Here is a 72,089-nt window from a genome sequence, read left to right as displayed (position 1 = left end):
GCTTTCAGTAGTACGGGCCTAATACTATTGTCCGCATCGTATCAGAATACACCCCAAGTCCTCCTCTTCGGATCCCAAATTCCAAGTACTCTATCATGCACAATCCACTCTCTAACCGATCTCTCATAAGCCCCTCGCTGCTACCTACTCACTCTCAAGCACCTCATAGCAGCTCACCTCTCCCTAGGCTAAGGCATCAGAAATCAGGCCACTCTAGTCCTAATAAGAGTACCTAGCCTACTCTAGCTTGAGAATACATCATATCAATATCAATATCACATAACATGAGGGTATTTTGGGAAATCACCGTTCGGGCGCGGACTGATCGTACATACAACTCTGCTCTGCGTTTTTCCAAAAATCTTTTGCTCTTTTTGAAAATACTTCTCAAATCCTTAGTTTGAGTTCAAATACGCCCGAAGGTGTACTCAAATCCCTCAAACCAAGGCTCTGATACACCCTTGTAACACCGTAAATTTGAAAACTATTTTTCGCATTTTATAAAAACATAAATCATATAATATTCATAGAAACATCAATGTTTGAAACTCAATCCATGCCATATAAAATCCCAAGATCTCATGACATAAAAATCCTTTGTGTGTGTACTGATCAAGCCGGCGCCTTCCCACGGTCATCACTAGTACCTGAAACATATAACACCAAACACTGTAAGCACAAATCTTAGTGAGTTCCCCAAAATACCACACAACACATATTAGCCACTCGAGGCTATAACTCTGTGGGTCCGTGCACCCATACTCTGTGAACCCTCAGGTTCTAACTCTGTAAACATGCATAGCATAAATCACATAGAATGATGCAGTGCAACACATAATATACATAGCATACAAATACTCTATCACATAACTCTGGTTACCTACTCAAGGTAAAGTATAGTGAGAAGACTCACCTCGCGTATCTCGGTAACTCGCAAATCCCTGAAATCACTCGTGCTCGATCCCCCGACCTATAGTCCTCCTATAACACAATATATATCTCTAAATAACACTTCACAACTAAGGTTGACTAACCCTATCAAGTCAACAAAGGTCAACACTGGTCAATGGTCAACGGTCAACTTTGACCGGACTCGGCGAGTGCACTATAGCGACTCGGCGAGTCTATACGCATCCACTGATTCCCTGGGATCCTCTATCGACACGTCGAGTATTTTCCTAACTCGACAAGTTCCACCTGGCATGAGTTGCGGGGCCACCACGACTCAACTCACCGAGTCTCAAGAACAACTCGACGAGTTCCAGCTTGACTCAGTCCTCCCGTCAACCCTCTCTGACTCTCCCTGACTCACTGAGTCAACCCCTTAACTTGGCAAGACCACTCGCTGAGTGGTTATGGACAATCTTCATGCTACTCGTCGAGTCTGTTCTTCAGACTCGGCGAGCCTATGCCATGCATAAACTCAAACTCACTCCTGAGGTCAGATCCGTTCCAATAACTCATAGATCCAGTCCTTCCAAGCACATACATCACGTAAAGTTACTATCTTGGTGCTCATGGAAAGGTTCAAAAGCCTTATTTTATGATATGGTCTCTAGAATGCTATTCTAAGCTCATGGCCTCCATTAACACTCATAAAGCTTGAGGGAAAAGGGTCTCTGGACCTCTTTGGGTCCAGATCTAAAGCACCAACACGAGAAGAGGCCAATTACTCCATGGATCATTCCACAAAGAAACCCTAACTCTAAGATTTACACCAAGGACTGAGAAAGGAACGAATGGTTACCTCAAATGAAGTCTCTGAGCTTAGGAATCACTCGATTAGCACCTTCTTTGGTCTCCTCTTGCCTTGATCCTTTTCTATATGCAAAAACACCCACAAATAGTCAAGGATCTTCCTCTTCTCTCTCACAAAACGCTCAAAGACTCTTTAGGGTTCATTCTGGGGTTGGTGGCCGCAAATGACGGCCATAAGCCCCTTTAAATAGGTCTCATACCCTAGAAATTAGGGTTTCATTAAACAGCAAGCACTCGCCGAGTCCAGACGCGAACCCATGCCCATAGCCGCGATCATACTCGGCGAGTTTGGGCTCCAACTCGCCGAGTCTCCTCACAAAACACCAAAAATATATAAATGAATAATACCTGGGAATCTGGGCTGTTACAGAACTCTTGGAAGTTGCATTGGTGTGGCTAGAGCTTGTGGATCTAGGATCATCACCAACTTGGAAAGCTTTTTGTAACACTTCGAAACTCAAATGAATTTAAAATTTTTTAAAACCAACCATGATCCATCATTCTTTACAAAAATATTCACTGTTTAAAAATAACACAATATCAGAGTGTCCCAAATAAACCAATCATGTGAAAATAGGAAAATGTGCACGATCAGGCCTTTGCTTTTCCATGATCCTCAGAAGTACCTGAAACCATAAACTAAAATTGTAAACCAAAGCTTAGTGAGTTCCCCCAAAGTACCAACACAACATAATAAACAAGCATACAAATATGAGTAGCCATCCTGACTAGACCTCCTCCCAAGGCCTACATCCAAGGGCCATATCCAAATCCCTACTAAATAACAGAGTTACAAAGGACCGACTCATGCTTGAGTCAAATAACGCAAGAACCGGAAAAGAATTCACTAAGAAGGTGCCTATCAGAAACATAAACATAAGCATACCATAAAATAATTAACAAGATTATAAATGGATATATACCAGTGACGACGTCTGGTGTCGCCTTGGCCTCCTCTGTTGTGAGCTGAAAAGCACGACCTCGAGCCCTTGGGGGCTCCACCCTACCCCGGTGCCCATTGGTGATCATCATAGTAGCTAGCGCTGGAGCCTATGTGATGTGTGTAAAACCAACTAGTTTTAATCCTACTAACTTAATCACAAAGACAAACACACGAAAGGTAGTGTACCTATCGATTAGCAGTTTAGTTCAGGTAAGTAGGGTATCGAACACAGGGAACGACAGATTAAACTAACTACTAGTATTATCTAAAAAAACAAATAATAAAAGGAAGAGTTTTCTCTATTTTTTCAAGACTAGAAACTTAAACAATTAACCAAAACTTAAACTATCGACAAAGTAAGCAGAAATCAACTAAATTCAATAATAAAGAAGACTTCTGTTTAAGGTTGACTCATTTGATCCTTAGAAAACCAATTAATCTAAGCAGTGGCCAGTTGTCTAAACTAATGAATTTCCTAGATTATTTATTCGGGTTAAGTAAGACTTGTAATGGTTAATTGAATTGGTCTTTCAGTTATCCTCTTGCTGATGGTTCATCACACAAGCTCATACATTAGTTTTCCTATTCTCTATTAACCCTAGTTTCACGTTCACTATTCCTAGGCATATAACCAAAAATCATATGAGATTAGCAATTAAGAGATTGTCATGCAGCTTAATTACAAATTAATTAATAGGAAATAGTAATAACTACATAAGGGTCTTTAACAAGCTTAACAAAACAAATCACCAAATAAAGATAATTCAAATCATAAAATCAACACATAATCACAAACTTTGTCTTTCCTAAACAGAAGAAAATAGGTTTAGTTCATGATTACAGCAAAACTAATGTCAAAAACGAATTCTAGTAAATCAAACATGGTCCAACTTAAAGAATAATAAAAGTAAACTTGAATTTTGCCTTAATCTTCTCACAATTGGATCTGGGGTTTATTCTCTGACTCCCAGCACTTGAATACGTCTTCTAATCGTTGCTTCTCTCCCAGGAGTTCATTCCAAAAATCGGGTTGTGATCAGGAAGTCTCTTTTTATAAGTTAGAGGCGACTCGTCGAGTCAATGGGGTGACTCGTCGAGTCCCCCATTAAATTCCCGTGCCCGAAAAGGTAAGGATTCTTCTTGCTTCGAGAACCTTCATGGGAACTCGTCGATTCAAGGATCAACTCGCCGAGTTCCTTGTTATTTTTGGCTCTTTTCTTTGTTCTTTGATTCCCAAACTCCCAATAGCCATTCCAACGTCCTTTTGCTTCCAAGCACTCCTTTTGAACTGAAAACATAATTGAAACATGATTAAGCACCTTTTGTTCCATAAATTCAATACATTAGCCAAAAATTATTAATAATCTATACAAAATATATGACTAAATATGCACATATCAAATTACCCCACACTTGACTTTTGCTTGTCCCCAAGCAAAACTGAATTTTTAAACATACTAACATCACATAAAATAATCCTAATAAAACCCAGCCATTATGTCAAGACCGCAACGCATGCATTTGTGTCTAAATTTATTCCTAAGGAACCCCCATACTCTAAATACTCACAATCCTCATAAACACTCGCCCACTTCATTTATACAATGCTCATTTTATGCATCCATCCGAATCCATCATCAGAAAACTCTCTTAACCTCAATGTATTTTTGGTCAAGCAACCCAAGCATACATAATCTAGAAAAAATTACAACTTTTTTCGATACCACTATGGAGCTCTTTTGAATTCTTCGCTCCTTTGATAATTTGATCTTGATTTCTTTGAATTCACCACTTTTTGATTTTTGGTATCTTCAACTATTTGAATCTTCGGAATTTTGATCTTTTGATCTTCACTTTAACTGCTCCAAAATTCTTCAAACTTTTCTTCTTGTAATTCTCTCTCTTTTTTTTCTTAACATGTAACTCACTTTTTTTCACTCAAAACCCTACATGCTTAAGCAGGGGCACTCAACTTCAACCTTTATTGGTTAAAGATAAAATTTTCCTGGATACATTTCTGGTACACGATGCTAAACATATTGCATCCCTCAAACTAAGTGAGGTTGTGTTTTTTTCCCATGATTTCACTAGAATAAGGAGGCCACAAATTCACTATAACGTATTTTGGCTCAACTAAATATTTGGGTCTTCATAGAATCATCAAACATAATACTAGCATGATCCCTAATTGCTTTTACCAAAATTTTCTAATTTAGCCCTAGCAATTTTTACGCAAAAATTTCAAATTTTTTAAAATTTAACTAAAATATTAACTAATGTAACCAACCCCCTACCCCACACTTAATTTATGCAATGTCCCCATTGCATACTATGCATGATAATGAAAACAAAAGTAAAATAAAGGAATTGGAACAAACTCCCCTGGGATAGTAGTCGCGAGGTTGATTCGTTTCTTTTAAAACTCCATATTCAGCTGACTTTAGACACGAGAATAGCTTATCCATGCCTTGGTTGTCATATCACGTATGGTTGAAAGCTCAAAAACGCTAGAAAAACTCTGAGAATCCTCCAGGAATCATACTTCATGAGTGCAACCAATTGTTGTGTGAGATAATACCAAATCAGCAAGCTGGGATGAGAAATTCGTATCCACTCGTCGAGTTAGGAGACAGGCTCGCCGACTTGATACGCGAAAATGCCGAAACCTGGTGTTTTACACTAGGACTCGTCGAGTCAGATAGGTGCACTCGGCGAGTCCATCGCTGTATGGAAAATTTGTCATCTGTTTAAACAGATGTTATAATCACTTCAAAGCCTTTTATGCAAAAAAATTCTAGAGTACTTAGAAACTTTTAATACTTCTCGTAAACACCGGACTCGATACTCGAAATCACTTCTCTCTTTCACTTAGACTCGTCCTTCCTAGCACTCCCGAGGACTTTCGTTTACAACCCTAGCATCCAAATTCTGAAATGAATTAAAACAAACAACCAGTCGAGCAATCAAAACTCCTAAACTAATAGTTCAAACATCAAATAAAAATTGTTTTTCTTAAACACAACCAAAAATAAAAAGATAAATCATTCTTCTTCTTCCGCATCCTCGTCATCGTCATCATCCTCATCATCATGCACCACCCGACTTCCATTAGCTCCTGTCCTCCTTTCCTCAAACCGTTCCTCCCATGTATGAATGTATGGGTAATTACCCCCATCAATGTGTTGGAGTTGAAAATGATTGAATAATTGGACATGTGATTGGTTGCTAAAATTGCCCCCCCCCCTTGCCAAATCACTTTGGAGCCGCCTCATTTCCACATTGTACCAATCCACAGGTACATCGTCATTGACCGGGATCACCGGTGGTTCCTCTGGAGCTTCCCATTGGCGTCTCCTCGCATTCCTTCCTGGTCGCTCGGGTGCTATCATCGGGTCATCATTGGGAATGGCATAGTGGCCCCCTCCATAGTCTTCAATAATCTTTGCCCTCCTAAAAAGCATAGGATTAAAAGGAGGGGTTGGAACCTCCGTCAACATGTCCCATGCCCCTGCATTCATCAAACCATAGGAATTAGCCAAGCGGGTCACGAACATACCACCATTTATTTTTGAAGTCTTTCTATCCTTGACCGCCCCCTCGCTCAAATGTGTGGCTATGCAATACGGGATGCAGCAAAAAGTGTTAGGAGTAATAATACTCCTTAAATAGAATACATCAAGGGTAGGGACTTTGTCATCATCTTTCCTTTGGTTGATGGTACTTGAGATAAGACGGTGAATGAGTCGGTGGGTCGGGGATCGGATACTCCATTCTTAAGCAGATTTTGCAACGTACATCTTGTTGGCGATAGTATTCCATCAAAGATCACCCCTTACACCATCCGGAAAGACTTGGTGGCAATGCTCCAAAAATGTACCAAACTCAGCAGTATTGACCAATTGTTGGTCATAAATCCCAAGTCTCCAAGATAGCTCCACCATACTGCATTGGCGGTATTCCCCACCCAGGCATAATTTTATTTCCCGGGATTGTAATAGTCATTTCCTCCCCAGAAAGAAATTGTTGAGAAAAACAACCAACATAGCTCTTGATACATCGGCTCTTGAATTCTGAACAGCCGGTTCCACCCATCACACGTAAGAGACACTCCATTGTGGTTGAATGTTTTGACCAAGTAAGGCGCTAACTCCTCTTCGTATCGCGCTCCACCCAACCATTCCCAATCAATTGCATTGGGTACATAATTCTCTTTCTTCTTCGGTTCGTCAAGTTTTTTCCTCCACTTCCTCATCGTAGAATCGGAATTGATGCGTGGAAAAGTCAACTAAGGGTGAGAACCTTGGCTTCTGCGGGAGCTTTGACCGAAGCTGAACATGTTTCCTACACACACAATCTAGAGAAACACAGAAGCATCAAAACAACATCTATTATGTATTACGACCAGACTCATCGAGTCCATGAACAGACTCGGCGAGTCTGATGAACTGCACGAGTCAGTCGGCGAGTCTGTGAGATTTCACCTGTGAAAACTCAAAATTAGTCTGAGGGTTTGTCCCGGAATGTGTATAAGGCATATTAGTTTGAAGAACATTCATCCAAAACACCACAATTCAGTCAAAATCAAAACCCTAAAAACTCTAAAATTCTAAAAACGGGTGTTCTAACAAATTGATACTTCCAAACATCTAAAAATCATGACTTTAACAGCAATATAGAAGAAATTACGTACCTTGTTTGATGAATTTCGAAAAGTGGAGAGAAAGTTGGAAGAAGGTGATGAATGCTTGAGAGAAAGAGAGTGCACGGCGAGTGTGTCGGCTGAGATGTGTTCCAAATGAGGGTTAAAACCCTAGTTTTACCGGATGTAAAAGTGATTTTTTTTTCAGTAAATAAAGTCGACTCGTCGAGTCGGGGTCAAACTCGGCGAGTCTGGTCGCGGGATTGAACCGTATTAGTTCATATGGACTCGTCGAGTAAGATAACAAACTCGGCGAGTCTGATTAAGCTGTTTAACAAAAACTGAAAATTTATCCAAAAAAATTATTTTTATAAGAGTGAACCACACCCCACACTCAGGCCTTGCTTTCCCTCAAGCAATCAATTGCAGATAATTAAGAAGAATTGAAAACAAAACAAATCCTAAGAAAACCTAAACGAAAAATAAAATGAGAAAAGAATGCAAACTCTCGTAATGGGTTGCCTCCCATCAAGCGCTTCTTTTTTTGAGGAGTCGTTAGCTAGACTCCTTCCCGCTCTACGTTGCTGCGGCTTCCTCTAAATCCAGCATTTCTTCAATTCTTTCATCTTGTGCCATTCCTTCTTCGTATCTTTTAACCCGATGCCATTAACTTTGAAACTTGATCCATCTTTGTTCCATAACTCAATCACACCATAAGGATAGACATACTTAACAGAAAAAGGCCCGGTCCAACGAGTGCATAATTTTCTCGGAAAAAGTTTAAGTCTTGAATTGAATAATAGCACCTTTTGTCCTTCCTCAAACTCTTTATTTCCTTTCAACCTTGCATCGTGCCATATTTTTGTCTTGTCCTTATAAATCAATGAGTTAGTATAAGACTCATTCCTCATTTCTTCTAGAGCATTCATTTGCAAGAGTCGATTTGCACGCAACTCATGTGGCTCAAAATTACATGTTTTCAAAGCCCAATAAGCTTTGTGTTCAAGTTCCACGGGTAAATGACAATTCTTTCCATACACTAATATATATGGTGTGGTTCCAATTGGTGTTTTAAATGCGGTCATAAACACCCAAAGTGCATCATCCAGTTTATCCGCCCAATCTTTTCTATTGTACCCCACCGATTTTTCCGAAATTCTTTTCAGCGCTGTATTCGTAATTTCGGTTTGCCCATTGGATTGTGGATGATAAGGCGTTGAAAATCTATGGCGTACTCCATATTTTTGCAATACTTTTGTGAGTTGTTCATTAGCAAAATGGGTTCCCCGGTCAATAATTAATGCTTTAGGCACTCCAAATCTTGAAAATAATTTTTTTTAAAATTTCACCACCACTCTTGCATCGTTTGTTGGTAATGCTTGTGCTTCCACCCACTTTGACACATAATCTACCACCACCAGGATATATTTGTTGCCCTTAGATGAAGGAAATGGTCCCATGAAATCTATACCCCAATCATCAAAAATCTCACAAACTTGAATATTCAATTGGGGCATTTCGTTCCTTGCCGATATATTCCCGTTCGTTGGCAGGCATCACATTCTTTTACATAAGTAGCTGCATCTTTAAAAATAGTGGGCCAATAAAAACTGGAATCAAACACTTTTTTAGCAGTGTATTGTACCCCATGATGTCCTCCAACAGGTCCATTGTGGCAGTGTCCCAAGATGCCTCTACTTTCCTTTCCAAATACACATCTTCTTATTAATTCATCCGCACAACTTCTAAAAAGATAAGGCTCATCCCAAAGATAATATTTAAATTCAGCAAAGAACTTTTTCTTTTGTTGATGGAAAAGGCCTTTTTGGAGGTAATTGTCGGCCAAGTAATTTGCAATGTCTGCATACCATGGTTCTTCACTCACAATCACCATCAAATATTCTTCGGGAAGCTATCTCCAAAACCCATGTTGTCTTTGTCTTCCTTTTCTGGGTTTTCTAATCTAGAAAGATGATCAGCTGCAACATTCTCCATCCCCTTTTTATCCTTGATCTCAATGTCAAATTCTTGAAGTAAAAGTACCCATCTGGTCAATCTTGGCTTTGGATCCTGCTTGGCAAACAAATACTTAATAGCAGAGTGGTCAGTAAAAACAATGGTTTTAGATAAAATACGATAAGGGCGGAATTTGTCAAAAGCATACACCACGGCTAGTAATTCTTTTTCAGTTGTGGTGTAATTTTCTTGGGCCGGATTCAAAGTCTTGCTTGCATAATAAATGGGTCGAAAGTGCTTAGCAACCCTTTAGCCAAGGACAACTCCTAATGCAAAGTCGCTCGCGTCACACATTACTTCAAAAGGTAGGTTCCAATTTGGGGCAATAATGATCGGGTCATTAGTTAATTTTTCTTTCAAATATTCAAAAGCCTCTAGACATTCTTTAGTGAAATTAAATGGTGCATCTTTTAAAAGTAATTGTGTTAGAGGTCTAGTTATTTTAGAAAAATCTTTTATGAAACGACGATAAAAACCCACGTGACCTAAAAAACTCCTAATTCCCTGCACATTAGTGGGTGGAGGTAATTTAGCAATTGTATCTATTTTTTCCCGATCAACCTTAATTCCCGCTTTGGATACCTTGTGGCCCAAGAATATAACCTCTTTAACCATAAAGTGACATTTTTCCCAATTAATGACTAAATCGGTCTTTTCACACCTTACAGGCATTAAATCAAGGTTAGCAAGACAATCATGGAAGGAAGATCCAAAAACAGAAAAATTGTCCATAAACACTTCCATGAATTTTTCCACCATGTCATGGAATATGGCCATCATGCACCTTTGAAATGTTGTAGGTGCATTGCATAACCCAAAGGGCATGCGGCGATAGGCAAAAGTTCCACTCGGGTAAGTAAAAGTAGTATTTTGTTGGTTAATTGGGTCTATGGGTATTTGGAAGTAACCCGAAAATCCGTCTAAGAAACAATAGCCAGACAACCGCTCAAGCATTTGATCAATAAAAGGTAGAGGAAAATGGTCTTTACGAGTGGCATTGTTTATCTTTCGATAATCAATGCACACTCTCCAACGGGTTACCGTTCATGTCGGAATACACTCGTTCTTCTCGTTCGTTACTACCGTCATCCCGACTTTCTTGGGCACCACTTGAACGGGACTGACCCATGGACTGTCGGAAATAGAATAAATGATCCATGCATCTAAAAGCTTGACTACTTCCTTCTTGATCACTTCTTGCATGTTCGGGTTCAGTCTTCTTTGGTGTTGCACTACCGACTTTGCTTCTTCTTCAAGATTAATCTTGTGAGAGCAATAAGAGGGGCTTATTCCCTTGATATCGGTGATACTCCATGCAATGACATTCTTTCTCTTCTTTAGGACATGGACTAATGCTTCTTTTTCAGATTTGGAAAGGTCAGAAGCATTATAACAGGTTTTTGATCACCTTCTTCCAGAAATGCATACTCTAAATGATTATGTAGAGTTTTAAGGTCTGATTTTGTGTTCTGTGCATTGGACACGTCGAGTCGATACAGGTGACTTGTCGAGTTTAGGCGAAATTCCTCATCTCATCGTAATTCCCCGTATGGACTTGTCGAGTCTGTGGTGGCGACTCAACGAGTCGTAAATTCTGTACTTTTGATTAAATCATTGTAGTCGGCTTCTTCAAGCACTCTCTCTATCTCTTTAAGGTCCCTTTCAGCATCAAATTCTTCTGCAAAAGTTATAGAGGAGTTGTTCGACTTGCCTTCTTTCCAATCTTCTATTAGTTCGTCCATCATATCTATGGAGAATGTCGTGTCATCACTAAACCTTGCATGCTTCACTGCTTGATCAACTCCAAATGTAACTGATTCGTCTCCCACCCGAAGGGTGAGTTTGGAATCTCGCATATCTACTATGGCATCCGCGGTGTTAAGGAAAGGTCTTCCAAGTATGATAAGGACTTGAGGATCCGCTTCCATGTCTAGTACTATAAAGTCCACCGGGAATACGAACTTATCCACTTTTACCAATAGGTCCACACATATTCCTCTTGGAAATGTCATTGTTTTATTTGCTAAATGTATTTCCATTCAAATTGGCCTTGGATCCGAAAGGCTTAACTTCTTAAAAAATGAATATGACATGAGATTTACACTTGCCCCCGAATCCGCTAATGCATGTATGGTTGCCAAATTCCCGAATTGACATGGTAATGTCAAGCTTCCCGGGTCACCTTTCTTTTTAGGCATTTTGTTTAGCATGGCGGCTAAATAGTTTTCATTAAGAACTACCTTTTTCACTTCTTCCATCCTCTTCCTATTAGTGAGGAGTTCCTTCAAGAATTTAGCATACTTTGGCATTTGTGCAACCGCCTCGATAAAGGGCATATTAATTTGAAGGGCTTTTATGTGTTCCAGGAACTTTTGATAATCCACATCATGTTTATCTTGTCTAGCTCGTCCTGGAAAAGCTAGTGGAGGTTGATAAGGTTTTACAGGAGGTTCCTTTTTCGATTCATGCTGGGGATTCATTGAGTCCATGTCATCGACTCGGCGAGTCCCGCCGGGTTTCAGAGATTTCGGGGATTTCTGCTTTTCTGCTTCCTCTTGCACCAGTTTGGGATTTTCTTCTGGAATTGGGATAAGAGGAGTAATTATCTTCCCACTCCTGGTTGTCACGATATTTATGTGTGCACTTCTCGGGTTGTGTTCAGTATTACTTGGAAGTCCACCCGGTTGTCTCTCTCTTATTTGTAGTGCAAGTTGGCACAATTGTTTTTCAATATTCAGAATCAATTCTTGCTGATTTCTAAGCATGGCTTGTTGATCTATCATCATGGTTTGATGTTCTTTAATCATGCCTTGTTGCTCCTTTAAAATGTTTCTTTGTTCTTTTATCAGAACATTGGTTTCATTGTCTCTCTTTTCGGATGCAGCTGCAAATCTTGTGAGCATGTCTTCAAAATCAGATTTCTTCTCTTGCACCGGTTCCTCCTTTTGATAAAACCCCCTCTCTTTTTGTTTGAACTTTTCCTCCTTAGCCTTTTTATACTCGTCATACGGGAGCCACTCTCTTTTTGGTTTTCTCCAATTGTCATCAATTCGGTCACTACTTGAATAAATTACTTGAGCCTTCTTATTTCCATTCTCATCCAAGTCACAATCCCTTGTGAGGTGAGGTCCATTACAATTCTCACATCCAACTTGAATAGCATGGATTGTTTGATCCATTTTAGTTATCCTCCTATCTAAACTGTCTAGTTTAGCCATCATTTCCGCCATGCTATCGTTGACCGTGTTCACTACCCCCCTACTTACTTCATTTTGTGGGTTGTGATATTCTCTAGAATGTTTAGAGAACTCCTCAATTAATTCCTTGATCAGAGGGGGTGCCTTCTTTGTGCGTGGGCCTTACGAGTCAAGTAATTGCCTTGTTGTAACGTTGACTCCGTCATAAAAGATGGAGACTTCTTGTTGGCTATTAAGATCATGGTGTGGGCAATTCCTTAGTAAACTTTTGTACCTTTTCCATGCCTCATAAAGGGACTCTCTGGGTTGTTGTTCAAAGTTGGCTATAGCATTCTTTAACTTGGCAATTTTAGAAGGTGGGCAAAACTGGTCAACGAATTCTTCTTTCATTTTAGCCCATGTAGTGATGGATCCGGAAGGGAGTGACTTGAGCCAATCTTTTGAAGCACATTTTAATGTAACTGGAAGCATGCGAAGTAGCTGGGTCTCACGAGGCACATTTGGAACATTAAAGTAACCAGACAGACGCTTGTCGACATAACTTTTCTGCCGATTCTGAGCTGTCTGAAGCCTGCTTCAGACCTGCTGGATCCTCTCCGTCGTCTTGATTACCACTTCGGTACTCCGCATGACCCTCTGGCCAACCTCACCCCAACATATTGGGATCCTACACTTCTTCCCATACAACATCTCGTAGGGAGGATGGTCAATACTCGCGTGGTAGCTATTATTGTAGGAAAACTCTGCCAAGGGAAAGTAGTATCCCAACTACCATGAAAGTCTGATATGTACACCTGCAACATATCCTCCAATGTCTGGATGGTCCGCTCGCTCTGACCATCCGTATGTGGGTGGATAACAGTGCTAAAGTGTAGACGAGTACCCAACTCGTCATGAAATTTCTTCCAAAATCTGGTAGTAAACCGCACGTCTCTGTCAGAAATCATAGAGATTGGCACTCCGTGTCGGGCTACAACCTCTCGAATATAGATATCGATAAGTTTGTCAGCTAAAATGCTCTCCTGGATCGGTATGGAATGGGCACTCTTGGTCAACCGATCCACAACCCATATGGATCAACCCCCGTCCCTCGTGCGGTCCTGGGAAGCTTGGTGATGAAATCCATGGTAATATCTTCCCATTTCCATATGGGGATGTCCAGCGGCTGCGTCTTGCCGTGAGGCTGCTGATGCTCCGCCTTGACCTTCCTATTGGTCAGGCACCTCTCCACGTACCAGGCTACATCCCGCTTCATGCAGGGCCACCAGTAGTTAGGACAAAGATCTTTGTACGTCTTCGTCGCCCTGGGATGGATAGAGAACCTGGATTTATGGGCCTCATCCATCAAAATCCGATGTACTCCTCCCCAGTACGGAACCCAGACCATCTCAAGTAGGGTCAGTAACCCGCGATTGTCATAATTAAACGAGGCCACCTGGCCTATGATCCTCTCGCATTTTCTGCGCTCCTCTTTCAAACCCTCAAGCGCCACTTGGATATGCTCCAACAACAGAGTGACTACCGTCATCCTCAAACAAATATCTCTGATCAGGGCTGCCTTGCGACTAAGCGTGTCGGCCACTACGTTGGCCTTCCTTGGGTGATAAAGGATCTCACAGTCGTATTCCTTTACCACATTTAGCCACCGACGCTACCTCATGTTCAAATTCGTATGATCCACTAGGTACCTCAAACACTTGTGGTCTGTGTAATGGTACATCAGACCCCATAGAGGTAGTGTCACCAAATCTTGAGGGCGAAGACAACCGGCCCCAACTCCAAATCATACGTCGGGTAATTCGCCTCGTGAGGCTTTAACTGCCTCGAGGCGTAGGCAATGGCATGCCCTCTGTGAATCAATACTGCAACCAAGCCCGAAATGGACGCATTGCAGTATACTACAAAATCCTCCACACCCTCTGACAGGGATAAAATCGGAGACTCAAATAATCTCCGCCACAAAGTCTCAAACACTGCGTGTTGCTCAGGCCCCCAGTGAAATACAACAACTTTCTTTGTCAGCCGGGTCAAGGGCATGACTATCTTGGAGAAGTCCTAAATAAACCTCCGGTGATAGCCTGCTAATCCCAAAAAACTCTGAATCTCAGATTGAGACTTCAGAACCTCCCATCTCATCACGGCCTCTACCTTGGCCGGTTCAACCAAAATCTCGTTCTGGTTGTCAAAGTGCCCAAGAAACTGCACCTCATGCAACCAGAACTTGGCATACAAGCTCTCTCTACGTAGGGTATCCAACACCTCCCGCAATTGCTCATCATGCTGATCCTATGTCTTGGAGTAAAACAAGATGTCGTCAATGAAAACTATCACGGACCGATCCGGCATCAGTATGCATATACGGTTCATGAGGTCCATGAATGCGGTTGGAGCATTGGTGAGTCCGAAGGGCATCACCACGAACTCGTAGTGGCCATAGCGAGTCCGGAACACATTCTTCTGCACATCGTCGTCCCTGACTCTCATCTGATGGTAGCCTGACCGCAAGTCTATCTTGGAAAACCAAGATGCCCCCTGAAGCTGGTCGAAGAGATCATTAATCCTTGGTAGTGTGTAACGGTTCTTCACCGTTACCTTGTTCAGCTCCAGCTAGTCTATACACATCCGATGCGACCCATCCTTCTTCTTCACAAACAGAATCGGGGCTCCCTGGGCGAACTGCTCGTTCTAATGAATCCCTTGTCTAATAGTTCCTGCAACTTTGTAGACAACTCCTACATCTCGGGAGGAGCCAACCGATACGGTGCTTTGGCTATCGGAGCACACCAGGGACCAAATCAATCCTGAACTCTACCTGTCTCTCCGGTGGTATCCCAGGCAGATCCTCTAGGAATATATCCACGTACTCACGCACCACTGACATATCACTCACAGTTTCCTTACCCGCGTCTCGTGTATCCATAACATAGGCGACATACCCTACTTAACCCTACTGTAGGTAGCGCCTAGCCCTAGACCTGGCAATTTGATACACGACATGATTAACACGACACCAACACGATACGAGTTTTTTGTGTATGTGTTTTAGAAATTCATGTTTCGTGTTTATTCGTGTCTGACACATATTTTAAATTCGTTTTCGTGTCTTATACGTGTCAAACACGAATTAACTATTTAGACACGTATAAGACACGATACAAATTCGTGTCGACACGTGACACACACAAACACGTATAAAACCATATATAATCATATATACTGTTGGGTTAAATTTTATATTTATAATATATTAGGGACTAATTTAGTAAAATTCAATAACTATTTTATAGCCCTAGCTTAAAAAAGCCATTAAAAATGTGTATATTCGTGTTTTTTCATGTTTTCGTGTAACACGGCTGAAAAACGTGTCTATTCGTGTTCTGTCATGTGTCACACAAATTTTTTACGTGTCGTGTTCGTGTTTGATACCCAAACACATTTTATAATTCGTGTCGTGTTCATGTTTAACAAATTCATGTTGTGTAAATTTGTGTCTGACACGAATACACGACACACAGACATGGATTGCCAGGTCTACCTAGCCCTAGCTGTTGAGCAAAGGGATGATCCTCACTGTGGTCTCTCGCCTTGAATCACCAGCTCTCCCCCACTTGGGGTCCTGACTCGAGCTAACTGCTGCGCGCTGTCAATCACTGCCTAATTGGGAGTTAACCAATCCATGCCTATAATAAACTTATTCCCACGCCCCAATTTCCAGAACCAAGTCTACCAGGTAGTGCTCCTCGTACAACCTCTGAACAAAATCTCTAAAAATCTCTGAAGCTCGCACTGATCGGTTGTCGGTAATCTCGACCTCTAGAAGGCAATCCAACATGCCTGAAGACTCAAGGAACCTCTTGCTAAGGGCAAGAGAGATAAATGATCGGGTAGCCCTGAGTCAAACAACACATGTAATGGGATGCCATTCACATGGAACGATCCTAAACCACACATGAAACATATACATAAATATCATCAACAACATACAATAAGAACTAGGGAGAAGAAAACATACCTGTCACCACATCGGGTGCGGCGCGTGCCTCCTCGGTGGTCAACTGGAAGGCTCGACTCTTTACTATTGGAGCCTTTGTCTTGCCCTGTCCGCCATCAGTAATCTGTAGGGTCGCTGGGGCTAATGCCGCCACTGGCACTGCTGCTGCTATCAATCTCGGGCAATCAGCCTTTTTATGGCCCTTCTGATTGCAGTGAAAGAAAATTAGGTCTGGTGTCTGGAAGGTGGGGGCAGGGGAAGTACAATGCTTGCCAAAGTGTCCGAGCTTGCCGCACTTGTAGCAGCCCGATGATCCCAACCTACAAACCCCTCATGGGTCTTGCCGCACTACCCGCAGTGACCCCGACCCTGCTGGCATGCCCATCTCCCGTCTTCCTCTTCCTGAGGTGCTTTATATCAATCTCCCTCTCCTTCACCCTCATGATCATATCATCCAAGGTCGGACATGCCGAGTAGCTGACATATTTCCGGATGTTAGCCCTCAACATGTCTTGATAGCGGGTCTTCCACATCCCCTCATATCCTGCATACTGAGGCACCAATAAGGCCCTCTCTCGGAACTTGGAGGTAATCTTTGCCACCATCTCTATCGTCTTCCTCATATCAAGAAATTCCCTGGCCAGTTGCTAAAGTTCCACAACTGGCGTGAACTTAGTCCTGAACCAGACCACAAAGTCTGACCAAGTCATAGCCTCAATGGTTGAGGCTCCCAAGGAATCACCAACAGACTCCCACGAATCTCTGGCCATGTACCTCAAACACCATGCAGCATAATGAACCTTCAAGCCCTCGTGGCAGAAGCTAGTCAACTGAGCAGAATCTATGTCAACGGTCCATCTCCTGGTAGCAATGGGGTCCTTCACTCCATGGAAGTCTGGCCCACCACAACCCCTGAAGTCGTTGAAGGACAGTGTGTGCGATCCTGACTAGCTGGATGTCATGTCACTCCTAAATGCCCTGAGGCGATCCTCCATCAGCTCTATGATCCCTTCCTTGATCGACCCAAAGATAAACAATGTCGCCTCAAGGATACCTCTCGTGATCTCTGACGCGATGAACTCAGGTAGTCTCTCATCCACTGGCTCGAAACCCGAACCCGAACCTGATCCTGATCCTGACCTTCATCTTGATCCTCCTGCTCCGTGATGCGTAGTCATCACCATTCTGAAACAAAACACATAAATGTTAGGGTCATACATAATCTCGAGAGACCTTACCCACTCTACAAGTTCCCTGGCTCTATCTCGACCCTCCTTGACTCGAGTATGGATCCTCTGCGTCCAGTGCTATGGGCCCATATTACCTTCCACATCTATCCGAACTTTCCTCAAGGATTGCTTTGACTTCACCAAGTCCCCTCTGCTACTACTACGCCATTTGCTAATCTCTACCTAGGCTTACCCTAGGGTAACTCTCCAACCCACTCTCCGCCATCAGCTACATGAGAAGTTCCTGCCACCTTTATCTAACTACTTTGTGAATACCATTACATATCATTAAGACTAGGTAATTCTTCGAATGAGAGGTTCTACCCTACAACAGTTGGACTCAAAAAAGAGTTGTGAAATAGGGCTAAACCTAACCTTCTGAAATTATTCAGTCCTCGCAATATGTAACGTGATGTATTCATTTATTAGTTAGCTAAAGGTAGCTAGAACTCCTATTAGGATGAATCAAGCAACATTCGGGCATGGACTAAGTTAAACCAAACATATCCTATCCAAGCTATCATACAATTCAACAAGCATATACAACAGGCATATCAGGCATCTTCCTAGATCCTTAGGCCTATTCTAGCATGCAGTTATCATAAACATACAATAGGCATAAAAGGCATCCTTCCTAGATCCTTAACCCTAACCTAGCATGAAGTTCTCATAATCATATCATATCATAAAATGTATGGGTATCTTGGGGAAAACTTACTTGATCTCGGCCGGTTGCACGCATCACACACCTTGTTCTTTTCAAATTTCCTCTCTCTTTTCAAGTTATTTTCAAAATTCCATTTTACGAAAATGATTTTCTTTGAAAATTATCATACCAAGTCCTTTGTTTGAGACCAGACACACCTGAGAGTGTGCCCGAATCCCACAAACCAAGGCTCTGATACCAAATTGTAACATCTCAAAAATCATGATTGAAAAATTTTGTTTTTAATTAAGTAACTTGTAAAATCGTTTACTGAAAAACATCATTGATAACATATAAGTTCGTAAACCCATAATGAAAAGTCATAAAAACGTGTCATGGAATAATAATAACATATCAGAGTACAATCCCAGAACATCATAGTGCGGAAATCATATGTGTGATGCGCTGCTACCGTGCCAGCTCCTTCCCCTTAGACGAAGAGGTACCTGAAAACAAAACTGAAAACTGTAAGTACAAAGCTTAGTGAGTTTCCCCATCATACCACATACCATACATAACACATAATGCATAACATAATTGGGTACTAATCACCCCTTCGATCCTGTCTACCGGTACATTGCCTAGCATATCAGGGTGCTGGCCTCCCCTTTGGCCCCGTCGACCGGTAACTTGCCTAGCATATTAGGGTGCTGGCCTCCCCTTCGGTCCTTTCGACTGGTATCCAGGGACTATTTCACCCCTACCCCTACTACTACCATATAATATCATAGCATATATGACACGAACTGTCTAACATAACTAGGCACTAACTACCCCTTCGGTCCTTTCGACCGGTAATGGGGTCTAACCTACCACTCCTATCACATATCACATAACATCATAACGTACTATCACGTAATCATAACAAGTAGAAACATACAAGATAATTATCAAAAAGACAATTATCCCTACTATAGCTCTTACTAGTGGGCCAGCTTTGGTGCCTTCGTCCCACTTCTACTGAAAGGTAACTCACCTTGTAAAGCGAAGTGTCTGAACTGTACTTACTTCCGGGATCACCTTCTCTCAAACCCTACACATAATCATCTTCCTTATTTACCATTTGATGGTCAACTTAGGTCGAGGTTAAAGTCAAAGTTAACATCATGATCAAGGTCACTTTTTGTCAACTCGTCGAGTTGGTCCACCAACTCGTCGAGTTCCATGATACAAAGTCGGGACCCTTTGCATGTGACTCGGCGTGTTCATCCTTTGACTCACAGAGCCATCTTCAAGCTAGCTGGGATGTTTATTCCTTGACTCCTCGAGTTCCTCATGAACTCGTCAAATTCATCTTCATGCAAGGTGGTGCTCTTAGCACTGGACTCGCCGAGTCCATTTTATATTCTTCGGACATAGCCATGAACTCACCGAGTTAGTTCATACCCTCGCCGAGTTCCATGGTTTCCAGGTCCTCAATGAGTCCAAGTAACTGAGTGTTCTTCTAACTCAACTCGTGGTCCATTATCAGAAGGGTTTTGGTGGGAAACTCGACTCGACTCACCGAGTCCCTCTATGTCCTAAAACTATACACCCGATTTCAGTGGGTCTTGATGCATTCAAAACGTAGATCTGACCTCCTAGGGTCCATAATACACGTAAAGTTCCAAACTTGTCGTCCATGCATGGGGTATTTGGCTCAAATGATCCTAAAATGGAGTCTACAAGATGCATGGCGTGCTTATGGCCATAAAGTTGGCACATTTATGCCAAAAGAACCCTCTATGGTTCTAGATCTGAAGTCATGCTCCTCTATAACAACAAAATCCTAAGTATGACTCTATATAAGCTTAGAAAAGGTGGAAATGAACCCTAACTAGAGATCTAAGAGCTAGATGGTCAAGGATGGAGTTTTTTTTTTTTACCTCCAATGAGCTGGAAATAGGAGACAACCTCTGGATCTACTAGCTTCCACATGAACTCCCAAACTCCTTCTTCCTTCTCAAGCTTCACAACCACCGCAAACACATAAAAATGACTAAAGAACACTCAAAAAAGGTTAGAGTTTCGATTTAGGGATTTTCTGGATGGAGAGGGACGATGGAGGTTGGGTTGGGACAAGATAAGGCATTTAAATAGGGTGCAAACCCTAAATATTAGGGTTTCCTCCAGACAGACCTACTCGTTGAGTCAGGGCATACGACTTGGCTAGTAGGTTATCGTTCCTGCATCCCATTTTAACCCCTACTCGACGAGTTGGGGCCTCCAACTCGCCGAGTCCCAGAACAAAAGTTTAAAATGTTATAATTAAATTACGTAATTGGAATCGGGTGTCACAATTATGGTATGATTTCTTGCTCTGGCTGGTCCTACACATCACATCCTTCCTTGGTTATTTTTAAAACCATTTAAAAACATTTGTAGTTCCCTAGTTTGATTCTGGATCCACACGAGCGTTCATCTAATTCTCTCAAACCAAGGCTCTGACTGGACTGCCTTGCATGACCTACATCGTATATGGACTGCTCTATGAGCCTTTAGCTTGACCGTACCACCTTGTAGGGCCTACAATCTATCCAGACCGATCTACAGGCCATCGTTCTAACAGGACCGCCTCACAGGGCTTATATCCTATCCGGTCATTCCTGGGTGTCTTGGCCTACAACACAAAGCATGGTCACCTTAACCCAACACAATATGTCGACATATGTAACAGATAAACATGAACACAGAGATAAAAAATACATATAATCATACAGATCTACTAAACAACTACAAACTTGCGTAATACTATCCTAACCATGATAAATGATCTAGTGGGCTGGCATTGGTGCTTCGACCCATGGGTACAGTGAGGAAAACTCACCTCTCAATCTGAATGCAAGCTGAATAAACTCTGCTCCAAAAATCGGCTCAACGATCACCTAACCAAAACCAAGGACCTAATCTTAGTTAACAACTCAAATAGCCAAAATACCCCTAGGTCAAACTTGGTCAAAACGTTGGTCAAAGGTCAAGGTCAACAAATTAACTCAGTCAGCTCAACTGAGTATGCGGGGCGTACTCAGCTTGTATGCTGGGCATACATGAGCCTTAACTAGGATCAGGATGTTGACCCCAGACACGCGACATATGCAGAGTTATGCATGACGTACGCACCGATGCTCCTTTTCCATAATAAGAGCTTAATGCGTTAAGCTCTTATGTTCCAATTATAGATCCGAGCCCATATTACCACTGAGAGTCATAAATTTTCCAACTTTATAACTTTTCATGCCCATTAAGTTCTTAATAACAATTATCCTAACTTCTTAATACCTAAAGACATTCTAGATCATGCATGGGGGGAAGAACTAAGCATCAAGATCTTATTTTTATGACTCAAGACCCCTCATTGTGTCTAAAAGGATGACTTATTTGGTTAAGAGCATGCCATGCTCAAGAATGACAAATTTTGGGACCAAAAATGCCCTAAATGAAGGGATAACTAGATCTATATGAAAAGATGATCAAGCTAGGAGCTTTTTACCTCCTGAAGGCTGTTAACACGGTGACAATCCCAGATCCAAACTTCTTCCAAGCTCCAATGTCCTTCCACCGCCTTCTTTTTTTATTCAAGAACACCACAAAAACACATAAATAAGGTCAAAGTGTATTCTCCATAATTAGGGTTAGCTAGAGGGAACAATTTTTAGGTGGATGTCGATGAGGGTCAAGGTATTGGGGCCATAAAGGGGATTATATAGGGTGAAAACCCTCAAAACAAGGGTTTTCTTCTACATATCATACGCGTTGCATACCTGCTGAGTATATCGAGTGTACGCATGTGAATCTCGTGTTCCTCATGCGTGAGTAGGCCATGTGTACACCCCGTGTACGCACAGTGTACAGACTAGAAAGGCAAACTTAAATTAGTTTAGGGTTAGAAATAAACCTTCTCGGAACGGGCTTTACACTTTTGGAGGTATAAAGCTCTAAACTTAATGGTTCATTTTGATAGATCTACTTAGGGCTTATTTTTATGCTTTTTATGGTCCCTTAAGTCATACTAAGAGTATGAGCTACTCTAGAAGCTAGGGATGGTAACTCTTAGCATTTTTTAGGCTCCTTGTGTATAAAAATGCAATCTTGATGTGTTATACTGGACCATGCATGAGTTAGGGTTCTTATAATGGGTTTTATTGAGTATTGGGTCCCATTAAGACATGAAAAGGAGTAAATTTGTGAACTTTATGTGTTAATACATCATTTAGGAGCAGATCTGAGAAGTAGACTTAGTGGCTTAACCAATCAAGCACTTAATGTCGAGTTGGGCTTGTTGTGGAGTACGGTGGGTGTATCTATCTCGTACGCAACACATACTAGCTAAATGTGGCATATGTAGGGAGTAAGTATGAGTACGCTTGGTGTACTCAACAGTTGTTGACTTTAGTTTACTTTTTGTTTTGGGCAACATTCAGACTCCTAGGGTTTTTGGCCTTGTTGAGCCACTAGTCTTTCAGACTTTGGGCCATTTTCAGGCTTTGGGCCTTCTTGAATTCTGGCCTATAATAGGCTTTAGGTATCATTTAGGAGTTTGGGCCATATTGGGCTTTTTAGTGCTATTGGGTTGAGCCAAGCTAGTTGGGCCCAATAAGGAAAAGGTAAAATAGTCTTTTACCCTAGAGGTTGAGGATGCTGATATGGGGCCCCGGTTACGGTTTATGACCTAATTATTAATTAGGGTATTAATTGATGATATTTAGTGCGGTGATTTCCTGGATCAGCAGTCTGAGCATTTATTTGGTTGTTTCAGTAGTTTGAGGTGAGTCTCTTCCCAACATTTAGTAGGTCGGACGCACAAATGCTGACCCATGGATTACAGTTATATGTATGCTATTTGTATATGTGACCTTGAATGTGTGTATACATTGTATGTATTTCGAGCGGGTCCTGATGAGTGAGTTGGGTGGGGCTCATCACCTGGTACATACAGATTTGTTTCGAGCGGGGCCTGATGGTTATGGGGTATGGACCATTTTATGTTTGATATGTATGGTATGGGGTATTCTGGGGAACTCACTAACCTTCGTGCTTACCATTTTCAATTTATGCTTTAGGTACTTCCGGATCGAAGGGGAAGAGCTCAGGTTGATCGCATCTCACACACACCATGACTTCCTCCTTACTTGACTCTGATGTATTTTGGGATGGTTGATTGACATACTTTGTATTTCCTTTATGGTTTTATAATTATGTTTGATTGATGATTTTATTATTATGAAAACGGAATTTTTGGTCTAAAATTTTGGGAAATTACGTTGTCGGTTGCCTTATGCATGCAAATTATACACAGTACAAGATCAAATAGATTCTCAACTAAATGATTCAACCCTAAGCCCACAACTAGACGAGGAATAGGAAATAAGGTTAAATCATTCATTCTAGGGCTATATGATCCTAGCTGTATATAGTTTTTAAACATAAACTTAGCAAATAATTCCACCAACATAGATTCCAAATAAGGTATAACATCCAATTCCTCCAAGGCTACAAGGCATCACAACTCATCTCATTCTATCATGTTATTAATGAAGGTATCCTTAGCATTATCGTAACATTCAAACATTCCATAACATATAACATATCAACATGTATGGCTATTATGGGAATCACTTACTTGAGCTCGACTGATTGCACGTATCACACCCCCTTCTTTGTAAAGCTATTTTTATAAAATTTTATTTTCTTTCAAAAAGATTACCAATTCCTCAGTTTGAGGTTGACACACCCAAGAGTGTTCCCAAATCCCTTAAAATAAGGCTTCGATACCAACTTGTAATGTCCCAAATATTCCGCCAACTCCAAATTGTATGTCGGATACTTAACTATACGAGGCTTCAGTTGTTAGGAAGCATACTTAATAACCCTACCTTGCTACATGAGTACTGCCCCCAAATCCGTGATCGAAGCATCACAAAATACCACAAAATCCACAACACCCTTTAGAAGGGTGATATTGCTATATTTATACATATATTTATGCATTATTTAAATACATTTGAGCTATAAAATTTTATATTTTTAGATATACGATATGCTTGACATGTTAAATTACAGTTAAAATGGAAGTTGGGATGCAAAAGGACGAGAACGGAGCTGAAAAAGACACAAAAGACACAAAAAGGCACAAAAATGATATTGTTGGCAGCTTGAACCCTTGTCAGTGTTTTGACCATATCTCATGACTTGTGTGACAACCCGAAATTTTTATTTGTATAAACTCCGCATTTAAGCACTTCAAAAATTAGCCAAATTTATTTCAAAACAATTTTTGCCGGATTTAATCCCGTTGGAATATTTTAAATAATATTCGTCAAGCAAACCAAAAATAAGGAAGTATAAATTTAGATTTGTCATGTTTAACGTAAGTCGAGAAACTCCAAAAATTTGGAGTTTACGGGAGAAAACTCGAAGTTTGGACCGCGAAGAATATATATATGGCACTTAGCCATTTTCCTTCATTTCTCCCATTTCAAGTTAGAGAAAACCCAAATTCTCTCCCAAGGATCTTCAAGCTTTCGTCCCAACCTTCGCATAACGTAAGTACTTCTATCCTAGAGCATATTAAGGCTTGTTATACTTCATTGTATCAAGGAAACACCCAAGAAACACCAAGAACAAGGTGTTTACAGTCCAAGGTGTTCTTGGACTATAAACCCTAAAATGGGTGCCAAAGTGTGCCCTAGTTCTTTCTAAGCCTTGACAACTAGCATAGACCCCTTCCTTGATGAGATTAGCACTTGAAAATCATCCAAATCCCCATGTTCATATGAGTTTACGGTTTGGGAACCTCCTAAAACCATAAACATCTTCCAAAGGGTGTTTTGATGCCCTTAACACCTTATATGGCTAATATATGTGACTAGAACCTTGCATGCTTAACCTAGAACCACCAAAACACAAGAGAAATGGACAAACATGGGTTTACGGCCATAAACCCATGTGTTTACGACCATAAACTCCCCAAGGAGTGGTTCAAAAACCGTAATTCCAAAAAGTGTCCATTTTGAGCCCTAGTCACTTCCATAACCCTTGATTCGAGTCTAGCATAATTCCTTGAGTGAAATAAGACCTTTAAACACCCCATGGCACCACTACCATGAGTTTACGGTCATAAACTCATGGGGTTTATGGTCCAAAAACCATTAACACCCCTAAGGGCCATCATTTTAAGAGTAAACTCCAATGTGAGGCCATACTCTCTTCATATGCAACCCTTGGTACTCCTAGCACTTGTAGCAAAGTGTTTTCGTACTTTAGGATGTCCTTAATTGCATAATTAGTTATTAAATGACCAACTGGATACTTAAATGTATCATTACTTGTTAAATAGGATCCGAGTATGTGTTCAAGTCCTCACTTGACACTTAGCATCCTATACCGTCCGTTCATCCGAATCGCTTTTATGGGGGGGGGGGGAATACAAGTTGAACTATAGATTTATTATATCAGTCACATGTGATTAATAACTGTATAGAAAAATAGATTTTGCTTGTCAAACTGCTTTATCCACCTAAAGGTTTTCAAATCTCGTTTTCAAATCTTGTTTTAAAGTATGAATTTCTCTTTTAGATTATCAAAGATTTTCCAAAGGTTTTCAAAGCTTGTTTTATAAACTGACATCAAGTCATAAATTCTTAATTGTAAAGTTTTTCCAAAGGTTTAACCAAAGTTTCTTTCATGCTTTTATATTGTTAAATGCATGCCTATATATATGTATAGTTATATAAGTAATGTTTAAAGGACTTAGGAAGGCTAGCTCGCCCTACCTCCTTTTCCTTGTTTGGATGTGGTTCTAGGGTATCGGTTATCCGTCCGAAGGTCGTTCAATTATTAGTTATATATCATATATACATATATAGTCATAAAGGTTTCCATCAACCAGTTCATTTCCTTTGGGTAGCAAAGGCATCCTTCCATTCATTATGCATATACCTGAAACATTAATAACTATTATAGGAATAGTTAGGAAATTCTATTTACTCTTCTAGTACGAAGGATTCCACAAGAGTCAATTCATTCGTGAGTCTATACTAGTACTATATTACTTTAAATAGAATGTGACATATTATTTCCCGATACGATGCTTCCTAGCGTCATCGTCGTGTAACCAGAGTCTCCAGGAGGGAGAGCGGACATCATGTGTATAGATCTATACGAGACAGACACTCCCGCATCCTGACTGCTAGCTACAGTCTGAGCCGGTAAGGCCCATGGGTGACATAATGTTACTAACTCTTCGCGTGACCTGGAGGATTCAATCGTCAATCAGCATGGTTACATACGAGTTCACATTCACCCTTTTATTCTCCTTTAGACTGAGCCAGGCATATCGTTCATTCGACACCCTCCTGGAGTCTATGTATTATTCTCCTTTAGACTGGGCCAGGCATATTGTCCATTCGATACTTTCCTGGAGTCTATGTATTTATTTACCTTTTTAGACTTTGCAAGGCGTCCCGCCTGAAGTCTATGATTTATTTACCTTTAAGCTTTGCGAGGCGTCTTGCCTGGAGTCTAGGTTTTATTTACTTTTAGCCAGTAGTGTTCCTGCTGAGGTAAAATATTATTTTCCCTATTATTTTTACCTGTGACTTTTCTCTTAATTCCTTTAAAGTAAAAACTATATTTTGATAATGATAGTATTTTGGGGAAATTACTCCTTAAACATAAAACCGTCGGATCTTGGTAGAAGACTGCTTTTAATAGAGATACTCCTTGGTTTAAACACAAAACAATTGGGTCTTGGTAGAAGACTACTGTTATTTAGAAAATACAGGATTTTTCTGGAAAGAATTCTAATACTCTGTAGATTCTAAACTACCATCTTTCATGAGGTTATTTTGAATAAAAATGTGTATTTATACTAATGTCATTAAATATTTATGAATTCACCAGCATTGTAAAAATGCTGATACTCGCTTTCAAAATAACTTGTATTCTCAGGTCATCGATAGAAAGGTACATCTCGGGGGTTTTTGCGAAGTCAACCTAAAATCAAGTTGCATCTATGTTATGTTCTGTATTTACATTGACGTTATTGTATAATGTAACCTATGTAAAGTTATTACTATTAATGCAATGGTTGTTGTACTTTGATTACTATACTGTATATGTTGTGATACTTGACATGACGTCATCCACCCCAGAACGTTTCTGCCGTTCTCGGTTTTGGGTTGTGACAACTTGTAACTCCAATTGATGAGCTTAAAAATGCTCTAAAACTAAAAAAAATTAGACGAATTTAGTGTTTATACCAAATTATGATTCCTAGTTTCCACTACGTGGAAAAGCCATTACCACGAGATGGAAAAATAATAAATTCAATGGACGGGAATATTTCATCTCCCACAACATGACAAGTTTTTTACCGCGTTGTGGTGTTGAGAATCTATAAAAACATGAGATTTACATCCCTAATCAGTGTGCAGCCTTTGGGGGATATAAGTGTGACTATTACTTCGCTTTGAAGTCTAGAAACCATCCAAGAGTCGATTTTGAAGCTAGATATTCAATTGCAACAAGGATTTGAAGATTAAAGCACTATTGCATCAAGATTTCACTTTGGATGTGCTTGATGATTATGTCTAACAATCTCTTTAGGATGTTTTTCTTTTTTAGTGTACTAAATATGGTGTAAAACCCTTTACTTTCACTAGATCTTGATGAACCCTAGATGAATATGTTTTGATTTCGTTAGTTAGATTACGTGTGATGTTTTTACTTATGTTTGCTAGATCAGTCCTTGCATGCTAATGTTTCTATCTCTATGACATTGCCTTTAAATTTTGTGTAGTTAAGTCGCCATTGATTGCATGAATTAATATTCCTAGTAGTTTTAGAACATTAAATTGCTAGAGCTAGAGATTGACAATATCCTATTATGTAATATTAATCGTTGATTTTGACTGTGTTAGAGGGTATTAGATATCCATGTTATTCTTTGGTTGATTGTCATGACCATTGATAAGAAATCACTAGATCATATGATTCATAGTTCGAATATATTTAATTAATTATGCGTTCACTAATTGCATGACCATTGTGTTAATTGTTCATTAATTATTAGTACTAGGAAATCTAAACAAGATAACTAATCATATTACAATTCAGTACTCAACTCATTCCATTACACTTCTAATAAATCAAACATAGAAACTTTGGGGATTCATATTCTACTTGAAGTACTTCTTATCTATTGTTTCCATTTATTTCTTTAGTTTTGTCGATTAATTGAGCATTAAAATTAGTTTAATTTAGTTTACACAAAAACCTCATTTTTACTTTTCTATTATTATTTTAATTAACTTTTGAATTATTTGATTTAAACCATCCCATTCCCTAAGTTCGAAACCCTTTCTTACCTTAAACTATATTACTTGACGACTAGCTACATTGCTTATTTGTGTTTAAGACTAGTTGAGATCTGTAACAACCCGTTATTTCAGGTCAGTAAAGATCGAGTCATGTAATCTTCTTTTGAAAGGAAATAGAAAATGAAGTATTCAAAAACTCTATTTAGAGTACATTATGTGGTAGCTATTCTCATAAGGTTTCCAAACATATAAATAACACAAAAATCCGAGTTATAACGAAGAAGTTATGCTCATTATAAGTTTTTCCGACCAAAAACCGGCAATCCGAAGTTACGTAAAAACGCAAAGTTTCAATAAAACACTTTACGTCCTTAAGTGTCTAAATGAAAGTCATAGATATCGTTAAACTACAAACATACATGAAAAGAACGCTCAAGTCGGACATCATTTGAAGTCAATTGGGTTAATATTCGCATATGGGTTCAACATATGAATTTTTGATTTCGCAAGTTTAGAGTTCAAGAACTAAACTGTGTTCGCATCTGGAAATGAAAATTTTGTGAATCGCATTCGATTAATTAGCTTAAAATGCGAAGGTGATAAATGCGAAGGGATGCGAAGGGTGTAAGAATGAAGATGCGAAGTATTTCACAGTAGAATGCGAATTAGGGAAGAAAACAGAAGATTTCAAATATTATCCCTGGAGTTTCGCATTTATGGAAATCAATACTCAACTTCGCAAATGGGAGTCATAAATGATGAAATTGTAGAAATTCTAAAGAGATAAATGCGAAGGGATGCGAAGGGTGTAAGAATGAAGATGCGAAGTATTTCACAGTAGAATGCGAATTAGGGAAGAAAACAGAAGATTTCAAATATTATCCCTGGAGTTTCGCATTTATGGAAATCAATACTCAACTTCGCAAATGGGAGTCATAAATGATGAAATTGTAGAAATTCTAAAGAGATAAATGCGAAGGGATGCGAAGGGTGTAAGAATGAAGATGCGAAGTATTTCACAGTAGAATGCGAATTAGGGAAGAAAACAGAAGATTTCAAATATTATCCCTGGAGTTTCGCATTTATGGAAATCAATACTCAACTTCGCAAATGGGAGTCATAAATGATGAAATTGTAGAAATTCTAAAGAGATAAATGCGAAGGGATGCGAAGGGTGTAAGAATGAAGATGCGAAGTGCGCGAACCCAGGAACCCATCCCATCCGACCCGCGTGCCAGCGACACGTCCCATCCGACCCGCGTGCCAGCGACACGTCCCATCCGACCCGCGAACCCAGGAACCCATCCCATCCGACCCGCGTACCAAGGCTGACCAGCCTCCCTATAAAAGGGCATGCGAAGGCTTCCGAAAAAGGGGCTCATTTTCTCTCATTTCTCTTGCGTTTTTCCTCGTTTTCTGTGCTCGTACTACCCCGAAGCCCTGGTCACTTCGTGCAAGATCCGAAGGTCGATTTTCTCCCGAGAAATCCCGAGATTTCCGAGGAAAAATCCATTTCCCGAGACGAAACTCTGCCGTTTTTCCATCTCGCTATCTTCAAGTTGTCAAGTGAGTTCATACCCCTTTTTAACACACTTTAAATACATCTTTAAATACTTTTACAACTCTTTTAGGGGGGGAATACAAGTAAACATACGGTTATTATCGTGCATTAGACTTATACGAGGAGTATAATGATCTTCGTTGTTAAAACATTTTATACATGCTAAAAACTTATGATTTCGGTTTATCAAATCATTGTGTGAAAGGTTAAACTTTGCATACAAAACTATCATGTTAATATATACTAAATTGAGAATCCATGAGACGCGCACATCTTCCAACTTTACTTTTCTTTATTAGAAAGTACTGCAGTAAGGCCTGTTTATAACCAGAATCTCCCGCGACGAGAACGTGTCAAATGTGTATAGATCTATACGGGAAGTCATGATCCCGCACCCTGACTGTTAGCTACAGTCCGTCTTTTGGGGTGACAGTTGTCATAGCAATGCGACGCCTGAAGAACGTCGTTACAGGCATATTATGTTTAGTATGGTTATAAAAACTCATCGGATATACAATTATTATGATATTAAGTTATGATGAACGAGTGGTTATTAAAACTATTCTTCATCCAACCGGTTCGATCTTCACGTAGTTTTATTATATATAAAACTATGACACATTTACGAGAAACGTGGTTTCTTACAATTTTCGGTCTTAGAGACTGGTATTATGTGCGAGGAAAAATAAAAGTGTTTCCTGCATACAAACAAAATAGGAAAAGAAGGGATTTTTCCGGTGCAATCATTTACAACTTATAAACATATATGGGATTTTCTGGAACTAATGCATTCATTTTCAACACCACAAATCACAACTCTTTACATGTTGAAGCACTACGTTTACTGGAAAACATACACCTATTTTGGAATGGCATCCAATTTTTCTAAACAACTTATGGACTCACCAACTTAATTGTTGACACTTTTTCTTTGAAATAACTTGTATTCTCAGGAAATCGCTAAGCAGGTTGGGATTCAACTTTTGGGATTAACGCGCTGGCGTTAATTACTTCATTCTAATTGAAGTTTATGTACCTTTATTTTTAACATGTAATGAATACAACTATGTAAACATTTAGCAACTTATTATATATGGTGGTGTGTACTTTCCTTTCTATGAACTGTTATGATATTGAACATGACGTCCTCCGCCCCCGAACGTTTCCGCCGTTCTGGTTTGGGGGTGTGACAGATTGGTATCAGAGCATTGTTTATAGGGAATTAAGTATATCAAAACCATTTCTTTTGTTATACAACTATAAACTCAACTGGGTAAAAACACTCTGAGTAAGATTCGTACTTTTAAAAAAAAAATAAAATTCTTTATTTAGTTTTTAATGTAGGCATGCATTTCATTTCACAACAACAAGATGGTCAGTATCATAATTAAAACCACGTTGAAGTATTATATATCAGTTGTGCAGTGCAGGTATGCCTTGGGACATGTAATCGGAACTGGGAAGGATATAGCCTGATCAACTATATTTGTCCAAGAGCCGACTACACATATGCCAAGGAGTGCCTGTAATGGACAACAAATTTTAAAAATTTCCAAAAGCATATCACTAGGGAATATTGAGAGTGTATTCGAGTGCCGTCAACCATTAAACTCGAGAGTAAGATTCATATGCTCTAACTTATAGTAAACTTTTAACCCTATTCTCGTACAGCCTAAATGGCGGGATTCCATCACCTCAATGACCCCTACTACCACAACCAAGGAAATGGTGGGTGGATCGAATCAGATTCTGAAGAAGACGAAGAGCCTATAAATGTGGAGGCAGGAAACGACTCTGGTACGGATTCGGAGCCAGAAATTATAAATCCACCAGCCCTACAACCTCCTGTCCACGTGAGGAATTTCCGAGGACCCACTCCAGTGTGGGGAAGTCACCTCCATCATTGGAGCCAACAACAAAGCTTACGCCCTCCTTACGGCATGTGCCGAGACTTCTATGACGTAAGAGGCGGGGGATCAGCCGATCGCGCACTTCCGGTCATGGTTGGCAAACTTGCCAACCAATGCTATCAATCTGGAGTGCAAGCCAACCGAATTCGAGAGGTCAATGTGGAGGTGCAAAATCACACGGCTGATATCAACCGCCTAGAGTTGATACAGAACGACATCCACATTCGCGCCGAAGCGTTTCAAGCACAAACAAACGCGGCCTTCGCAGAATTAAGAGAACAACAAGCTGCGTTTGACAGACGTCTCATGGGGTCAAAGCAGTCCGACACAGAGTCGAGCTCTAAACGCAAGGCGCACCGCAAGTAGTACTTGCCCAACTCTCAAATTTTGTTATAAACTAGGACTTCGGATAAAAGTATTACTTTCTTTAAAATTTCCCGTAATCGGAGGCCTTTAGAGAGGCCAAGGAATTTTGTCTAGACCCCGCTGTAACACAACTATATGTTTAATATATATAAGGGCATATCGCTTTCTCACCGTTGTTAATCACGTGCAAATAGTTCGATTTATTGATGCATCTATTCAAACTTTACTTTCAAGCTTAAAATATTGTGTCAATAAAACTCAACTTCTTAGATCTAATAGAAGTTCATTCAATATCATTTAACTACGAACTGCCAAAACTTATAATTTTCTTCCAAAACTTTCTTTTGGCAGCAAGATGCCTCCTCGTCCAAACCTGAGGCCCAGGCCGGGCACGGCACCACCACCACCTCCACCACCAGCTTATGATCCAGCCATGGTTCAGGCCGCTATCACAGCAGCAGTAACTGCAGCCCTCTCACAAATAAACTCCCAAGGGAATGGAGGGGCGGGAAGCAGCACAAACCATCCAAATCATGGAACGGGTCATGGCCAAGGAAGAGAATGTACCTACAAGGAGTTCTCTAACGCTAAGCCAAAAACTTTTAATGGAACGGGAGGAGTCATTGCACTAATGCAATGGTTCGAAAAGACCGAAACGGTCTTCGAGATCTGCTCATGCCCTGAAGCAAGCAAAGTCAAGTTCGCTGCCTGCACCTTTGTAGATCGAGCCCTCACTTGGTGGAAAAGCCATGTGAATTCAGTAACGCTCACTGTCGCCAACGCCATGAGTTGGGACGACCTAAAGGTTCTACTACTGGAAGAATACTGCCCAAGGGGCGAAGTACAAAAGCTTGAGCAGGAGCTCTGGAATCTGAAGATGACTGGGTCTGACCTAATCACCTACACCACTAGATTCAACGACCTCGCTGCACTGTGCCCTACCATGGTCAACCCAGAATCAAAGAAGCTCGAAAGGTACATTTGGGGGTTGTCACCCCAGATTCAAGGGCATGTCCTGGCTTCCAGCCCTGCTACCTACAACAGTGCTAAGCGCCTGGCCCAGCGACTCATCGACCACGGAGTAAGACCCGGTATCATTTCGACAACTGCATATCCATCCAGGGGGACTCAGGGTCAGAGTAGGACTTGGAACAAGAGGAGGGGACCAACTCTCCAGGAAAACCCCAGGAAACAACAAGCGATAGCGACACATGCTATTACTGTACCTGCGAACCCTTCCCCCAAAAGCTCATACATTGGGAAACTTCCTAAATGCAACCGATGCAGTTTCCACCACCGCGGTCCTTGCCCAAATCTTCAATGCACCAACTGTAATAAAAAGGGGCATACAGCCCGCTATTGTAAAGGGCCAATCCAACCATCCGTTCCCACCACTAATACCGGTGAAAACCGCGCCTGCTTCGAATGCGGAGACACAGGGCACTACCGCAAGGACTGCCCAAGGGTAAACAACCGAAATACCGGTGGAAGGGGCCGAGTTTTCGTAATGGGGCAGGATGAAGCCATTGCGGACCCTACAGTTGTTACGGGTACGTTCCTTCTCGATAACTCGTATGCATGCATTTTGTTTGATAGTGGCGCGGAAAGGAGTTTTGTGAATCACGGCTTTAAAGGCCTGCTAAAATCAATACCACAGTCATTGAGTGAACCATTTATAGTAGAAATGGCCAACGGGAAAACCGAAGGCACTAAGGAGATATACTTAAATTGCACCTTAACTTTAAATGATCATCCATTCTCAATCAACCTCATGCCAGTCTCGATTAAGAGTTTTGATGTCATCATTGGCATGGACTGGCTGAGTTCTCATCATGCGGACATTCTATGTTACGATAAGGCCGTTCGCCTTAATCTGCCAACCGGCGAAACTTTCGTTATCTTGGGCGACAAACCAAGTACCACTCTCCGTATCATCTCAAGTATCCAAGCTCAGAAATGCCTACGCAAGGAGTGCCACGCATTCTTGGCACATGTTGTGGATGTGAAGCGCAAGGTCCAAGATATCAAGAGTGTGCCAGGCGTATGCGATTTTACTGATGTTTTTCCCGAGGATCTCCCAGGAATACCACCTGCAAGACAAGTGGAGTTCCGAATCGATCTGGTTCCCGGAGCTACCCCAGTAGCCAAAGCACCCTATCGATTAGCCCCGGCAGAAATGCAAGAGCTATCCAGCCAACTGAATGAACTACTGGGAAAAGGATTCATCAGACCGAGCTTCTCACCGTGGGGAGCACCTGTGCTGTTCGTGAAAAAGAAGGATGGATCATTCAGAATGTGCATTGACTACCGAGAACTCAACAAACTTACCATCAAGAACCGATACCCCCTACCCCGAATCGATGACTTGTTCGATCAACTCCAAGGAGCCAACTACTTCTCCAAGATCGATCTGAGGTCGGGATATCACCAGCTGCGAGTCCTAGAGAGTGATATCTCCAAGACGGCTTTCCGAACACGATACGGACACTACGAATTCGTAGTGATGCCATTCGGGCTAACCAATGCCCCGGCCGTATTCATGGATCTAATGAATCGGGTATGTCGTCCATTCTTGGATAAATTCATGATAGTATTCATAGACGACATACTCATTTACTCAAAGAATAAAGAAGAGCATGGTCAACATCTGAGGCAAGTGCTAGAGACGTTGCGGACTGAGAGACTGTATGCAAAATTCTCAAAATGTGAATTTTGGATTAGAAAGGTGGACTTTCTCGGTCACGTGGTCAGTAAGGAAGGGATCCACGTGGATCCATCAAAAATTAAGGCTATTAAAAACTGGTCGGCGCCAACTACACCAACAGAAAATCGCCAATTCCTAGGCCTGGCTGGTTATTATCGACGGTTCATCCAGAATTTCTCCAGCATCGCAAAGCCTCTTACCGCCTTAACCCAGAAAGGTGTGACCTACAATTGGGGAGAAAAGCAAGATTCTGCATTTCAGACTTTGAAACAGGCACTTTGCAGTGCGCCCATCCTTTCTCTCCCAGAAGGGACCGAAGATTTTGTAGTATATTGCGACGCTTCGAAGCAAGGGCTGGGCTGTGTACTAATGCAGAGGGGAAAGGTTATTGCATATGCCTCAAGACAACTAAAAACGCATGAGGTCAATTACACCACTCATGATTTAGAGCTTGGAGCGGTGGTCTTCGCTCTTAAAATTTGGAGACACTACCTATATGGTACCAAATGCACTATTTTTACAGACCACAAGAGCCTACAACACATCTTCAACCAGAAGGAGTTAAACATGAGGCAGCGACGTTGGGTCGAGTTACTCAACGACTACGAATGTGAGATACGCTATCACCCAGGAAAGGCAAATGTCGTGGCAGATGCCCTTAGCCGGAAGGAGTACTCTGGCCGAAGAGTGAAGTCATTAGCCATGTCAATCCATTCGCACCTGTCGACACAGATCAAGGAAGCTCAGATAGAGGCCTTAAAACCCGAAAACGTGACAAGTGAAACCCTTAGGGGAATGGACAAGAATTTAGAAATCAAGAGTGATGGAGCACGCTACCTCATGAACCGTATATGGACGCCCAAGTTTGGTGGACTTAAAGAGGTAGTTATGAACGAGGCGCACAAGACTCCATACTCCGTACACCCCGGGTCAGACAAGATGTATCAAGATCTCAAACAACTCTACTGGTGGCCAAACATGAAAGCAGAGGTCGCTACATATGTGAGCAAGTGTTTGACTTGCGCCAAGATCAAAATAGAACACCAGAAACCCTCAGGACTACTCCAACAACCTGAAATTCCTGAGTGGAAATGGGAGCAGATTTCCATGGACTTCATAACGAAACTGCCCAAAACTCAGGGTGGCCAAGATACTATTTGGGTAATCGTCGATAGATTAACCAAATCCGCTCACTTCCTACCGATCAAGGAAACTGATAAAATGGAAAAGCTATCGAGAACCTACATCCGAGAGATCGTACGACTCCATGGAGTGCCAATGTCTATCATCTCGGATAGAGACAGCAGATTCACGTCTAGGTTCTGGCAATCATTGCAAAAATCCATGGGAACAAGATTGGACATGAGTACAGCCTATCACCCCCAAACTGACGGACAGAGCGAAAGAACGATCCAAACCTTGGAAGACATGTTGCGAGCATGTGTAATCGACTTTGGTAAAGCGTGGGATGTTCACTTACCTTTGGTCGAGTTCTCTTACAACAATAGTTATCATACTAGTATCAATGCTGCTCCATTTGAAGCCCTTTACGGCCGTAAGTGCAGATCACCTCTGTGCTGGACGGAAGTAGGCGACACCCAACTAGCAAAAGGTCTAGTCCCTGATAGCACCCTCACTGGTCCGGAGATCATCAGAGAAACTACCGAAAAGATCGTGCAAATACGAGAGCGACTGAAATCCTCGAGGGATAGACAGAAGAGCTACGCCGACAAAAGACGTAAACCATTGGAATTCCAGACCGGCGATCGGGTACTACTGAAAGTCTCGCCCTGGAAGGGAATGATACGCTTTGGAAAGCGTGGGAAGCTAAATCCTAGGTACATTGGACCCTTCGAAATCATTTCAAGGGTTGGTCCAGTAGCCTACAAACTCCAACTTCCAATAGAGCTTAACAAAGTACATCCAGTATTCCACGTATCAAACCTGAAGAAGTGTCTGTCCGACGAAACACTTGTAATTCCACTCGATGAGATCGAACTAAATGAAAATCTTAACTTTGTGGAAGAACCCGTCGAGATCATGGATAGGGAAGTTAAACGAACTAAACAGAGTCGCATTCCAATAGTAAAGGTCCGATGGAATGCTAAGAGGGGACCCGAGTTCACGTGGGAACGAGAGGACCAAATGCAACAGAAATATCCACATCTCTTCCCCAGCCCCTAAGACTCTTCTTTTGTATTAAAAAATTTCGGGACGAAATTCCCTCTAACGGGGGGATGATGTAACAACCCGTTATTTCAGGTCAGTAAAGATCGAGTCATGTAATCTTCTTTTGAAAGGAAATAGAAAATGAAGTATTCAAAAACTCTATTTAGAGTACATTATGTGGTAGCTATTCTCATAAGGTTTCCAAACATATAAATAACACAAAAATCCGAGTTATAACGAAGAAGTTATGCTCATTATAAGTTTTTCCGACCAAAAACCGGCAATCCGAAGTTACGTAAAAACGCAAAGTTTCAATAAAACACTTTACGTCCTTAAGTGTCTAAATGAAAGTCATAGATATCGTTAAACTACAAACATACATGAAAAGAACGCTCAAGTCGGACATCATTTGAAGTCAATTGGGTTAATATTCGCATATGGGTTCAACATATGAATTTTTGATTTCGCAAGTTTAGAGTTCAAGAACTAAACTGTGTTCGCATCTGGAAATGAAAATTTTGTGAATCGCATTCGATTAATTAGCTTAAAATGCGAAGGTGATAAATGCGAAGGGATGCGAAGGGTGTAAGAATGAAGATGCGAAGTATTTCACAGTAGAATGCGAATTAGGGAAGAAAACAGAAGATTTCAAATATTATCCCTGGAGTTTCGCATTTATGGAAATCAATACTCAACTTCGCAAATGGGAGTCATAAATGATGAAATTGTAGAAATTCTAAAGAGATAAATGCGAAGGGATGCGAAGGGTGTAAGAATGAAGATGCGAAGTATTTCACAGTAGAATGCGAATTAGGGAAGAAAACAGAAGATTTCAAATATTATCCCTGGAGTTTCGCATTTATGGAAATCAATACTCAACTTCGCAAATGGGAGTCATAAATGATGAAATTGTAGAAATTCTAAAGAGATAAATGCGAAGGGATGCGAAGGGTGTAAGAATGAAGATGCGAAGTATTTCACAGTAGAATGCGAATTAGGGAAGAAAACAGAAGATTTCAAATATTATCCCTGGAGTTTCGCATTTATGGAAATCAATACTCAACTTCGCAAATGGGAGTCATAAATGATGAAATTGTAGAAATTCTAAAGAGATAAATGCGAAGGGATGCGAAGGGTGTAAGAATGAAGATGCGAAGTGCGCGAACCCAGGAACCCATCCCATCCGACCCGCGTGCCAGCGACACGTCCCATCCGACCCGCGTGCCAGCGACACGTCCCATCCGACCCGCGAACCCAGGAACCCATCCCATCCGACCCGCGTACCAAGGCTGACCAGCCTCCCTATAAAAGGGCATGCGAAGGCTTCCGAAAAAGGGGCTCATTTTCTCTCATTTCTCTTGCGTTTTTCCTCGTTTTCTGTGCTCGTACTACCCCGAAGCCCTGGTCACTTCGTGCAAGATCCGAAGGTCGATTTTCTCCCGAGAAATCCCGAGATTTCCGAGGAAAAATCCATTTCCCGAGACGAAACTCTGCCGTTTTTCCATCTCGCTATCTTCAAGTTGTCAAGTGAGTTCATACCCCTTTTTAACACACTTTAAATACATCTTTAAATACTTTTACAACTCTTTTAGGGGGGGAATACAAGTAAACATACGGTTATTATCGTGCATTAGACTTATACGAGGAGTATAATGATCTTCGTTGTTAAAACATTTTATACATGCTAAAAACTTATGATTTCGGTTTATCAAATCATTGTGTGAAAGGTTAAACTTTGCATACAAAACTATCATGTTAATATATACTAAATTGAGAATCCATGAGACGCGCACATCTTCCAACTTTACTTTTCTTTATTAGAAAGTACTGCAGTAAGGCCTGTTTATAACCAGAATCTCCCGCGACGAGAACGTGTCAAATGTGTATAGATCTATACGGGAAGTCATGATCCCGCACCCTGACTGTTAGCTACAGTCCGTCTTTTGGGGTGACAGTTGTCATAGCAATGCGACGCCTGAAGAACGTCGTTACAGGCATATTATGTTTAGTATGGTTATAAAAACTCATCGGATATACAATTATTATGATATTAAGTTATGATGAACGAGTGGTTATTAAAACTATTCTTCATCCAACCGGTTCGATCTTCACGTAGTTTTATTATATATAAAACTATGACACATTTACGAGAAACGTGGTTTCTTACAATTTTCGGTCTTAGAGACTGGTATTATGTGCGAGGAAAAATAAAAGTGTTTCCTGCATACAAACAAAATAGGAAAAGAAGGGATTTTTCCGGTGCAATCATTTACAACTTATAAACATATATGGGATTTTCTGGAACTAATGCATTCATTTTCAACACCACAAATCACAACTCTTTACATGTTGAAGCACTACGTTTACTGGAAAACATACACCTATTTTGGAATGGCATCCAATTTTTCTAAACAACTTATGGACTCACCAACTTAATTGTTGACACTTTTTCTTTGAAATAACTTGTATTCTCAGGAAATCGCTAAGCAGGTTGGGATTCAACTTTTGGGATTAACGCGCTGGCGTTAATTACTTCATTCTAATTGAAGTTTATGTACCTTTATTTTTAACATGTAATGAATACAACTATGTAAACATTTAGCAACTTATTATATATGGTGGTGTGTACTTTCCTTTCTATGAACTGTTATGATATTGAACATGACGTCCTCCGCCCCCGAACGTTTCCGCCGTTCTGGTTTGGGGGTGTGACAAGATCTAAAAGCACTTTATAAGTAAAAAACTATTACATAAGAAACACATCAAAGGGTCAATAGGGGGCCCTCACATAACTTTTGCCTCGGAGTCTCAAATGCAGTCTGCTGCCCAATCCGCCAATGGATATCCACACTTTTCTTCGTCAAGCGAGTCAGAGGAACATAAATCTTCGAAAAGTCTTGAATGAACCTCTGATAGTAACCTCCTAACCCCATAAAACTTATTATCTCAAATGGGGAGTTAGATACCTCCCATTGCATAACTGCCTCAATCTTATCCGGATCGACCAAAATCTCATTCTGATTTCCGAGGTGTCCCAAGAACTGGACCTCTCGTAACCAGAACTCACACTTGGAGAGCTTGGAATATAGCCTCTCCCCCCCTCAGTAATCCAAATAATTCTCGAAGATGCTCCTCATGATACTCCCTAGTCTTGGAGTAGACCAAAATATCATCAATGAAAACAATGGCTGATCGGTAGAGCATCGTTTTGCATACCCGATTCATCTAATGCATAAATGTTGCAGGTGCATTAGTGAGACAAAAAGGCATCACCAAAAATTCATAATGACCATAAGGAGTTCGGAACATTCTCTTCTCCATATCTGTTGGATTAGATGTCTAAGCCCATAACTATTATTGGTATGTACTTGACCCGAGAGTAGCATGGTCCATTTGGGTTGCATATCATCAAGACAATTTTTTAGGATAGACTTTTGAGAGAAGAGGTTATATATGATTTATTAATATATTATAAGTTATAATATATTAATATGAAATCATATGAGTTAATTAGTATTGATCAAGAATTAATTTGGAATTAATTTAGTGATCAAAAGAGACTAATTAAATCTATGGGGACTAATTATGTTAATTAGTTATATTTATATGTGTTGGGCTTATGATCCATGTTGGACTAAGTTTATGTATGGATACATAAAGAGTTGGGCCACATGAACCATGGATCGTAAAACCCATGGGTATGGATTTGGGTTATACCCATGACCCTTAAAATCCAACATATAAATGCATACTTCATTGCCCAAAAACGACACAAGTGTATTTCTTGGAGTTAGTGGTGTTTTTGGTGTGCGTGGAATTCTCTCTCAAGTTCATCCTTTGTCCATGGTGTGTTGTGATTCCACTTGAGGCTTCCACACTATTAGGGCTATGCTCTTTAAGGCCAAATACATCAAGACTTCAAGCTCCATAAAAAGTTATGTTATCCTAACTAGTATTTTATATGGTTTATATCAAATGCATGCTAGTTGTAGGTTTAATACCTTGGAAATCATTTGCATGTATAATTAGTGAAAATATAGATCCAAGGGATTTAGGTTTGTATGTGCACCATAGGATGTTGTAGTATACTAAAACCCAACAGTGGTATCAGAGCCAAGACTTGTTTTCAATTATATTTGATGCTGTTTGCTGAAAATGTCGAAAAAATGCTCACTAGACAGTGGACTCACCGAGTACATGAAGGAACTCGATGAGTTTATGTGCATCTTCAACCAACTCGCCGAGTCAGTTCATGCACTCGATGAGTTGGTGCTTCTGAGTGCAGATTTTCGAGTTTTTGTGCTGGAATTGGTCTAGAATCATTACCTTTAACTGTTTTGGACATATAAAACCTATTTTTCAATGTGGTAGTGATTATGTTAAACCAATTTCAATACTATAATCAAAGTTTCAAGTTTTATAAATGTTTATGTGATTCTTGAAAATTGTGTTGATTATGAATGTTCATGCTTATGAGTTTAGTTAGATCATAGGAATTATGTTCAAATTGTTTGTTAGTATAATTCTTGATCTTAATAAAATTGTATGGATTACCAAGAGTTTTATGTTTCCTTGATTTATGAGTTAGTTTAGATTAATAAAAAAATTGATTTTTGTTGTTTTGAATCCAAATTAATCTAAAGTAGTTCATAAAATGTGTTTGTGTAACTTGTCCTCAAGTTACATAAAAGTTCACATTTATGAATCTTAAAACCTCATAAAAGTCCCATAGGTTACACAAAAATGAAGAGTCTTTTTCATTAAATTGTTTTATCACTCCATAACTTGTCCTTAAGTTATGGATGTTTAAGAGTTACTTCTTTAAAAGTGTTTTTAAAGAATTAGGAGTTACATAAAATGAAGAGAGTCTTGATTTTAATGTACATTAAACTCATAAGTTATGAAATGAAAAGTCTTGAATAGTTTCAAAACTTGCCCTCAAGTTTTGGAATTTGTAAAGTTACCCCCCATGTAAACTTTAATTCCAAATTGAACCTTAGAATTTTAAAAGTTAAAATTCAACCCTTATACTATTATAATATTAATAGTTAATAGTTATATATATGTATAAGAATAAAGTCAGTCTTACCGTTACTAGGCCTCATTCACAAAGCCGGTCTATAAGGGGGAGGGGGGGGGGGGGTATAAGGTTACTGCCTATAAAATGACAGTTTAATGGGTGTCCACTCTCACTCACCGCTTCCTTGAACTGGTGGAGGATCGTTAGCCGAACGGGTAAGAGAAGGACTATAATCTCCCTTCATTAAAAGTATTAATGATAAATACTAAGTAACTAAACCTTTTATAAATACCCAATCTTAGTTACTTAGGAAAATGTGAATTTGGTGCTAACCCATGAAATTCACACTTTGTACCTTACCGAGTCGTTAGTGGAGCGTGTGTGGGTAACCGGCACACTAACTTGGACTAGTAAGGATAACAAAGGGTGACTTAATGTTTATCATAGATCGGTGGAGCGTGTGTGGGTAACCGGCACATCGATTAGGTGATAATATTAAGGGTACCAAGTAAATTTGCATGGTTATTCACATCTTGTTTTGTGATCCTCGGCATCCCAGTCATGAAATTTGAGAGGGAACAATCGATATTGAAACATGCCATTGAAAAGTTCAATGAATCTCAAAAAATCTAGGAGTTTCAAATCCAATTAAAACCTACTTATTTATTTTGTTTTTCATGATGGAAATTGGTGAATCGTCATTCACCTACCTTCAAATATTTTATAGCTTGGATTACGGCATCCCTCTTCCAAGTTATAAAATGTTGTGTTGGGTCCTAGCCTTAATATTTCATATTGGGTGTTATATTAAGGACTTAAATACACTAACTTGAATATCTCCCATTGTAGAGGTCTGGTTCAGACAACTATGATCTTCCGAAATCATCCTTCACCTCCTCTAATTATTCTCCATAACCCACAAGTTCTTGAAAAGTTTAAGGTCACTCAAGCCCTATTGGCAAGTAAAGTCTATGTGTTATCACATCTTGGAGATGAAGTCACATATCGACAAGACGGGACAGTTAGGTGTCAAAGTATTGAGAAAGTTGGATGTTCAATCACTTTCTAAGTCACATAGTGAGTTCTTTTGGGCCTACCATGAAACAGACTATGACATGACCATTTATGATCTTATCTATTTTCTTGGTGTTGCTGAATCAGAAATGATTTGAGGACTAGTAAAGAAAATTTGATTAGAAGATCAACTTCCCAAACCTTCTATTGCCAAAGGAAGGGGAATTGGTTCCGAAGCTGCTAAATTTACCTGAAAGATCTTAAGGATGGTAAAGTCAATATGTTTGACTCTATTTCGGGTAAAGTCCACTATCTAACTCTATTAAGTTCCTATTTGAGAGTCTTATACATTATGAGACCAGATCACATTTTGATGTTTTACAGAATCGAAGAGAGGAAGCTTAAAGGAAGAATATGTTGATTCTGATCACGAAGATGGATTTCGATCGCATGGTTCGGTGATCAAAATTTTGAGCTATTGCTTAAGAGTTATGATATATTGGTTAGGAATAGATAACAGTAAGTTTTTCATATGCATTGTAAGGATAAGTTTTTCCGCAAAGTTTTAAAAAGAAAGAAAAAAAAAGGGTTTTAATTTTACTTATTTTAAAAATATCCTTACAATGGCATTTGTGAAAATTTGTCATTTATATGATTCCATTGACAACAATATTGGAAAATGGATTCGATTCATTCATTTGTGGTAGTGTCTAAATTTACCAAATAAGGAAAGATTCTCATCACCCAAGTTTCAATTGGACCGAAACTTGGAATCATACAAGTTGTATGATGAATGAGAATTTTCATCTTTGGAAAATTAAGTCAAGTGAAAGGACTAAGGGATCGAGTACACATTCGTGAGCACTGGTCAAGTCCACCACAAAGATCGATAAGACTATTCGTCATGATTTACTAAATTTTAGTAAATGTGGTTATACTTACAAGTTTAAGTATAATTCTGAAACATTGGAAAAGATTCGATGTATGGCAGAACGAATGAGAAGAATCAAATTAGGCAAAAAAATAAAAGTTTCTCAACTCTGAAAAGATGGGAGAGTACTTTAGTATCATGTTTTGTGATCATCTTAATGATTGAGAAACCATATCACAATTCATCCTCTAAGGACATCTTAGTGCATTCTTATGGTTAAGAAGATGAGACATGAATTGTTGAAATGGTTAAATCAAGAAGATGAGTCATACTTCATTCCAAAACAAGTCTTAGAGTCATACTCCAAGATTGTAACTTGAGTGACATGTCTTGAAGAAGGTTTATTAACACTAGTCAAATGTAAGAGTAATTTTTTTTTCTACTTTTATACATTTTAAATTGGTAAGTTGTGATGTTTTGGATAAAACAGAGACTAGCTTGGGACAATTGTGTGAAGTGTTAGTCTTGATAAGAATCCGCACTGACCCTAGAATATTTGTTTTGTCAAGAAATAGTTCTTGACAACAGAGTCTTATATATCAAGAGGACAGTGGGAGTCTTAAATCTCTTGAAAGTTCCAAGAACTAATCAAGAATAAAAACCTGAAGTTCTTCACTAGCACACAACTTGAGGTTTATAACCTATCGTGTTGACATTTATGTGCCTATTCTAGTTAAAGTTGGCTTTGCATAGGAGTTCTGAGAATTCTCAATTGGTTGCATAACAACTTGGAAGCAATGGCAGGCCCTTGAGCTATCAGGTGGCAATAATTTAAGATTACACAAGTTCAGTCCATATGAGTTTGGATTTGTCATTAACCTTGTCGGGTGATTATGGTTTTGACAAATTCATATGGTTAGGAATTCATACACCATAAAATCTAAGTGTCATAAGGTTTCTCTCCGATTCATGAAAATGATGGTGAGGAAACACCTTCACTAAGTAGATTTTAAGTAGATAGCAATTGTGATTGCATTCTCAAATTCGTTAGTGGAGCGTGTGTGGTTAACTGACACACTAACATGGACTTGTGAGAAATGACAAATGTCTAAACAATTAAGACTATGATTACGACATCCCTTTTCCTAGTTCTAGAAATGTTTAGACACACATGTGAACTATCTAAGAAAAGGTGTATGAATTTGATAAAGTCTTATCAAAGCATCTCGTATCAGAAAACTGAATTTTGTTAAGAAAGTTAATAAAGTATTGATTTCTAGAAGTCCAACTGATTTCTGAGTACATGTCAAAGCTAGTGGGAGCATAAGTGTTATGTTGATAATTATCATGTTAGTGGAAGCATGATTATTATGTTTAGTATTGAAAGTTAGCAATGTTAATTATAGAAAACAAAAGTTTCAATTCGTGAAGATGCAGGGGTTGAAAAGTTGTTTTGCTATAATTAAGGGAGAGGAAATTATACTTCATTTCAATTCTAAAAGCTTAAATTGAGATTTTAATCATCTTTAGTCAAATATATACATGAATTTTATGTTGGAATGGTTCGACTTAAGGAAATTCTATATATATATATTGCGTTTTCAAAATTCAATTACGTTTACGGTATCCCTCTACATAGTCAAATTTTGAGAACACGGAAAATAAAAATATTGTAGCAAAAGACTGGTCTAGTATCTTGTTTTTATGTGAGGCATCATGAATCGTGTCCCATATGCTTCGGATATAGGATCGATTGCATGTGTTATAATATTCACCCTTTCTAAAATTTTCAAATGCTTAGGGAATTAAGAGGGGAAAAGTCTAGAATTGGATATGAATAAAATGATTAAGCAATTGTCAAGGATAATATGGGGTTTACCAAAGATTGGTTGCTCAGGGACAGTTGGAAGTATAGTGTTAATTTTTGGAGAGGACCATAACGAAATGTTCTGAAAAGATGCACCTCTTGTTCAGAACTGATAGTCAAAATGAGAATATGGAAATGTATCCATAGGTGGAAGTTATTCTTTAAATCTGTGTAAGATTCGAAAACTTATTGCAGAAGGTTGTTCAAAGCAATGTACTTTGAATTTGAGACTTCGGCTCCATGGAAAACTCTCCATTGGAATATTGTGTAATGTCTTTTGCCAAGTCTCTGTGACTTTTGTGCATATTCATTACAAGAGGATCATTGCATATAAGTTTATAATCTAACAGATTACAGTAAATGGCAAGAGCTTTGTATACCTACATTTACAATAAGGATTAGGATTGTGAAATGAGCATCGTTGAAATGTTGTCAATCGATCTATTTCACAAAGTAAGGATCATAGACAAACATAGTATGCATGCTTGGAGCATTGCATGACTATTGTTTTAATTCAAGTATTAAGTTGATTAATCGAAACATAAATAATGAGTAATCAATATGGTGCTTAGATAAAAGGTGTTTTTTTATTTACTGTCAAAGTGTTAGGGCCATATAGGATTAGTATTATTCTTGTGTTTCACTTTGCATGTTTTGACTTCCAAAATAACTTAGGTCATTCTTCCTGAATGACTAAGTTATTCAAACCATCCACAGTCGGTCATATGTTGGAAGTAGATATGAATCAAGACTATCATGAATCTGGCATGTAAGATTTGTCTAAGGTGCGTTAGACATAGCAATGGTTGCTACAACATTCATGAGTGCTCATCAGTTCTGAGTATTGGATTAAACCCACACTCATTTGAATCCCTTCATGGATTTTATCATGAGTGAATCATGAGACGATAATATCTTATATTCTTCAAACCTAGAGATATGAGTTGTTGACTATGAGTTGGTTATACATTGATTGTACGAAAACGCATGAGTAATTTGATGTTATAAAACGTGCCTTCGTGTATGATTCAACAAGTAATTATTACAAGCATATGAATCAAAGTTTATCCATTCCTTTTACCTCATAAGGATAAAAGCGACATATGTGGGCCCTTCGATGATTTAGTGATGACACCCCTAAGTGCTTGGGCAAGCCTGGACTGATTTGATTTGTTCAATTAGTTAGTTGTCATAAATTGAAAATCGGGAAACAACAAATGGACTGAGAGAATGATTATAATCCATGTCTCAGTCCATATGATTTCTAGAATGGAGGAATATATGATCACTTATCTAATGGACGCATCATTTGATTTGTTCAGAGTTCGAAAGCGGCTTTAAGAGCTACGATTGCTAGTCAGGTTATGAAGTCATACTTGCAATAATAGTTTTAGACTTATCCAAGTGGGAGACTGTTGGATTAGATGTCTAAGTTGTATGGGTTGTTTTGTTGTAATTAGTCGAAGCATATTTTGTACTCTTCGTATGAATTGTAATGTATTTTATTAGGGCTCTTTTGTTTGAAGCTCATGTGTTAATGCCTTAGTATATTTTTTGTACGCTTTGTATATCCTATAAATAGGATCATTTACTAGAGTTAGATAACGTGAATAGCATTGTCTAGTTTTCTATGTGAACAGTTAAAGTGTAATAGAGCTGAAGCGAAATTTTATTTACATCTTGGGTTCAATTAGTCATTCATTCTTCAATATCAACTCTGATTAATTTCATACTCGATTCATTGATTCATCAATTGGTATCATAGCAGGAATCATCTCTGTTATCTAATTTTCAATTTTTCAAAATTTTTTCAATCAACTTTTTGGTTCAAAAGTTTCCGCACTTTTTGAAATTGAAAAATTCTCTTAGATCTAAGATTGTGATTAGATTCTACATTTGGATTGTTAATTTCATACTCGATTCATTGATTCATCTAAGATTGTGATTCGATTATCTAAATCATTTCAGATAATCATTTTTCAAATTCTCATTGTTACTTCAAAAATCACAAAAAACGTCATCTGTTCATTAATGACGAACTTCAATATCAATTCAATGACTTCGTTTTCTCATATGCTTGGACCATCAACCAAAATTCCTATGTTAGTTCCTGAATACTATGATTAGTGGGCTGATCGTATGTAGGATTATCTTAATAGGATTGATGAAGAGTTATGGACTTGTATCAATGGATCAGTTCAGCCTCCAGCAAATGTTCAACCTTTAGGTTCATCTGGAACTACTTCTGCTGTTGAAGATCAACAAACAAGACTGAAGAACAATGAAAAGAGATGCATGAGAGAGTTGAGAGGTGCCTTGCCACCTGTTGTTTACAACTACATTCGTGGTTGTAAAACTGCTAAGGAGATTTGGAATACTCTTAAAGAGAAGTATCAAGGAAGTGAAAAGACAAACATGAATTCTATAAAGCAGTGTTTGGTTGAACCGAAGGAGTTCAGATAGAAGGAAACAGAAACAATTGAAGTCTATTATGATCGTCTGAATGAGTTGATCTACATGTGTAATCGCTACGGAATTACAAGGTCCTTAATGGAGTATAATCTTACTTTTGTGATGGGACTGAGGAAGGAGTGGAGAAGTGTAAGCATGATGATCAAAAATCAGCAGAGCTTCGACTTTTCGTCTTTGAATGATGTTTACAATCAACTAAAGACACACGAAAGTGAAGTTTCTGAAATATCAGAAGAATCAAAGTTGAGTCTTAGAGGACCACTAACTTTAGTTTCGAAAGTGTCTGAGGTGGAGTCTGCTGAAAAGGAGAATTCGGATGAAGAAGGTTTTCTGTTGAATTCTGATGATGAAGCTGTAGCTTTTTACTCGAATAATTGAGTTAAAGAGGTTTTCAAAAAGTCTTTTAATCCTAAAAGGAAGAAGAGTGAGCTGAAAGGAAATTTTACGAAGTCTGGTGAAGAAGAGAAGAAGAAGTTTGAAAAATCTAAGAAAAAGGATGAAAGTTGAAAGAGTTTAAAGGCGAAAAGAAATTGAAAGAGGATTCTGCCATAGACTGTCATTATTGCAATGGTTTGAATCATTTTGCATTTGATTGTATGCTTCGTAAGAAAAAAGAAAAGAAGAACAAAAACAAGGACAAAGCATATTATGTGGAAAAATTGGAGGAAAGAATTCTTGAAGACTATTGAAAACACGAATGTTCTTCATAGCATTTCATGTGCGAGATACTGGAGCTTGATCTTGCAGTATTTTTATGAGAAGGGGGATTATGGTTCCTAATGATGAAGAAAAATTTGTTTTCCATGTGTATAGTTGTCCGAAGGATGCAACGGCTGATACTGAGGAGTTTCCAGTTGTCGCTCGTATTCCAGATGCAATGCTCATATGAGTCGATCCTACGAACACAGTCTTAGTGACTTACTTGCAAACAATTGATACAACTATTGAAACTGGAATTCTTTTGGAAAGGGAAGAGACGAAGTCCAAACGTACGAAGAAGACTGATGCTGGTTCTTCTGAGAAACAAATAAAAAAGTCTAAATCTACGAGGGTTCCGAAGAAGTTACCAGTTACTAAAGCAGAGCCAATAAAACCTGAAGTTTTAGTTGCTGATACACCATTAACTCAAAAAGAATATATTCCTTCGAAGGCCGGTGTTTTTCAAAGAATAAAAATGAAATCCAAACACAAGAGCCGATCTCCACTCATAAATGTTGTACAAAAGCCACAGGTTACTCGTTAGGGAGTCCTGTTTCGTGAAATTCCAACGCCAGTTTCTCCATCTTCAAAGAAACGAAGGGCTCCTGATATGGCTAAACACATTTCCAAGAAGAATAAGAAGAAAAGCAAGATGATTATCTCTTCTGAGTCCACATCTGATGAAGATGAAACAATTCCAGAAACTCCTGAGGCCAATCTTAATAAGGAAACTTCTACTCCTGCACAGAAAAATGTTATACCACCCGAAGATTCGGTTGCCAAATCAGTTTTTGAGGAGGCACGGACTTTTGATATTCTTGTAAACGTATCTAATATCGATGCAAATGTCATCATGGGTGAGGATGCTTCTCAGAAAGCTGAACAAGGTAAACCTTTGAATGTTACCTCAAAAACTTTTGTTTCTTTTCCTCCATAAATCACACATGTCATACCCACTACTTCCATTACTGATTCTCCTACCTTCGAAAACATTATCAAACAACCAATTACTTCTCTTTTTTCTTCACAATCTACTGATCCACCCACAACCACTTCACCAATTCAAGAGTCTATTTTGATGGAAACTGAGCATGAATCAGAAGGTTTTGGAGGCAAGTTTGAAAACTTGGAGTTTGATGAAGAAGAAACTGATTTCCCAGATCACATGCTAATGACAATGAAGCAGTTCAAGATCTTGAATACAAAGCTCAATTTAATTTTGAATCACAAGCAGATCATGGGGGAGGTAATTCAGTGACCAGTTTAGAAGTTGATGGTTTGTAAAATCTGTTACAAGGTAGAATCACATCAAAAGTTCCGGGCATGATTAAAGACTCTTAGTCTCATCTGTTAGAGAAAATTGATATCTATGATCACAGTAATCAGATGAGGGTCAATTCTCAGAAATCTACATTTGAAGGTGATTTGAAAGAGTTGAAACTGGTGGCAAAGGAACGTCATGTATTATTCGTTCAAGATGTTAAAAATGTGAGAGAGGATGTGAATTTTAAACTTCAAGAGCTTCGCCAAGACATGGAAAAAGAGATTGCAATTGTTCGCACATAAGTTGCTTCTCTAAATCAGAAGGTGGATATCATTTGTGATACTGTGACAAACTTTGCTAAGTTGTATGAAAGTTTGAGTCCCTAAATAGCTCAACTTTCTACAACTGAAAACAAAAATTTTATGGAAGTTCTCACACTGTTAAAGGAGCTCAAAGTCTTATCTTCAAAACCAGCTTTGTCTTCTCAATTCTCTTCGGATAATCTTTTCAAGAAGTTTTCTCAATTCGAAGCCTTACTTCTCCAACAGTTGGCTCCTCTTTCCCGCATATCCAGCCTTCTTCCCACAACAACTGCCCCACCTATTTTTACACAGGTGTAAGGGGGAGAAAGGAAGATTGAAGGTTCGAAGGCTAGAGATGATGATGCAAAGAAGATTCCAATAAAAAAACAGTTATAGCATATGCTGGTCTTGTTTCTTTAACAGTAGTAACAACTGTGCCAATTACAAGACCAATTTTGAAAGGAATTGTGATTGGTAAATCTGCTGATATTGGTGGGAGTGATTCGAAGGTGAAAGAAGTAATAGAAGACTCAACTTCAAAGCCAAGAGGAAAATCAATTTTGATAGAAAATTCTAAGGAAGAAAAGAAGGTTGAGGCTGAGGCTAAACTGGAGAGGATGAGATTAGTACATAGTATAATGACTCAAAGAGCAAGTGATCCTCCTGGCATGAAAAAAGGTGATTTATCAAAGCATTACAACTATGAAACAATTGAAGCCAAGGTTGCATTTAATCACATGTATTCATTCAAAAAGAAGCCAAAACAAAGATACATTGTCACGAATACTGATGCAAGCCAAATAGACTTTCCAATTAATGAGATGATGTTCATCAAGCCCCAGTTAAAAGCTGAAAGCAAGTTTAAAGAGAAGGATGAAGGAACTCATATGAAAATTAGGTTTCATGCAGTTCTTGTGAAACCAGCTGAAGAAGTTTGGTCATTCATAAAGATAAAGAAAGTAATCAGCATAAAGAAGGATGTTGTTTTTGAAAACACAGTCCAAAATATGAAGTATGTGGTGGCCAGGGCGAATGGGAATGTTTTTGAGTTTATAATTGCTGATTTTCCTTTAATGAACTTGTATGATCTTATACAAGTTGCATTACTGCTGAAGGAAAGATCTTTCTCATATCTTCAAAATATTTATCCAGATGAGTACAAGTTGGGAGTTACTCACATCAAGATCTTTATTGAAAATTATTATGAATGCTTAGCATTAACTGATGTGGAGTTGGCTACAGCTAAAGGATTGGAAATTACAGCTCCTATGGCTCCTTCGAAGACTCAATCAGAATTAAAGAAGTATGTTGATGGTGAAATTTTCTTAAAGCCATTTGGTTTTGTCTTCTTAGGGAAGGACAAGTCTGGGAAATCAAAACGATTTTTGTTCCAGGCTGGTGAGGTGGAAAGGTACTCAACCTCGCAATATATGAGCTTAATTATTCGTATGAATCATTGTAAGAAGAATAATGAAGGAGATAAAAAGGAACTTAAGAAGATTATCTCATGGTACACTGAGATATGAAGAGTGATGTTGTATACCATTCAACTGCTTACGAACTGAAGTCTTCGACTATGAATACAAAGGGGGAAATTGTAAGGGTTGTTTTGTTGTAATTCGTCGAAGCTTATTTTGTACTCTTCATATGAATTGTAATGTATTTTACTAGGGATCTTTTGTTCGAAGTTTAAGTGTTAATGACTTAGTATATTTTTTGTACGCTTTGTGTATCCTATAAATAGGATCATTTACTACAGTTAGATAACGTGAATACCATTGTCTAGTTTTCTCTATAAACACTTAAAGCGTAATAGAGCTGAAGTGAAATTTTATTTACATCTTGTGTTCAATTACTCATTCATTCTTCAATATTAACTCTGATTAATTTCATACTCGATTCATTGATTCATCATATGCACATAACTATTATTGGTATGTACATGACCCGAGAGTAGCATGGTCCATTTGGGTTGCATATCATCAGGACAATTTGTTAGGATAAACTTTTGAGAGAAGAGGTTATATATAATTTATTAATATATTATAAGTTATAATATATTTATATGAAATCATATAAGTTAATTAGTATTGATCAAGAATTAATTTAGAATTAATTTAGTGATCAAAAGAGACTAATTAAATCTATGGGACTAATTATGTTAATTAGTTAATTTATATGTGTTAGGCTTATGATCCATGCTGGACTTAGTTTATGTATGGATACATAAAGAGGTGGGCGACATGAACCATGGATCATAAAACCCATGGGTATGGATTTGGGTTATACCCATGACCCTTGAAATCCAACATATAAATGTATACTTTATTGCCCAAAAACGACACAAGTGTATTTCTTAGAGTTGGTGGTGTTTTTGTTGTGCATGAATTCACTCTCAAGTTCATCCTTTGTCCATGGTGTGTTGTGATTCCACTTGAGGCTTCCACACTATTGGGGCTAAGCTCTTTAAGGCCAAATACATCAAGACTTCAGTTCCATCAAAAGATATGTTATCCTAACTAGTATTTTATATGGTCAAATGCATGCTAGTTGTAGGTTTAATACCTTGGAAATCATTTGCATGTATAATTAGTGAAAACATAGATCCAAAGTATTTAGGGTTGTATGTGCACCATAGGATGTTGTAGTATACTAAAACCTAACAATATCTTCCACTCTAGCCCTCATCTGATGGTAACCCAACCTCAAATAAATCTTGGAAAACCAAGATGCACCATGAAACTGATCGAAAAGATCATCATTCCTAGGAAGTGGGTAATGATTCTTCACCGTCAGCTTATTTAACTCATGATAATATATGAACATATAGTGATCCTATCCTATTCTTCACAAATAGAATCAGTACACCCCATGTTGAACTGTTCGGTTAGATAAACTGCTTGCCCAACAGCTCCTTGAGCTGGGAGGATAACTCCAACATCTCATGTGGTGCAAGGCGATACAAAGCCTTAGCAATCAGGGCTTCATCAGGGTCAGATTGACCCTAATGTCTTCCTGTTTCATAGGATGCACACCAGGTAATTCCTCTGAGAAAACATACAAAAAATCCCTAACCACCAGAACATTAGTGACCACAACGTTCCTATCAACTCGAGTGTCCACCACATATGCGAGATAACCTGAACATCCATGTTGGAGATACTACCTATCCTTAGCAGCTGAACAAAAAGTCAAACCAATCCTGGTACTCTCTCTGTAAATGGTTAGCTTTCCACCACTTTGGGTTCAAACCACCAACAGTTGCCTGTCATAATCGATCACAAACCCAAACTTGCTCAACTATTCCATCCCCACGATATTGCGTACATCCCTCATAGGGATAGGAATCAAGTCAATTGGGTAGGGCACCCCGAAAATATCCAAGATACAATTACGAAACACACTCGAAGCAGAAACCATATCTTCATTGGCGATTGAAACTCATAAGAAACGCTACACCTCCCCAAGGGTCATATAGAAACCCCAACTGAAGGACTGAGAAACAAAACACCAACTCGCTCCCAAGTCAAAAAGCACAAGGGCAAGCAAGGAATTCACTAAGAAGGTACTTATTAGGAATACAAACATAAGCATATAGAAATTAACTTGACAAAATAATAAATGAATACATTGTTGGTTTAGTGTCTAAGACCGTAACTATATTTGGTAAGTATTTTACCCGGTTGTGCATGGTCCTTTTGGGTTGGCTTCACCAAAGAAACATGATAGGATGATTTATCAAGTGAGAGGTTATTATGGTTTATTAATATATTACATGAACAATATATTAAAGGAGAAATCATATAGTTTAATTTATATTAGACAACAATTAATTAAGAATTAATTTTGTGGCTAAAAGACATTAAATTAATAAAGGGGACTTAAACTGTCAAATGTGTGATAGTTGAGTATTGGGCTGAGAAGGTTTATGGAATTTGGCTTAGATGACATTAGGCATGTGTCCATCCTAATTTTCGCCATAGAGGACCTCTTCCAGAAGCTTCCTTGGGCTGCTTAAGGCCTAAGCTATCTATTAGGGTTATGACTGAAACTCTAGCAGCACCATTATAAATAGGACCTCAAGGCATCCGATTTTCGGCCACTTGAACCCTAGAGTCTTCAGAATCCGAAATTGTGCCATCCCCTCTCTCTCAATTAGAATCCTCTTGCTTGTGGTGTTTATAAGCAATTAGAGGAGTGACACTTGTGACTCTAAGCTCCAAGACAAGAAGATTCAAGCCATTGTAGAATAGGTAATCATGTAGATTTGATTTATTATGTCAATTTCGAAATATATACACTAGATCTAGGGTTTATATGTCTTGGATGAATTGCATGTACAATAGAGAAACCTAGATCCAAGCATTAGGGTTTGCATGAGCATATATGATGTTCTTTTGGCTCAAACCCATCATACATACCAGTAACAATGTCATCCGTCACCCTGGTCTCCTCTGTTGTAAGCTTAAATTCACGACCCATGGCCTATAGGGCCTTAGCCCTCTGTTGGTGTCTGCACTGGTCTAGTAGCAACTAATGGAAAGTTAGCCTTCATACGGCCAACCTGATCACAGTGGTAACAAATCTTGGAGCTTGCTAGTGGATCCGGATGGCGGGAATCCATCACAAAAATGACCCTCCTTGCCACATTTGTGGCACCAAATTGCTTATTAGCATGCTCCCTCATGCGCCATCTTGTACTTGCCACAAGTGAAGCCCCTATGACATCCGGTTCGTGAACTGGTAGGCTTGATCCGCTTCACTACTGGTTGAGTATGAACTAGGCTCTACCTCTTCTTTCTCGCCTAGATCTCAATCTCAATCTCTCTCTTTCGTGTAAATGACTGCATCTCTAAAAGAGAACGATACTGTTGCGTCGACATAAACTCATGAATCTCTGTCTTAAACTAGGCACCATACTCAATTTAATCTCTCATGACTTTAGCATACTTATTGCTAATATCTTCATCAAGCCATTGATTAATCAGAAAATTACCTCTCTCATTGATGAACTAGGCATGCCTTATATGTCCTAAGGGTTTTTGTGTGTAAATATATATATATATATATATATATATATATATATATATATATATATAGACACACACACACACAAACCATTAGGACATATAAGGCATGCCCAATTCATCAATGAGAAACGTAATTTTCTTATATATATATATATATATATATATATATATATATATATATATATATATATATATATCGTGTTAAAATTCTTTACTTCTATATTGACTCTAAAATTTATAAAATTTACCAAAATCACAGAAATATGTTCTTTCCCTTTATTATTTACTTGCATCATTTATAAAATATATAAATATAAACTCTTAGCTTGTGTTACCAAAGGAGTGTAGATTGTATGCTCACATTTAATAAATACAATGTGTTATCTTCTCTCTCATTTCTCTTGTATCAGGATCTGTCATCTTCATCCTGGTGCTGACTAGCAGTTATTTATCTTCAAAAAAAGATCATTTTGTCAAAGATTTTCCTCCCTTTATTGTAGGGTCTTGTTGTTGAAGTGGGCTCTACATCAGTTCCTTAATACCGACTTCTTATAATATGAAGCTGATGGTCAGACAATGAGGTATGGAGTGTAGTATGGTCAATACAAGAAAAGGAAGTTGTGTATCCGAACTTGTTTTTCTGAACACTCCTTTAGACTTCTTTCTCCAGCCAATTTATGTTATAGTAGGATAAAGTGGATCTAGGTAGCATGACACGACTGATATTCAATGATGATCTTTATGTCACACCTCCCCCCATATGAGATCCAAAGAATATATTGTCAAATCACTGGTACCCGTCTCCTATATAGTGACTCACAACTTTTTGTTTCTTCAAGTATCATCCTGATAACTCACATAAATTGAAGGTTACAAAGATTTGAACTTTACAATTATTTCGTTACAAATACTACTTGGTTGGACTTCGTTTGTTCTTGGTGAACATGATGTTTGCAATCTGTCTTCATAACTTCCATGAATAGAGGCATTTCACTCGTATTGTGTTTTGTGATTTGTTTTGTTTACTTATCTTGTCTGTGTTTCTTTTATAGACTGATGTGAGGGGCATTTTTCTTTGATGAAGTAAGCTTAGTAATGATCTTTCAATTCAAAAGATTTTGTGGATCCAATCTTTATTACTTTTTTGAAAAAGCTACATGGTTATCGTTTTCGAAAACATCCTTATTTGACTAATTCTTTTGTTTTATCTGTTTATTACTCTAAATTTTTATTATTTATTATTTTACTATTTTTCATTGTGCCTTGTTAATAGAATTAATTGTAAATCACTGTAACAAACCGTTATTTCAAACCTATGTAATAGTGTAGATCAATTTGTATTTCTTTTTAAATTAATAAAGAGAAATTTTGGCATATTGTGTATATTTACATAATTGACCTTCAAAAATTAAATTATTAAATAATCTCAATTAGGATGAACCAAGTCATAGAGATTTTAACAAGGATTCCAAAAATATAAAAAAACTCCCAAAACTGAGTTATAACAAAGAAGTTATGACCAATTGAAAATCCGCGACAAGTCCGGTAAATACTAATTCGTGTAAAAAGTGAGCTTTTGATAAACTACTTTTTAGCCTTAATAACGTAAATGAAAGTTGTAGTACTCGTATAAATAATGACCTTTCATATATTGAACATTAGAATCTGACTTCGTACGAAGATGTTATGATTTTTCTAAAGTTCGAATTAGCGGTAGACAACTAAAAACTCGAAATAAAGATCGAGCGAGATTTAACTGAAACAACTTAAATGAGAATCGAAGGTCTCGTTAATACTAGTTCAACGATAAAAAAAAGTCTGAAGAAAACGGACAGCGAATAAAGAAGTTATGAATTTTTAACGGATTTCCCTGTCCAGGTCTGTTAAAAATAATAATAAAAAAATAAATTCAAAATTTGCCGACGAGTTCTAAACGAAAGTTGTGGATTATTTTCCCGCCTACGCGTGCATATAAAGAACGTCAAAAACGGAGCTCGTATGCGAAAGTTATGATTTCAGAAGATTTTTGAATTAAAAATAAAAGAAAATTTTGGATAATCTCGCATGAACAGTAACCGGACTCATGGCTGCTTCTGATTGGTCCAATTGCGAGGTCCAGTCAACGTCGGACGCGCTTGGGGTCCTAGCCAGCGTCTAAGATGTCTCGTAAGATGCGTTATCCGACGCGTGTCCAGCCATCCTTCGCATGCCCTGCTCCGTGTCACTCCTTGATTCGACCGAAGTTCGGTCCAGTTTGTTGTTCGACATGCATGGCGTCCTGCGAGGCATCTAAGACGTCCCCCTAAGATGTCGTCCAAAGGTTTCAGCCCCTAGAAAACCCATGCAAGCCCTCTCGGATTTGAGACTAATTTGCACCATTTCTTATGTTCTTTCACCTCTCTCACTCCCACCAACTTACCAACAACCCCCAAGGCCCCCGAAGCATACCTCAGACCCCGAGCAAGCCCCGAAGCCCCGATATTTCCGAGAATATCCATCTTTTCTAGTCGAAACTCTGTCCGATTCAAGTCGGTTTTCTTATCAAACAAGCCTTTCTAACAAGGAAGTGCTACTCAGTTTTTCACGACTATCAAGTGAGTTTATACCCCTATGTTTTCACTATTTTTATAACGTTTTAAGGGGGAAATACAAGTAAAATACAAGGAATTTTTGTGTAAATAATAAAATTCATTCATTTGTTTTATTATTATTGTAAATAAACTATTGTACTGATTTTGGAACAATTTGTTAGAATAAACATATAAATTATAATAGGTATAATTTATGATTCATATAAACTTGTTAATATACTTTATGGAAATACACATATTTACTACATAATCAGAGTTTCTGATGAAATCAGATATATAAATTATATTAAATATAATTTATGATATGGTTATCATAGAACTATTACAAGGATACCTTTCAATATTATACATAAAATTATCAATAAGGTATTTGTGAGACACACTTCAAGTACTTATTCAAGTATAAAACAAAAGCCCTGAAAGTTATAACCAGAGTCTCCTTGAGAGAGAGTGTGACACTTGTATATAGATATATATGGGATTGACAATCCCACATCTCGACTGTTAGCTACAGTGAAGTCGGCTGGCTTGGGATGACAATTGTCGTACCGTATTACAACGTTTGAAGAACGCTGTGTTTTAGGCGAGGCTTAGGTCATCAAGTATGGTTATGACAACTCACAAGTTTGTAATTGATAAATAAGTTTGGTGTAATAATGAGTAACAACTTCATATAGTTTTAATATATTAAAACTATTATACTATTTCACAAGTTTTATTACAAGTATAGGTATAGAATACTATACAATTTCTGAGTTAACTTATTTTTCAAAGTCTTATGGGAGGTTTAAGACTATACTACTTCTGAAAACAAATGTATATACAATAGAAAATATAGGATTTTCTGGAAAAACAAATACATATTTCATAGAACAAACAACAAGTTATTTACGATGGGTTTGAGCCATAAGAACTTTCCTATGTGCACATGCAAACCCTAATGCTTGGATCTAGGTTTCTCTAATTGAACATGCAATGTATCCAAGGCTTACAATTCTAGATCTAGTGTAAACAATTGAATCATATCATATAAAAACAGATCTAGAAGAATACCTTAAGTTGCTTGCTTGAAACTTCTTGTTCTTGGAGCTTAGAGTCACACTCATCACTTCTCTAATGACTTACAAACACCAACTAGAAAGAAGATGATCTTAAGAAAGAGAGAGGAGGGTAAGAAATCGGATCTTGGGTTTCTTTCCTTGCATGAATGCTGATTTCCCTCACCCAAGGGATCTATTTATATTGTGAGCTATTAGGGTTTCACCCTTAACCCTAATTGAATAACTTAGGCCCTAAGCAATCCAAAGATCCTCCTAGATATTAGGCTTGGACGATTTTAAGGTCTCCTAACCCTAAAATCCGTCCACCCTTATATCCATAAGGATACATAACCCAAAACACAACTATCACACATTTGACAATTTATGCCCTTTTATTCAATTAATCTCTTTAAGTCACCAAATTAATTCTTAATTAATATATGACTTATATCAATCAAATAATATTATTATTCCTTTAATATATTATTCTCATAATATATTAACAATAATATTTCTTTTCTCTTTTCAAATCATCCTGTCAAGTTGCTATGGTGAAGGCAACCCAAAAGGACCATGCACAACCGGGTCAAGTACTTACCAAATATAGTTACAGCCTTAGACACTAATCCAACAGTCTCCCACTTGGATAAGTCTAGTAACTATATACGCAAACACAATCCGATTAGCAATCGTAGCTCTCAAAGACGCTGTCAAACTCTGATCTTATCAGTATTGTCACACCCCCAAACCAGGTGGCGGAAACGTTCGGGGGCTGTCGTGACTCAATTGAATACCATAACATTGTATATATATGAAACGTAACAACATTCGTCACCATGCATTAATATTGTACAACCAGTAAAGTTTACATGAAGTACATTGTTTAAACATTACATTTCCAAAATAAATTGTTCGATTCGTACATAAATAAACTGCAAGCCATCACTGAATATGATTTCCTTTGTTTCACTGGTTCCCTGAGAATACAAGTATTTTGAAAAACGTCAACATATGAAATGTTGGTGAGTTCATAAGTTGTATTTGAAAAAAAAAACAATGTTTTGTGTCATTTGAAAATCGCCAGAAAATCTGATATTTTCTGGAAATAGTATAGTCAAAAAGGTGTGAAGATCTATAGGTATGCTTGTTTGTTTTCTATACTTGTAAAAATTGTTTATTGAAATCGTATGTATTATGAATCTGTATGTATTGAAAACCCTAGGAAAACCCGATGTTTTCCTAATTCTTTGAATTCCATGAATTTACTTTGAAACCATTGTAACGCATGAAGTTATCATTACCAGACGACATTGGATTATTTTTGAGCATGACTATCTGCTACAAACACGCGTTACACAAACGACTAGTCTATAGCAATACTAACGATCCCGTAGGCGTCGTCCGTACTAATCACGTTATCCAACCGTCCTGACTACGTGTAGTCCCACATCCGAAGAGAAGGAGGACACGAAGGCCTCGACGACTCCATTAGCCGGTTGGGGATAAAAAGGTACGAGGGGTCCCAGACCCGCCTCGCAAAAAAGGCAGACTCTACTAGCGACACTAAAGGACCCTTGGGGACCAGTAGTCTACAAGCCATTGAAAGTCCGGTTACGTCGTGTCGGATTGGTAAAACCCAAGACTTCGTAAGATGAAGTCTTTGGGCCTTAAGATCAGGTCGTCGGGCTAGCTAGGCTCAACGAGCAAGATTTTACACTTGTGGGGCCCAAAGATAGTGCGTAGACGTCTGTGCACATTCGCATGTATAATGAATTCCCAATCGTTAGTTGTATGAATCGTAGTATTGAATTTTCATAGTATCGTCGTGTTAGTAGTTTTGGATTTTTATTGGTCGAGACCGAACCAATTCGTTTAACGACTTTTGGGTGTTGTAATGTATTGTATTTTGTCGATAGTCATAGTACCATTATTTGGTCATATTGCATGTATTGAATTAGTCTTGGAAATTTTCTGTTTTCAGCCCCTCCTTGTTTGTAAAATTTACTTTTTCAACCCTTTATTTAAAATACTTTCCGGTTTGGTCCTTAAATCAATTTTCTTGACATTTTAACACCAAAAATTATTGAAATAAATATTTTCCAGCATATTTTTCATAGAAAACAGCTTAAGTCCCTGAAATTTCAGTTTTTCTCGGTTAATACCCTTCTTTTCGCAATTTTGACAATTTTGCCCCAAATTGTAAAATTTTTGCAACTTTGGTCCTTTTTAAATTTAAAAAGCATTTTAAACCTTTGGAAAGGACTTGGATCACTTATGGTCCACTGTTTTACAGAAAATCACAGTTTTGGCCCTCCAAAACAGAAAAATTCGCATAATGGGCCTCATTGGGCCGAAATTTTCATTTTTAGCCCATTAAGCTTGAAATTTATGTTTTTAACCCTCTAAATGAGTATAATTCCAGAAATTATTTTATTGAAACTGTTTTGACACACTTCATCCATCAGAATTCGTGAAATGTCAATTTGGGCCCTTAATTTTGTATTTTTCACATTTTAGGCCCAAAATTTGTGTTTTTAGCTTAAAGAAAATTGTTACTAAACCACTTAGCTATTTCTCTTGAAACACTTTGTATGTAGAAATACATTTGATGCTAAAATCATATAACATAAGTTACATCTCGGTTTTGAGGAGTTTTATGGCTAGATCCAACATTAAAGCACTTAAAAGCATACATATAAGCATGGAAATCATACAAGGCATATAAACACATATAGATCTACACTTGCATTCCCCTCCCCCCCCCCCCCCACAAAACTCATAAAAACAGAAAATAGGGGGTATGAAGCTCACCTTGGGTGTGGGGGCTCGGTTTTGCAATGAAAATGGAAGGAAAATGAAGTGTTTTTGGCCTTAGCTCCCTTCCTTGGTAGATCTCGAGTTTGAGATGGTTCTAGGGTGCAAGATCACGATTTTTGCATAGATTAGGAAGGGATTTTGATAAAACAAAGAATTTAGTTCATAGATCCAAGCAACTCTTACCTTAGATGAAGAATTTTGTGGAGATTTCCTCTTGAATGCCTCCTAATTTTCGAGATTTTTGGAGAGGGGAGAAAGGAGTGTTCTTGAGTGATCTAGAGAGAATTTGTGAGAGATTTGTGAATGTGTGTGTGTGTGTTTCGGCCGAGAGGGAGAGAGATAGGAAGAAGAGATGACCCTTGAAGTGATATGCATGGAGATATGGACTAAGGTGCATGGATATCCAAGGGACAATAATGAGGTGGCAACCCAAAGTCAACTCTCTTCCTTATCTTCTTGGATTTGGGCCTTGGGCCGAGATTTTTGGGAGGGAAAGAAAAAAAATTGGGCCTTTGCCCCTAAGCCCACTATTAGAGTTAGTTTGGGTGTTTATTGGTCTTATAAAATAAAATTGTGATTTTTATGCTTTTAATAAGCTAGATTAGGTTAATTATGAATCAAAGCTTTTAATTTATTTCATTCTAGGTCCATTATGGCCCATAATATTGAAGTAAATGAATGTGGGTCCAATTAGAGCCCAATTAGGATTCTAAGCCCATGATAATCTAATTGGAAGCTTATTGGTCCATGTGGATCCAATATGGGAGTCCTAGTCCAAAATGGACTCAAACAAGGACTTCTAGGGTTTCCAATTGTTTGATGACTATTTGTAGTACTTGTATGATGTATTTGATTAAAGTTTTTGAATTCACATTAGCTTGAATGTATAGATTACATGACACAAAATTTCCAGTTGTGACATCATCCCCCCGTTAGAGGGAATTTCGTCCCGAAATTCTGTTTGAAGGCTAGATTTGAGAATGCTAGAATAGGTGAGGGTACTTTTGCTTCATTTGGTCTTCACGTTCCCAAGTGAATTCTGGCCCACGCTTTGCGTTCCACCGTACTTTCACGATCGGGATGCGGCTCTGTTTAGTACGCTTCACCTCCCTGTCCATGATTTAGACTGGTTCTTCAACGAACAGGAGATTCTCATTGATTTCGATTTCGTCAAGAGGAATGACAAGGGTTTCGTCTGATAGGCACTTCTTTAGGTTTGAGACATGGAACACGGGGTGTACGCTGTTTAGCTCCGCGGGTAGTTGTAGTCTGTAGGCTACCGGGCCTATTCGGGCGACGATTTCGAAAGGTCCAATGTATCGCGGGTTCAGCTTTCCCCGTTTTCCGAAACGTATAACCCCTTTCCAGGGTGAGACCTTCAACAATACTCGATCACCGACCTGGAATTCTAAGGGCTTTCGCCGTTTATTGGCGTAGCTCTTTTGCCGGTCACGCGATGCTTGTAATCGAGCTTTGATCTGGACAATCTTTTCTGTGGTCTCGCGAATGATTTCCGGTCCCGTTAATGCCCTGTTTGACGTATGCGTTTTTGCCAGCTGGGTGTCACCTACTTCTGCCCAACACAACGGTGATCTACATTTACGCCCGTACAGTGCTTCGAAAGGAGCCACCTTGATGCTCGAATGGTAACTATTGTTATATGAAAACTCGATCAACGGTAGGTGGGTATCCCAAGACTTTACAAAGTCTATCGCACATGCACGAAGCATGTCTTCAAGCGTTTGAATGGTTCGTTCACTTTGACCGTCCGTTTGTGGGTGGTATGCGATGCTCATATCGAGATGAGTACCCATTGCCTTGTGGAGTGATTGCCAAAAGCGCGACATGAATCTACTGTCCCTATCCGAGATGATAGATTTTGGCACTCCATGGAGTCTTACGATCTCTCGTAGGTACAAACGCGTCAGTCTCTCCATCTTGTAGGACTCTTTGATTGGTAGGAAATGGGCAGATTTCGTCAGTCGGTCGATTATTACCCATATGGTGTCCAGTCCGTCCGATGTCTTGGGCAGCTTGGTAATGAAGTCCATAGAAATCCCCTCCCATTTCCACTCAGGGATTGCCGGTTGTTGTAACAATCCTGAAGGTTTCTGGTATTCCACCTTTACCCTGGCGCACGTAAGGCACTTACTAACATAAGTTGCGATTTCTGCCTTCATGTTAGGCCACCAATAGTGTTGTTTAATGTCCAAATACATCTTGTCCGATCCGGGATGAATGGAGTATCGTGTCTTGTGGGCTTCCTTCATAACGGTCTCCCTAAATCCTCCGATTTTTGGGACCCAAATACGGTTCATGAAGTATTATACCCCATTTTCTCTTGCTTCTAGGTTCTTTTCCATCCCGCGCAACGCCTCGCTGATTCTATTTTCCGCTTTCATAGCCTCCGGCTGGACTGATGCAATTTGAGTGGCCAGATGAGATTGAATGGTTATCGAGTGCATTTTCGTACGGCGATTTGTGTACTCCTTCCGACTTAATGCATCAGCTACCACGTTGGCCTTACCTGGATGGTACTTGATCTCGCATTCGTAGTCGTTTAGTAATTCCACCCATCTTCGCTGTCTCATGTTCAGCTCCTTTTGATTCAAGATGTGCTGGAGGCTCTTGTGGTCCGTGAAGATGGTGCACTTTGTACCGTACAGGTAGTGCCTCCAAATTTTTAGAGCAAAGACCACGGCTCCCAGTTCTAGGCCATGGGTCGTGTAATTTACCTCGTGAGTCTTTAGTTGGCGGGACGCATATGCTATCACTCTTCCACGTTGCATGAGAACGCAGCCTAGGCCCTGATTCGACGCGTCACAGTAGACTACAAAATCTTATGTTCCTTCAGGTAGTGATAGTACAGGAGCGCTACAAAGAGCTTGCTTCAAGGTCCGAAACGCAATCTCTTGCCGGTCTGTCCACTTGAATGGCACGCCCTTTTGAGTAAGCAAGGTAAGCGGCTTGGCGATCTTAGAGAAGTTTTGGATGAATCTCCTATAATAGCCTGCTAGGCCTAAGAACTGACGAATTTCTGTGGGTGTAGTCGGAGTTGCCCATCCTTCCACAGCTTTGACCTTAGAGGGGTCCACATGAATTCCGTCTTGGCTAACCACGTGGCCTAGGAAATTCACACTCCGAAGCCAGAACTCACACTTGGAGAGTTTGGCGTAAAGCTTTTCCGATCGCAAAGTGTCTAGAATCTGTCGTAGATGTTGGCCATGCTCCTCTTTGCTTCGAGAATAGACGAGGATGTCATCGATAAATACAATGACGAAGTTATCAAGGAACGGTCGACAGATTCGATTCATTAGGTCCATAAATGCGGCGGGTGCATTCGTTAGACCGAAGGGCATTACGACGAATTCATAATGCCCATAGCGGGTTCGAAAAGCGGTTTTGGGAATATCCTCTTCTCGGACTTTGAGTTGGTGGTATCCAGACCGTAGATCTATTTTGGATAAATAACTAGCTCCTTGGAGCTGGTCGAATAGATCATCGATTCGTGGGAGTGGGTAGCGGTTTTTAACAGTGAGTTTATTCAACTCTCTGTAATCGATGCACATTCTGAAAGATCCGTCCTTATTTTTGACAAAGAGTACCGGAGCTCCCCACGGCGAGTAACTAGGTCGGATAAATCCCTTGTCCAGAAGCTCACTGAGTTGGCTGGACAGTTCCTGCATTTCAGCAGGGGCCAACCGATATGGTGATTTAGCGAGAGGAGTCGCTCCTGGAACGAGGTCAATTCGGAACTCAACCTGTCTCTCTGGGGGTACTCCTGGAAGATCTTCAGGAAACACGTCCGGGAATTCACACGCTACCGGAATGTCTTGGATGTTAGTTTCTTCTTTGGTCCTGTCCACTATGTGAGCCAGGAACGCCAAATTGTTCTTTCGCAGGTGTTTTTGTGCTTTGATGCACGAGATGAGGCGAAGATTCGTACTGGGTTTGTCTCCGCAAATCACTAGGGTTTCGTGATTCGGAAGATGAAGTTGAACGGCCTTCTCGCGACACAAAATCTCAGCATGGTGGGGGCTTAACCAATCCATGCCGATAATTACATCGAAACTCCTAATCGATACTGGCATTAGGTCTATTCGAAAGACATGCTGGTTAAGGGTTAGGGTACATCCAGTGTAGATCTCCTCAGTGGATTCGGTTTTCCCATTGGCCATTTCCACCGTATATGTTTCATTTAGTCTCTGGGGTTGTTGTTTTAATAAATGTTTAAACTTCTCGCTCACGAAACTTCGTTCCGCTCCGGTATCAAATAAGATGCATGCATAAGTGTCGTTTAGGAGGAACGTACCGGTCACAACTGCGGGATCCTGAACTGCATCACTCTGACCCATAGTCAGCATTCTTCCTGCTCCTCTGTTTCCTGAGTTGTTGTTAGGGAAATCTCGGCGGAAATGCCCCGTCCTTCCACACCCGAAGTAGGTGTGGCTAGGCCCTGCATTATTTCCGCCGGCATTGGTGTTGTTGTTATTGCGGTAGTTGTTGTTGTTGTTGTTGTTCTGGTTGTTTCCCTGACTCTGGTTCCTGGGAGGGTACGTCCTGCAGAACCTTGCAGTGTGTCCCCTTCGGTTGCAACTGGTGCAATGGAGTTCCCTGCATTCGCCGTGATGGTGGAGGCCGCACTTATTGCAACTAGGAAGATTACCGGAGTAGGGTCTTGAAGCATTTGAAGCAGCTGAGGCTGGAGCATGTGGTGTGACTGGAACCGGTGCGGTGACAGTGTTAACTGCCACTATTTGCTGCCTTTTAGAGGTCTCGGGGCCCTGACGCCCCTTCCTCTTGGGGTTCTTCCCTCTCCTGCCATCACCCTCCTTTTTCTTCTCAGTCTCTATTGGTTTCTCGCCTCTTTTGTTGTTATGATCGTACAACCTCTTGGCCAATCTCTTCGCACTGTCAAACGTTTCAGGGTTCGCAGCTATCACATTTCCTTGAATGGGGGATGTCAGTCCCCAAATGAATCATTCAACCTTCTTTCCTTCTGACGTGATCATACCCGGGCACAATAAAGATAATTCGCTGAATCTCGAGATGTAGGTGTCGATGTTAGCATTCTGCACCGTGAGGTTCCATAGTTCCTGCTCCATCCTTTAAATTTCGCCTCGGGGGCAGTACTCAGCCATTAACATTTCTTTCATTTCTGCCCATGGGATAGAGTTGGCGACAGGGAGCGTCATAGCTTCCACATGTCCATTCCACCAAGTGAGGGCTTGGTCCACGAAAGTGCAGGCCACGAACTTCACCTTCATCTGCTCGGGGCATTCGCATATCTCAAACACCGACTCTACCTTCTCGATCCATCGCTTCAAGGAAATCACCCCTCCCGTGCCGTTGAAAGTTCGGGGTTTAGCGTTCGCAAAGTCCTTGTAGGTGCACGTTTTAGTGGGTCCTTGATTCGTCCCATTGTTCGAACTTCCGGATCCTTGCCCATTGCCTCCTCCGTTGTTCCCTCGGTGAAATTGTGCCATAGCTGCGGTGACCGCAGCGGACACGGCTACCTGGAAAGCAGTGGTGTCGACTTCGGGCGATGTTGGCTCGGGATTTCCGCGGGTAGCTCGGCGAGGCATCTTTCTGTCATGAAACGGAAAGATGTTGAGTGTATGTGGTCTCTGTGAGGTCATGATCCTACTAGCTAGATGTATGGTGCGAACCTAAACATTACTACCATCAAGTATACAATCATAACTTCTCAACACATAACAACTTGAAATACCATAGCAAAACACATAAAAGTTTATTAATATTATCCGAGTTTAGTACAAGAAAATTTGCTCGTAAGAGCATACATAAGTAACACTAATCCGACAGCGTAACGGCTCCATGAGTAGTGTAGTCACTTAAACATAGAGCCGAAGTACATAATATAGTTCCTAATGTTCTACCATGGTAGGTCCATCTCTAATCGCGATGTGCTGCGTCCGGAGGTGGTGCCGAGATCATATGCCGAAATGTTGCGCCAGTAGCTGCGCCATCTCTGCCATGTCTCCAATAACTTCGTCCCTCTCATGCTCTGCTCTCACCGCCCGAGCTTCCATAGTGTACAGCTGTTGTCGCAGTGCGGCGATCTCCGCTTCGAGAGAATGGTTCTCTCTTGGGGAATTCACTGGCGGAGTTGGGTGATCTGGCTGTGTCTCGTCCTCACATGGTGGGACGGGGTCCTGATCCCCGACCTGACCTTCCTCGTCATCGTCGTCGATCTCTCCAAACTCGTAGTCAGTGTCTACATATCCGTCGGGTTCGACACCGTGTGCTTCCCCCGGATTCTCCTCCGGTTCCTCCCCAAATATCTCTTGAGCTACTAGAGCCGGATGAAGCTGGATACCCTGCTGCTCTTCCTCAGGCTCCTCCTCCTCTAGCCGCCCATTGTTTCCCTGATTAGGGAAATAGGGGTCTCCAGGGTGATGAAAACCAGCCATGCTGTCTGCGCGAGTACGTAAATATGCTAACATTATTCCTAGGTTCTATGACTATTATACAGACCAGGCAAACGTTCTCTTGTTGATGATAAAGGGTATAGTTTTAGGTTCCCTAGCTATCCCGATCTCATCAAGACGTGTGTTAGTTTTACTTTGGAGAGAATGTAGTTGATCAGGCTACATTCACTCCTTGGTATCACTAAGAACAGTCTCGAATTAACCGAGATACCAGCATTATTGTGTTTGATTTGGCGTTAGGTTCTTATTCCTAATGCAAGCAAGCGTGTTTTATTTACTTGTTTTGTTCAGAGTTCTGTTAGTCCCTCTTTTTGGTTTATAGTTGCATATCAATGTGTGGTTCGACATGCTAGTTCACTATAAACAAAGCTCTGATACCAACCTGTCACACCCCCAAACCAGGTGGCGGAAACGTTCGGGGGCTGTCGTGACTCAATTGAATACCATAACATTGTATATATATGAAACGTAACAAAATTCGTCACCATGCATTAATATTGTACAACCAGTAAAGTTTACATGAAGTACATTGTTTAAACATTACATTTCCAAAATAAATTGTTCGATTCGTACATAAATAAACTGCAAGCCATCACTGAATACGATTTCCTTTGTTTCACTGGTTCCCTGAGAATACAAGTATTTTGAAAAACGTCAACATATGAAATGTTGGTGAGTTCATAAGTTGTATTTGAAAAAAAAAACAATGTTTCGTGTCGTTTGAAAATCGCCAGAAAATATGATATTTTCTGGAAATAGTATAGTCAAAAAGGTGTGAAGATCTATAGGTATGCTTGTTTGTTTTCTATACTTGTAAAAATTGTTTATTGAAATCGTATGTATTATGAATCTATATGTATTGAAAACCCTAGGAAAACCCGATGTTTTCCTAATTCTTTGAATTCCATGAATTTACTTTGAAACCATTGTAACGCATGAAGTTATCATTACCAGACGACATTGGATTATTTTTGAGCATGACTATCTGCTACAAACACGCGTTACACAAACGACTAGTCTATAGCAATACTAACGATCCCGTAGGCGTAGTCCGTACTAATCACATTATCCAACCGTCCTGACTACGTGTAGTCCCACATCCGAAGAGAAGGAGGACACGAAGGCCTCGACGACTCCATTAGCCGGTTGGGGATAAAAAGGTACGAGGGGTCCCAGACCCGCCTCGCAAAAAAGGCAGACTCTACTAGCGACACTAAAGGACCCTTGGGGACTAGTAGTCTACAAGCCATTGAAAGTCTGGTTACGTCGAGTCGGATTGGTAAAACCCAACACTTCGTAAGATGAAGTCTTTGGGCCTTAAGATCAGGTCGTCGGGCTAGCTAGGCTCAACGAGCAAGATTTTACACTTGTGGGGACCAAAGATAGTGCGTAGACATCTGTGCACATTCGCATGTATAATGAATTCCCAATCGTTAGTTGTATGAATCGTAGTATTGAATTTTCATAGTATCGTCGTGTTAGTAGTTTCGGATTTTTATTGGTCGAGACCGAACCAATTCGTTTAACAACGACTTTTGGGTGTTGTAATGTATTGTATTTTGTCGATAGTCGTAGTACCATTATTTGGTCATATTGCATGTATTGAATTAGTCTTGGAAATTTTCTGTTTTCAGCCCCTCCTTGTTTGTAAAATTTACTTTTTCAACCCTTTATTTAAAATACTTTCCGGTTTGGTCCTTAAATCAATTTTCTTGACATTTTAACACCAAAAATTATTGAAATAAATATTTTCCAGCATATTTTTCATAGAAAACAGCTTAAGTCCCTGAAATTTCAGTTTTTCTCGGTTAATACCCTTCTTTTCGCAATTTTGACAATTTTGCCCCAAATTGTAAAATTTTTGCAACTTTGGTCCTTTTTAAATTTAAAAAGCATTTTAAACCTTTGGAAAGGACTTGGATCACTTATGGTCCACTGTTTTACAGAAAATCACAGTTTTGGCCCTCCAAAACAGAAAAATTCGCATAATGGGCCTCATTGGGCCGAAATTTTCATTTTTAGCCCATTAAGCTTGAAATTTATGTTTTTAACCCTCTAAATGAGTATAATTCCAGAAATTATTTTATTGAAACTGTTTTGACACACTTCATCCATCAGAATTCGTGAAATGTCAATTTGGGCCCTTAATTTTGTATTTTTCACATTTTAGGCCCAAAATTTGTGTTTTTAGCTTAAAGAAAATTGTTACTAAACCACTTAGCTATTTCTCTTGAAACACTTTGTATGTAGAAATACATTTGATGCTAAAATCATATAACATAAGTTACATCTCGGTTTTGAGGAGTTTTATGGCTAGATCCAACATTAAAGCACTTAAAAGCATACATATAAGCATGGAAATCATACAAGGCATATAAACACATATAGATCTACACTTTCACTTGCATTCCCCCCCCCCCCCCCCCCCCACAAAACTCATAAAAACAGAAAATAGGGGGTATGAAGCTCACCTTGGGTGTGGGGGCTCGGTTTTGCAAAGAAAATGGAAGGAAAATGAAGTGTTTTTGGCCTTAGCTCCCTTCCTTGGTAGATCTCGAGTTTGAGATGGTTCTAGGGTGCAAGATCACGATTTTTGCATAGATTAGAAAGGGATTTTGATAAAACAAAGAATTTAGTTCATAGATCCAAGCAACTCTTACCTTAGATGAAGAATTTTGTGGAGATTTCCTCTTGAATGCCTCCTAATTTTCGAGATTTTTGGAGAGGGGAGAAAGGAGTGTTCTTGAGTGATCTAGAGAGAATTTGTGAGAGATTTGTGAATGTGTGTGTGTGTTTCGGCCGAGAGGGAGAGAGATAGGAAGAAGAGATGACCCTTGAAGTGATATGCATGGAGATATGGACTAAGGTGCATGGATATCCAAGGGACAATAATGAGGTGGCAACCCAAAGTCAACTCTCTTCCTTATCTTCTTGGATTTGGGCCTTGGGTCGAGATTTTTGGGAGGGAAAGAAAAAAAATTGGGCCTTTGCCCCTAAGCCCACTATTAGAGTTAGTTTGGGTGTTTATTGGTCTTATAAAATAAAATTGTGATTTTTATGCTTTTAATAAGCTAGATTAGGTTAATTATGGATCAAAGCTTTTAATTTATTTCATTCTAGGTCCATTATGGCCCATAATATTGAAGTAAATGAATGTGGGTCC

This window comes from Lactuca saligna, chromosome 5 (assembly GCF_052625555.1).
Source record: "Lactuca saligna cultivar CGN05327 chromosome 5, ASM5262555v1, whole genome shotgun sequence".
Classification (NCBI taxonomy): domain Eukaryota; kingdom Viridiplantae; phylum Streptophyta; class Magnoliopsida; order Asterales; family Asteraceae; genus Lactuca; species Lactuca saligna.
This window is presented reverse-complemented; position numbering follows the sequence as displayed.